General features: G+C 49.2%; 2 protein-coding genes and 1 long non-coding RNA gene across 4 annotated transcripts in view; 2 read left to right on the top strand and 1 right to left on the bottom strand.

The window, feature by feature from the left end:
• Positions 1 to 2,270: 2,270 nt before the first annotated feature.
• Positions 2,271 to 32,999, bottom strand: KREMEN2 (kringle containing transmembrane protein 2). Its single transcript, XM_083473400.1, has 8 exons — positions 31,544 to 32,999; positions 17,030 to 17,296; positions 16,082 to 16,206; positions 13,526 to 13,679; positions 8,408 to 8,740; positions 6,675 to 6,818; positions 3,788 to 3,860; positions 2,271 to 3,438 (listed from the first exon to the last, which is right to left on the bottom strand). The coding sequence occupies exons 1-8, from the start codon at positions 31,608 to 31,610 to the stop codon at positions 3,144 to 3,146; spliced, it is 1,458 nt and encodes a 485-aa protein (XP_083329526.1). The 5' UTR covers positions 31,611 to 32,999; the 3' UTR covers positions 2,271 to 3,143.
• On the top strand, positions 22,305 to 25,950 carry LOC310692455. Its single transcript, XR_014518826.1, has 2 exons — positions 22,305 to 22,372; positions 23,672 to 25,950. It is a non-coding gene; the product is annotated as an uncharacterized lncRNA (long non-coding RNA).
• Positions 33,000 to 57,455: 24,456 nt separating the features above from the next.
• Positions 57,456 to 62,877, top strand: part of LOC310691802 (uncharacterized protein) — a 10,049-nt gene continuing 4,627 nt past the window's right edge. Inside the window, exons 1-2 of one of the 2 annotated variants that reach the window (XM_083471940.1) lie at positions 57,456 to 57,647; positions 61,698 to 62,709. In XM_083471940.1, the coding sequence (XP_083328066.1) occupies positions 61,885 to 62,709 (825 nt within the window). In that variant the 5' untranslated portion in view covers positions 57,456 to 57,647; positions 61,698 to 61,884. Of the gene's footprint in view, positions 57,648 to 61,354; positions 62,710 to 62,877 lie in introns of those variants that run through there. The other variant, XM_083471941.1, reaches the window with a different exon arrangement.

The raw sequence follows: 62,877 nt of genomic DNA, 5'->3' as shown, positions 1-62,877 counted from the left end.
AAGTATGAGGGGAAGGGGGTTACAGCACAACCCTATGCATGATTAATCAAAAGTTCAGTGGGACTTCTTTTATTTTTACATTTGTATCCCACCTTTCCTCCAAACAGGCACTTCTCTCCATTTTATCTTCACAACAACCCTGTGAGATAGGTTAGGCTGAGAGACAGTTCCTTCCAAGGCAGTTTGTATAAGATTGCAGCTGTAATTCCTTTTGTTTTGTTTTGAAATGCAAAACTCAACTTAATATATTTGAATGTGCATTTAATTAAATATGTAAACTCACAACCTTGGCCCACATCTAAATCTGACTTCCCTCAAATTTGCATACAAATTAAACATGAATCTTCCACTCGCTGCATTTCCATTTGTTTCCATTTGGAATTATTATTTAATATGAATGGGAATAATTCATATTAAATGAGTTTGGGTCCTCACTGTGATTGGATGTTCATTACATTTACGGCTGTTTTCCTTTTTTTGGCCAGGTATGGCATGTTGTAAATCCAAAACAACTGTTGGATTGCAGTCAAGATTTTGAACACGTACCTGATTTGGGCCTGTTCATTAAAACTTCAGAACAAACATGAGGGGAAACACGTTTTTTTAATGTAGGTTAGGTTGTGAACATTTCTAAAATAAGGTGCTGTTCTTCTGATGTCTCAATCTAGAAATTACATCTGTGTTCTTGGAAACCCTTACTTGTGAAATCAGGAAGTCTGTGTGGCTGGTGACGGCTAGTCAGGCCCAGCACCAACACCCAGTACCTTTGGGCAGTTGCTTGGGTTACACTCATGCCTCATGTAGGGTGGCTGCGCCTGCAAGCTGTCATTAAAAATTATTGTGGGAAAATTATTACTGTGGGAAATTCACACATGCTCAGAGCACCCTCTTTGCATTGTTTCACATATGGGCCCAAGAGCTAAAAACAAAACATAAAAGCTGTTGCCCCAGAATTTAGTTTATCACTGGCAAAAGAAATATGTGAGGGGATTTGGAGGGGGAGGGTTCACTTCAGGGCGGTGGGAGTGGAAACTTTTGGGCTCCACAGACCTGATTCTTACCAGGATTGGCTTTGCAAATAAAACCACCTAACTAGCAATCGCCTAACATCACAATGAGGCAGCGGTCAGCAAGGCGCTGCTGCTAAAATGGAAAACACAAACATCATTTTATCAGGGGCTTCAGTAAAGGGGTTTGCATTCAATTCTGTCAAGATGAGCAGGATTTAATGCCCCCTCCCATCAACAGCTGGGGAGCTGGAGGGTCAAATCCTGCCACAATGGCTGCACGTACAGCCAAAACAGAATAGAACCCTGCCCATCAGCTGGCATCACCCACCTATTGGAGTGGTGGCAGGTGGTTGATAGGCATGTGTGGTTTTGGGGGGATGGCTTGATGGGCCAAGGTTGACCAATGGGTTGGAGGTGCCCCATCCTTGCTTCAAGGCATGGAAAATTTAAATGGTAGTTCCTCAACTGACCTAAACTTCCCCAGGGCTGATCAAAATTTTGGGAGATAATTAACATTGTGCCCAGGGCAGGTCAGTGGTAAGCTTTGTCAGGGCCCAAGATCGTCAGCAGCTGCTCAAGGATAATAGAATCATATACATATTGGATCCCGAACGCCTTGGTACTCGGACATTTTGGCTCCCAAACGCCGCAAACCTGGAAGTGAGGGTTCCAGTTTGCGAACATTCTTTGGAACCTGAACGTCCGACAGGGCTTCCGCGGCTTCCATGCTTTGGTTTCCAAACATTTTGGAAGTCAAATGGACTTCCGGAACGGATTCCGTTCGACTTCCAAGGTACAACTGTAATTGTAGAGATGGAAGGAACCCTGGGGGTCATCTAATCCAATCCCCTGCAATGTAGGAATCTTTTGCCCACCATGGGGGCTGGAACCCACAAGACTGAGATTAAGAGTCTCGTGTTCTGACTGAGCTATCCCAGTTTTTGACGCCAGGAGGCCTGCAGGCGGAAACACAGCCAGCAGCCTCCTTTGGAGCCTTGAATAAATTATTGCTTTTTCACAAGATAGGGATCATCTCATGTTCTGTGTCTTGTCACAAATTTGGGAATCGCTGCTGTTACTGAAGGAAATCTGATCAAAACCTCTAGGTACGTGTGTTAGAATTATTCCCTGCTCTTGTGCCCTCAACAGCCATCCCTGTATATCCAATCCAGGAACAGTAAGAAACATTCAAACTTTCAGTTCCCTGCTTCCAGCCCCAGCCCAACATTGCTGATCAGCGCAGTGAAGAACAGAGAAGCATTGTTACTGATATGAAAATAATTTAATGAAGGTTTTATGTTCCAAAATCCATCGTGCGGCTCTGGGACACAACAGGCAAGGGGGCTGCTTTTGATCTCCCCTGTTCTTTTTTGGTGTGTCTTTGTACCCCCGTGTAGCCAAGTGAAAAGTCTTTCAAGTGCCCCGTGGCCTCTGTTTGCACCCAAATGTCCCCAAAGTGACACCAGTAATGGGATCTGCACACGAATACCACCATTCCCTGCCCCCCTGCCCCAATTCAGCATCCACAGATGAGCCTGTGGAACTGAAGGCTTTCCCCGCTCCAACCTCTTTGAGGATGCAGCCAGGATCTCACCATTCCCAGGCCTTGGCGTCGCACAAAACGTGAACCTGCGAGATGCCTGAACTTCCATGTGTTACAGAGAACGCATCTCTCCTGTCACACAATCCTAAATTCCATGCAGGTATGAATCCTGCCACGATGGGAGACTTCCACCAAAACTCTTTGTTCCACAGGCAAGGTTTACAAAACCCCAGGGGAAATCCCAGCTTCAAAGAAGGCACAGATGTCTCCCCCAAAGGGATGTGGCAATAGGATTCTCACCACCTCAATACTCTCCTGGCCCAGAGAAGGTTGTTTAGGCAATGTTGCTACACAAGTTCCTGCTGTCAAAACAACTTTCAGTTTCTCCAGAACGTTCTTATCTGTGCCAAACGGTGCATTGGCTTCCATTAAATTCCGGCTCCCCTGCCTCCCACCCGGAGAGCATATGCTTATAAGGTTGGTCTCTTGGTTCCTAGCAAACTGAGGAAGTTCTGCTCCAGGGATCTGGCAGTAGAAAGGGAGCTGGTCATGACAGGGGTGAAGGTGGAAGTTATAAGGTTTGCATGGCCTCAGATGGTGGAGATGAGAGATTTGAGAGAGGATTGGTTGGTGGACGAAAGGTTCTCGTAACTGTGGCACAGGCATGAGCAGTCCGAGGAGGCCTCGTCGTCCCCGGCAACCCCGCCCCCGTTGCGCAAGGGGCGGTGGTGCGGTGCGCCACGCGTGGTGCAGATCACGACCCGGGTGTGGCGGTAGGCCACGGCCCACGCCTCGCCCCCAAGGCACTGGCAGCGGCTTCGAGGGCCTTTGGAGGAGAAAGGGCCCAGCGAGCTGCCAGTCTTCTTCTGCACAAAAAGGCAGGTCCTGGAGATAAGAAAACAAACAAACAGTGCAATCAGGTGAGTCAAAGATTGACGCCACCACTAGCAACGCCCCAGCATCCTGACCACATATCTAATGTCTAACACGTACAAGACTCTCTAGATTAAGGGCAGTCTCTATATGTTTTTGGACTACAGTTCCCAGCATCCTCTGCCAACATGAAAAAAGTGACTCACTTCCTCTAAACTCCTTGTCATTCCACAAAAGGGGGCAGAATCTAGGACTCTTAGCTCCCTACAATACCCCCCCCCTCCACACACACACCAAAAGATGGGAATGAAATGCAAGACCTCTGACTCACTCCCATCATCCAGTTGAAACCCCAGCCTACCTCTTGCGTAGATGGTACGAGATGATGAGGATAGCTAAGATGAAGGTCCCTGTAGCTGTGTACATCACCCAAGCTGTGTTAACAAAAGAACAGAAGACACTATTTATGTACGACCTTCCACCGAGATCTAGAAAGCTACAGGGCAGGGCAGGATTGATTAATCACCATGCTGAGTCCCCTACAGAATTAAGTCTCTTTCTAGCTCTCACAATGAAAAGGAAATTACTTTCAGACATTGCAAATATGATAAGTGGATGCTATACTGGTCAGCTTACATTTCTGTGTAAAAAGCTGACCAATACCTGCTTGGTAGAGACATCCTGTGCATTTCATATAAATTTATAATGCCTGCTGCGTCACGCAGATCCAAAAAGCCAAAAGGTCAGCCATTTCCAATCTGTTTATTGAGCCAAAGTAGGAAGCCGGTTGGGATCTGTGATCAGACCTACCATCTATTTTTTAAAAGCAGTTCTTTTCAAAGACAGCAGCTTTGATCACAGAGCTCCAACGTCTTGTTTATGTTTGTCAAGAGTGGTGATTTAAAACAGGGACAGGGAATCGGCGGCCTTCCAAATGTCATTGGACAACAAGTCCCGTTATCCCTGACCACTGGCCATGCTGGCTGGGGCTGATCCAGCCCCACTTGGGGGGCTTTGGGCTCCCCTTCCCCAATTTAAAGCACCTTCTAGTCCCTCTGACATTGCACAGCCTCCTCACCACCAGGCCTTTGGCTGATTGACATCTGATGCCCTTTTAAAATGTGTTTTTGTAAGTGGGGATTATTACGTTGTATTTGTTTTTATGATGTATTTTGTGTGTTTTTTTATTGTGATTTTATGTTGTGAACCGTCCTGAGATCTGCGGGTATAGGGTGGTATACACATTTAATAAATAAATAAAAATACAAAATTGCCACCAGGTTGTGCAAAATGTTCTATATAACCCTCAGCACAAAATAAAGACTGGAAGGTGGGCGTTATACAGCAAAATACACCTAGACGACGGTCTTGTGAGCCACTTTAGGGCACAAAAGGGGCTCACAGATTAAAATAATGATAGTAACAATAACAATAATAAGTCTACAGTATTTGGAGAAGAGAGAAGACCCACGAGAAAGCAGAAGTTGGCTCCAGATTTAAAGGGCCCATCCACATTTTTGTTTGTCCCATGATTTCAGGTCATGGGTCCAAGAGGAGGTTTTTTTTTGGGGGGGGGCGGGATTGGTCCTGCTGCTTTCCCTGGGAAAACCAGATGTTTACTGCAGAAATGGAACACACTCAAAAAAAATCCTCTTGGACAAGGAGCTGTTTATTTTCGGAGGGAAATTTAAAACATGGTGCAAATCCGTGTAAATGTGTTCTCTGTATACATCTGTGTGTGTGTGTATGTGTGTGCACACACAGCGAGAGCTTTGCATGCATGTTGGCAGACAATAAATGTAGTAGTCATGTTAGCAATGTAAGGCCTCATCCCATGGGCTGAATGCATTCCACAGTTCCTCAAGTGCACCATGCAAGCACTCAGAGAGACTTGGGGGTTTTTTTTGTTTCATGCTCCTAGTCCCTGTAGATATACAGATGTGAAAGCGCATGGGCAATGCTGCAGAAACCAGGTGGGGTGACAGCCAAGCAGGGCTTTTAGCAAAAGCAAAATAGGGATGAGGCTGCCCTGCCCAGCTCTCTTCCCTTCCCCATGGCTAGTAAGGGTTGTGCAAAATCAGCAGATGTGAAATAATTGTGCTTAATAATACATAGGTCACAGAATCCAGTTTTTACTGCATGCTGAGTTCTGATTTTTCTTTCATTCGTTCTATTTAAGTGCAAGGTGTGCAAAGCTTTGCCCAGAATAAGAGAGAGTTCAGGATCTCTAATGTCATTTAACTCACAGCTGACTACAAAGTGCATTATGTTATAAAGGTACAGACTATGACCCCTGGTGGCTGGATTGCACCACAACAAATTTTACACAGCATGGGAACCAAAGGTCAACTAGCTGCACTTTGGAGATGGGCAAATCAGTTTACTTCAGATCTGTTCCCTTTTTGCTTGTGGTCACCCATAAGTTCATTCTGTGCCATTTCCACATTAGTCTACTTTTTTTTTTTAAAAAAAATGAAGATTAATTTATATCAAAACATGCATTTCCAAACCTTTTTTTTTTTATCAAAACATGCATTTCAAAGTATATTGATACGTTTTTTGAGCCAAGAATAGCATTGGAACATTCAGAGAGCTTGGACATTTGTGGGTGACAAAATTCCAATTCACACATTAGTACAGGAAGAGCAAATCAGTTCATATTGGAATTTGCAAAGATCCAATTCTTCAAGCATCCCTATTAAATTATGTGTGAATGTGTATTATTAGAGAATCTTAATGGTTTATGGTTTGGCGTTTGTTTTTTTAGAAGCTGCTTTAAGAGAAGGAAATGTAGACTGTGGAATGGAGACAGTGCTTTACCCTTTTCCTCCCCGTTTTTCAGCTCCAAATGGCACCTGCAGTGAGATTTGCCTGCCCTGCCCCCTGCTCTGATACCCCTTACATGCTTATCCTTGAAAAAGTTCAACTGTAATCCTATGTGTGGAATTGGGGAGCTGTTATGGGAAGGGGTTTAGAATTGTGAAATGGTGGGTAGAGAAAGGACTGAGCACACATAGGTTGCCTTTCTCTATTCTGTACTCCCCTTTGTAAAAGTTAACTTCTTGCTTTCCAAAAAAAAAGGGGGGGGGGGTCATCTGGCAGGCACATGTGTGCAATGAGTTGTTAGCCCTACATTTCCTGCAGGGAATGTCCTCATCAGAGACTGTTTTGACTTGAGCCAGCCAATCGGGTTATAGCACAAGCTGCAGCATCGAGGGCCAAGCCCTGCCGCAAGTCTAGTTCTTTACCTCCTACCCCAATGGCAGAGTCATTGGCGCTGTAGGTCCAGGTGGAGTTCAACCAATCAGAGGAGGTTGGGATGAGACGGGATCCATCACCCGGTAGGGTTCGTAAATCAGACCGGGCTCCGTTGATAGGGGGACCTTTCACTCCTGCAGGGAAATCAAAACAGTTTATTGTCTTCGCAGTGGATTTTTAGCCCACCCTGTTTCCAATGTCTGGAATCCAAGCCTTATGAGGAACGGTTGAGAGAGCTGGGTATGTTTAGCCTGCGAAAGAGGAGACTGAGAAAAGATATGGTAGCCATCTTCAAATATCTTAAGAGTTGTCACATGGAAGATCTCAAATCAATGGCTTCAAATTGCAAGAAAGGAGATTCCAACTAAACCTTTCTGACAGTAAGAGCTGTTCCACAGTGGAGTGGTCTCCCCTTGGGAGGTGATGGACTCTCCTTCGTTGGAGGTTTTTTAGCAGAGGTTGGATGGTCATCTGTCATGGATGCCTTACATGAGTTTCCTGCATTGCAGGAGTTGGACTAGATGACCCCTTTGCTTACTGTGTCACAATTGTGAAGCAAGAGCCCCAGGGCACTTCAAGACTGTCACAAGTGATGCCGATTTGGAGCTCTTGCAAAACAAACCTGCTTCCCAGAAAGATAGGTGAACCAGAAATGAACTGCAAAGTGTGGGGTGGTGATGTAAATTATGAAATTTATAGCTGTGAGGGTGTGCAATTGCTCTTAAATGGTTTTTAAAATTCTAAGTGTTTTAAAGTTCTCAGCTTTTGACGTTCTCGGCTTTTAAAAAGCTTTCTTGGGTGGTTTTTAATTGTGTTTAAATAGGTTTTCGTTTGCATTTTAAATCCTGCTGTTCTAACACGTTGACCTTTTCTGCCCTGAGCAACTCTGGCAGGATCTGGCAGCATCCAAATTTAACAAACAAAGGCCACCAGCAGGTATTTTGCCTGACGACCAATAAGACGGTACCCTTCCTGTTTCCTGGCCAACAGACACAGAGGCCCAGGGACGACCAAGAAAGCCATTGTATTAATAGTTTATACAATTAAGCAGCAATGCACCAGGCCACTTGTATGTAGGCTTTTCCTGTTCTGTATTCATTCTGCCTCCCCCTGCCCCAATCCCCCAACCAGGTGCCCTACCCACCTTCAGTTCACAGTCATTTTTGGCTACAGGCCTGCGGCTGCACAGGAGGTTCAAAGGGACACACCAGGAGAAACTTGCCAGTAGTTAACCCATTGGGTGACTATTTCAAAGGTGCTGTCACCAGCGGGAGGGTGAGCGAGTGCAAGGAACCCACACGCAGGGCTTCCCAAGCGCTGTCAAAAGAAATCCTCCCCATTCCCAGGACCCCAGTTCAAAGGGCCGGTCACCCTCCTCCCTTTCCAGGTGTGGAAGCAAGAGCTTCTAATTAGAGACTCTGACACACTGAGCCCCAGGGAAGAGTTGGCAGGCGCTGGAGTGAGTCCGGGAGTTCAAAGACAGCCTCGCTCCGCCTCAGCCGCACACCACACCACCTCAAAGTCTTCTGGTGTGAGAGCAGGAGTTCTTACTTTTGGTCCTTGCTGTGGCCCTCCAGACCCACTTGGGAAGAGGCTTCTTTCCCCTGATCTACCTCCTCTGCAGGTGATCGCTGCAGCGTTACTTAACCCAGGTGGAACAGGTTTATCCCGCCCATTCTACCCCCGGGGCAGATGCATCGCAGAGTCAGGCCTTGGCGCATACCTCTGTACAAGATGGCAAAGCCCTGGGCTTGCAGGAGCTGATCCGAGTGGAAGGAGAGGAGCAGGTGGTCGGTGGGGAACAGCAGGGGAGCCCCCGGCCTCCGGCGCCCGTCAAACTGAGCCAGCAAGAGGTTGCTGTGTCCATCCCACAGCTCCAGGCGGTCGTTGGGGTCATGCACGTCAAAGATCCGGAAGGTGACCTCCACGGACTCGCAGCCCAGGGGGTGCAGGGACCAGCTGCAGTTGCTGTCGGCTTCATAGTCATCCGGGAACTGCGGAGAGTAAATCACTCCAGAGAGATCACTGAAGTTTCCCTGGCAGGCACCCATGGATACTGTGGGGTGGAGAGACAAGCAGGGTGGGGGGTAGGGAGGGAAGGATCAGAATAAAAATGTAATCAATAGAGGGATGCAACTTTTAGGGTCCCCATTTTTTTGTTTTAATTTTCTTTCCCCCCCTTTTTTATTAAGTACAAATTAGAAAACATACACAGTTACAACAAACGAAAATACATATAACCAAGGGGAAAAAATTAGAGAATATTTTGTATCTTTTCATATTTACAGTTATTTATACCTCTGTAAAATGCAATTCACAATAAAGGAGTGAAATGAAAGATAAGATATCAGAAAAAAGATTTTTGTTTTAATTTTCAATGACAAAAAACCCTGCCCCTTTGCGCAAAACGGCTTTCCACATTGTGAGTGTTTGTGCAAAACAGCTTTCCATGCGGTTACACCAACAGAACCCAGCTTCTTATAATACACTTCCCATCCAGACAAGGAGCCAATCATCTTCTGCATGAGTAAGACTGCTTACAGAATTAGAACGGGGTTTTACAGAGGTGTGTAAGATTATGCATGGGGTGGGGAAAGTGAACAGAGTGAAGCTTCTTGCCGCATCTCGTAATACTAGAGCCTGGGGCCATCCAAGGAAGCTGAATGGCAGAAGATTCAAGACAGACAAAAGGAAGTAGTTCATTTGGTTAAGCTGCGGAACTCGCTACTGCCAAAAGTAGCAATGACCGCCATATTGAACAGCTTAGAATCATAGAATCATAGAGTTGGAAGAGACCACAAGGGCCATCGAGTCCAACCCCCTGCCAAGCAGGAAACACCATCAGAGCACTCCTGACATATGGTTGTCAAGCCTCTGCTTAAAGACCTCCAAAGTAGGAGACTCCACCACACTCCTTGGCAGCAAATTCCACTGTCGAACAGCTCTTACTGTCAGGAAGTTCTTCCTAATGTTTAGGTGGAATCTTCTTTCTTGTAGTTTGGATCCATTGCTCCGTGTCCGCTTCTCTGGAGCAGCAGAAAACAACCTTTCTCCCTCCTCTATGTGACATCCTTTTATATATTTGAACATGGCTATCATATCACCCCTTAACCTCCTCTTCTCCAGGCTAAACATGCCCAGCTCCCTTAGCCGTTCCTCATAAGGCATCGTTTCCAGGCCTTTGACCATTTTGGTTGCCCTCCTCTGGACACGTTCCAGTTTGTCAGTGTCCTTCTTGAACTGTGGTGCCCAGAACTGGACACAGTACTCCAGGAGAGGTCTGACCAGAGCAGAATACAGTGGCACTATTACTTCCCTTGATCTAGATGCTATACTCCTATTGATGCAGCCCAGAATTGCATTGGCTTTTTTAGCTGCCGCATCACACTGTTGGCTCATGTCAAGTTTGTGGTCAACCAAGACTCCTAGATCCTTTTCACATGTAATTAGTAGGGAGATTAGAAAATTGATGGCCGATAAGACTATCAGTGGCTGCTACCTATCATAGCTGTGTATTACATTCAATCTCAGAACAGTATGCCTCTGAATTCCAGTTGTTCATGAGTGGAGAGAGTGCTGTTGTGCTCACTGGCCTCTGGTGCGTCACTCTGGGAAACAGATAGTTGGACTAGGCAGACCTTTGGTCTGATCCAGGCGAGCTCTTCTTACGTTTTTTTAGCAGGATCAAGCTTCAGACATGCTGGACTTTGCCAGGGGGCTGTCTGTCTGCCCACACAGCCCAGAAGCAAGTACACGGTCCCAAGCCAAGTGGACGTCAAGATCCAGAACTAGAATCAGAGAGACTGGAGGAAGGTGCACATGACCACAGACAGGCAGGGGTCAAGACCCGTCAGCCTCAGAGGATGTGATTGAAGGAAGGGCTCAGTCGGAACCAGGCGGGTCAAGATCCAAGGCAGCCATAAGAGACTGGTGGGCAGCGCTTAGGCAACCTCCTCACGCTGGAGACGAGTTGCTCAGACTGAGCAGCAAGCTCTGAAGTAAGGCTTTATAGGGCCTGGTTGGCTGTGATTGGCCCTAGACAGTCATGTGACTAGGGCAAGATTGCATACTGGTACCTCAGCCTGGATGGCGCCCTTGATGCCCAGAATTCACCTGCACTTCATCAGACCAGTGGTCCATCTAACTAAGCATGGTCTTCACTGCCTGGCGAAGCTCTCCAGTGTTTCTGACACAGGACATTCCCAGCACAATGTGGCGTTGCCAAGGATTGAATCAAGAATCGTTTGTGTTCAAAGCAGATGCTCTTCCACTGGTTTCTGCCCCTTCTCTGGCATACCAGGTTCGTAGTAGGAACAGAGGGCTGGTGGTACACGCTCTTTGGATCCTGACCTGTGGAAGCCACAGCAGGAGACACTTGATGCAAAGCTTATAACTGGGGTGATAATACATCGTATAGTAATGAATGAACTGTGTGCCAGAGCACACTGGGTTGTGCAAGGCAGGCCACTGTGAGAAAGCAGTGAGGTTCATTTGTGGGCCCAAAACACCCACTCCACATCCAGGGGATCTTGCCTGCTGCATCTCTGTAATTTACTGATCTGGCCTTGCCTCCTTCCAATCAGCCACCACTAGGAGGCGCTAATGTTGCTGCACATTGATGCTGCGTGAGATTGGATGGTTCAGCCACGCCCGATGCAGCAGACTGACCCACCCGCAGAGGAGGCTGCCTGTTGCTGCTCTGCGTAATTTGCTGCTCTGATCTTACCTCCTTCCAACCAGCTTTGGCTGTGGCCTGGCAATCATTTGCCTCTAATGTAGAGATACTGTGCAATGACCTGCCACTGAAGAAAATGCCCATGCCCAGAACAGTGAATCACTCAGAGACACAGCAGGTACGACTCCTTAATTGTTAAGTTTTAATTGGAGGTACTCTAAAAGTGGGGGAGGACCTTTCCGGGTATAATAATGAAGTATACTTTTAAATTAAAAAAGAAGTGTACCTCCGTTGTTTGCAATCATGGCAAGAGACACAAACTCACCCTTTAAAAAACAACAACAACCAATAAGAGAGATAAACAGTGTAGTGGCAAGACTATAATCCTCACTCATTCACAAAACGTATTGAGTGACCTGGGTCACCTTAGACTATTCCTGATCGCTCAGCTTTGCAAGGTTGTTGTGAAGATAAAGGAAGAGATTTTTAAAACGTAATAAATAAACACAAAAACAAACTATTATCATTTTTTTTAGATGGCAAATGGGATGACCCAAGTGTACCAAACAATTACAGTATACTATAACAGTCTACAATAACAGTACACACTCATACGTGATCAGCACACACGCTCCTGCTAACATGTGTGCTATTTTCGGCACTGAAAAGGGGCAGAATGGGGGTAAGGGCAGAGTGGGGCAGGCTAATCACCACTCACATGCGTCCCAGTGACATGTACAGCAGTCAGGAATGGAACCCCATGCGTAAGTGAGAATCCCCCTGTATTCGATATACCTTAAGGACCGCTTGATCATTTATACCTGTGCCTGATCCCTGAGGTCTACAGGGGAATCACCACGGTTCCCCACAGCTCAGATGCGTGGCTTGTGTCTGCAAGGAGCCATGCATTCAGGGTTGTGGGCATCATTTTGTGGAACTCACTTCCAAGTGAGATCAGACATGCCCCCTCCCTGTTGAACGTCTGGCGCCTACTGAAGGATTTCTATTTCAGCAGTCATTAAAAGTCATTTTTGATCTTAGAGTTAGCTTTTTATCTCTGTTGTATTTGCTCAGCTTGCTGTACACCACTTAGAGATAATTGTAATTAAGTGGTAGATAAAATAATAATAATAATAATAATAATAATAATAATAATAATAATAATAATAAAATGATTCACATGCTGTAATAATATCATTCAGGCATTGTACAGTAGAGGGCTGTTGTAAAAAATACTGGGACAATGTGAGTGGTACCCAAAAAGCATTATATTTGTTGTCAAAAAACATTTAAAAACAAAACAAAAAACAAAACTCAACTGTTAAGCGTATACACTGCACTTTGACATCCCTGAGAGTCAAAACTGGGGAAAGAAAACAACTCAACTGTGTCTGGAAAACAGGAAAATGAAAAATTTCTCAAAAACCAACATTGGTTAGAAATAAATAAATAAATTCAATCCAGATGTCCAGAGAACGTGAGACTGGAAGGATGGGAGCAAAACAAGATCTGCTTTGGAGAAGGCCCGGGAAAGATTCCCTTTTCTAAACTGAAATACTTAAAAAGTCCTTCCATGAAGTGTCCTGTCTATTTCCAATCAGGATGCTCTCTTTCACAGTCATGAAATTTTAGCACCCTCTGTTGGGGCAAGATGCATGGGAAATCCTTGAAAAGCCCTTTAAAAAACCAGTGGCAACTTACCAGATGCCGAACTCCAGCACAATCGCTCCCCTTGTTCAAACTCCACTTCCGCACAGGTCTTAACGGCCGGTGCAAGGGCTCCTGGGATTGAACTTGCAAAGGCTTGTGGGATTGCTAGGCACTGCTTTTCGCCCTTTCTGGGCTCTCTTAGGGCCATTTTAAAAGCCACTTCTGGGTTTGGCACACTGCACGTATGCACGGTCATGCATCAATTGGGCGTGCATCGATTGGTCATTGCCTGTAAGTGTATGGAGGACTGCAGCCTTAATTTTGGGCTGCCCTGCTTCCCATGGATTTCCCTGGGTGTCCTCTAAATTCCCCCTCAATGGGAAACAGAGAAAAACACTTCTCTCTACCTCTGTGCATAAAAACATTTGTCATCAGGCATGCACAGCAGATGCGCGTACATCTTTTGGATTAAAAAACCTTTGATCTGTGATAAGCCTCCTGCGTCCTCACACTTACCATTGTATATGCCAATGCGGCCATCTCCTCCACACAACTCGCTGGACTTGCCAAAGCAGACTTGGTCGCATTCCACGGCACTCACTGGCTGGCTACGTCGGACATCCCCTTCGTGGCCACAGAAACAGGCATAACCAGCCTCTACGCCAGCAAACTGCAGAGGAGAAAGAGAAAGGTGATTAAAAAAGCATGTACATGGGAGGGGAAGCAGGGTGCAGATCACATCCCATAACCTGCCGATGCTGTTTGTTCGTTGCATGGCTAACAGCACAATCCCATACATGTGCACTCAAAAGCAATCCCAACTGGGTTCAGTGGGACGTACACCCAGAAAAATACGATCTGACTTGCAACCTCAATGACACCAATAAACGGCCCCAGTACAGAGAAAGTGAAGCTGAGGTGAACTTTGTTTTTCTTTTTTAGATAATTTTTCTGTTTTACAATTTAGAATACTCATTTAAACATCCTTAAAATATCAATGACTCCCTTTATTCTCTTTCCATGGTTCATTTTGTATATCATAAATGTTGTGTATTGAGTCAAAGGATTTTATATCTGTATTATTATTGTCTGTATTTGCATTAGGGTAAAGTAACTGCCTTTTGGTTTCAGAGGGTACAGCTACTATTGGTTCATTTAAGCTGCTGTATTTGGATCCTCTGTCTTATTGGTTTCCTCCAAAAGGCAGGACTGTGATTGCCTGATATTGTTCCCTCCAAAATGTATCCTTTTTAGCTAGTCCCCTGTCCCTATAAATGTAGCTTCCCCTCCTCAGGTCTCAGTCTTGTTTGCGTTAATAAAGAAGTGTTACTAGAGAACTGTCTCCAGCATATTATGTCAAGAGAGCTGAAATCACAAACCCCACGTTACAACAATAAATCCCTGCATATTTTACATAAACAAAACCATTCAGTATTCCATTATTACATCCAACAAAACGTATTTACACTGTTGAATTTATCTCAATGCTGCCAACGTTTTCAGGTGTACACAATTTCCCCCATATATTCAAAAAACATTTCCCAATCTTCTCTAAACGTACGGTATGTTCTTCTTGTTCTCTTATTCTATATGTTAAGTCCGCAAGGTGCACATATTCCATCAGCTTAAGGTGGCCTTTTTTCCCCTAGCTGAGGTGGCTTTAAGGAAGATAAAAGTGGTTTCAGCGAAGCGTCGTATCTTCTGGCACACGCAGAGATTTATTTTGTCCCAAATAGGTGCTGCAGGTTTGCGGAATAACACAAAGACTACCAAACCTGCTTGCCAGAGGCCAAACCAAGTGTACACACCATGCAATGGCTTTGAAAAAGGATTGGACAAATCCATGGAGAGCAACACTATCAGTGGCTACTTGCCATGATGCTCTGCCTCCACAATCAGAGGCAGTAATGCTTCTGAATACCAGTTGCTAGAAATCACAAGATCCTAGAGGGATCTGGTGGCCACTATGAGAACAGGATGCTGGACTAAATGGCTGATTGGCCTGATCCAGCAGGCTCTTCTTATGTTCTTATAAGTGGCAGGGGTGTCTCTGTAAATCTCCCTTCTAGAAAAACACAGTGTCATCTGATAACCAAAGGGAATGAAGCAACAGATTGGGGCTGATATTTCTTTTAAGCTTTGGGGCGAATTTTAAAGCAGCAACTTCATCAACATTTTGTTAAAAAGACCGGCTAACGCTCTAGGGCTGGAGTTGCAGAGCAGGAAAGCACGTTCAACCTCGTGTAGAGCTTAAAAATGCATCACAGCTGAAATTAAATTTTATAAAGAAAAGTCACACAATGACTTGAACATGTGGCAGCTTCACCACCATCCACATCACAGGCAATGGCCAGTTGATGCTTGCAGGCCTATATCTGAATTTTTGAGACTGGGTAACTAAAATAACAAATGCAATAGCGACAACAACACCTCAAGTGTTGAAGTACTGGCCAGTCATCCCAAGTGCCTTTGCACTCATTTTTTGTTTCTATGGGTCTGTTATGAATAAGACTTAGTTGAACACAACCCTAAGCCTTTTTCTGTAGGGTTGATGCTTATTTGGGGTTGTGCCCAGTATTTGCCCTACTCAGTGCTTTTTCCCCTCAAATATTGTTTAGGGGTACTCTCATTTTGACTCAAGAAAATCACCATTTTATAGTTCAAATCGGGAAAAATAAATACAGTAAATGGACAAAAGTACAAAGATTCACAAAATGTTTAGTGGCGTGCGTACCACTGTGCCCCGCCCCCCAGAAAAAAAGCACTGGTTCTACTCAGGATATACCCACTGAAATGAATAGGCCTGATTAATATAGGTTTGTTAGTTTTAAGGGGGCCAATGTGAATACAACTTACTTCAGTACACCCCATAATTTATATCCCAGGCTTTCTACCATGGAACTCCAAGTTGGTGTACACCGGATTCACTCCTAGTCTCCAAGACACACATTGACTAGGCCGAGATCTGCTTAACTCCAGCAGAGTTGCGACATCAGACCAGGCCATAAGCCTGAAGATGCTATTAGGCAGGCCAGGTGAGGTGAGATGCCCATGGTTGACAAAGAGCTTTACCTTATAGCCCCGCTTGCGGCAGAAGCTGAGGCAGACTTGCACTGTAAGCTTGGTGGAGGTGCCGCTGCTCCCACTCAGGGCCGGTGGGGTCCCAGAATCTAAGAAGCAGCCGACGTAACCTGGCACTGGAGAGGAGGACAAAGTGATTGTGTTTTTGTTGTCTGGAAGGGCAAGAGAGCGAAAACCCCAACACCCCCCCCCCCCTGGAACACTTGTATAAAAAGTTACAGAATTTCACCATGAAGTTACGGGGCATGCACTGATTGGAAACAAAGCTGTCTGTCTGCCTTAAGGCTTTTGCAAGTGTTGCGACAGACCAGTTCCCTTAGGCCTCCTGCCCTTCGGCTGTCACCTGGAGAGTCAACCCAGGCTCGTGCAAGGTGGGGGGCAGGAGGATACACTTGCCCCAAGCCTCAGAGGGCTAAGCTAACTGGGGTTTATAACGTTATTCTAACAAGACAAGCTCTGTACGAGCCTGGGTCAGCCATTCCATTAGACTCCTTCGTCTTGTCTCTCCACTCTCTTCTGTGTGTTTTGGGAGACTGGGGGGTGGGGAGCTGGTTTCAGCAGGAGGGGGAGACCCCCGGCTTCTTCACCAGCCTGACTCATCTCTGCCTCTTGGCCCCTTTCTCTCCAGCCTCTGCTTCTGCCTCTAATTCTGGACTGCCTTCTTCCAGAGTCTCTTCCTGCTCACTAAATCCTGTTGCCTCTTCAGCTTCCGACACCACCACCTCCCAGCCTGCTCCCTCTTCTCCCTCATCGCCATCCCACCACCAATCCCTTGGCTCTGAGCCTTCTTTTCCTAGAGGTTCCTTTGGGGGTTCCCCAACTGGTGCCTCCCACCACTCTTCTGCACTCAGCCAGTCCATCTCTCTCTCTCTCTCTCTCTCTCACACACACACACACACACACACACACACACAGTCTACCCAGGCCTCCTGTACTCACTGTGGCAGGTTGGGATGTCACAATACTTCCAGTAGATGCCTTCCTCGTTCTCCGAGATGTAGCACCAGGGCTGTACGTCCCCGTCCGGGTTGCGACAATAGTTGTGGCTGCCCAGGCCCCATTCGCCATTGGGGTACTTGGCGGTGTTGTAGGCATGCTCTCGCGTCTGGTTCCAGTAGAGGCAGGGCCGCCCCGTGCTCCCGGGAGAGGTCCTGTTCTGTGTCCCCCGGTAATCGGCCCCATTCACCATAAAACATTCAGACAGCTCTGCAGGCAAGGAGAGAAGAAGGGAGGACTGGTCAGCGAGACGAATCTTCTCGTTGCACACTCTTGCTTTCTCTCTGGCATCCCAAAGAGGTGACAATATCAATATATATATCTACATATTGCATTTCTTAAAATCCCACTCTTCTCCCGAGTCGCTCAGTTGCAAATGCATACACTTTATCCTTCCAACAACCCTGTGAAGTAGGGAATGCTGAGAAATGGTGGCTGGATCCAGATCACCTAGTAGGATTTAGGGCTAAGAGGGGATATAAACCTGGGTCTCCATCCACCCTATACCAGCTTAACCACAATAGTTCAGGCCCTGGAATTTTCAGAACTGGATTACTGCAATGCACTCTGTGTGGGGCTTCCCTTGCACTTGGCGCAGAGCAGACACTGAAGTTAGTGCAGAATGCTGCAACACAGTTACTGACGGGGTGAGACCTTCTCAGGAGACAACCCCTCTGTTCAGAGGTGGGCACTGGTGGCTGGTTGGTTACTGTGCCAAATTCAAGGTGTTACTATTAGTACATAAAGACCTCCATGGCTTGGGACTAGTTTACTTGCAGGATCTCCTTGTCCCAGATGGGCCCATTCAATTGCTTCAGTCTGCAGAACTGGCATGGTAACCAGTGCGACATAATTCAGCAGTTGTAAAAACGTACTTGACAGGTTTGAATCATGGCATGCCTTGATGAAAACTCACACTCTCACAATCCATGCATACTGAAGCAGAAGAAAGGCTCGTTGAAATCAGCGGGGATAATTTCCTAAGGATTCTGCTGTTAGCCATTGCCTTGCCCCAGATCCTTTAGACCTCACAGGTCCTGACTTTTAGCGCTTCACTTCTAACAGCAAAAGAGAGAGGGGGAGATTCCTGGATCTCAGAGGATCCAAGCCCATGCTCTAAAGTTGGAAGGCATGACTCGTAATTGGCAAAGGCCGGATTTGACAGATGAATTGTGAGGAAAAGGTGCTCTGTGCCCACTCAGAAATGTTCATTTGTTTGTTTGCTTGTTACCTGCCCTTCACCCTAAGTTCCCAAGGCAGGTTCAATAATAAAAAACACTAACTGCATATTTAAAGCTTCCGGCTGAAATCCTGTAATTCGTTATACCACAAATGTTCCAATTATTTTTGGGGGGAGTCCTTCAAGGCGCTAAATTAAATTTGCTTCTTTAATCACCATTCCTGTGGAGGATTTTTTACTATTTTTTAATGGAAACGAGCTAATGGTTAGCGTAGCAATCACAGCCTGAAGATAAAAACTTTAAAACAAAGTATGGCAGCAAGGAGGGGTCAGAGCCACAGGAGCTTGTACTTCCACGTACGTCCTATTGATGCCACATACAGTGACACTTCTGTGGTTTCCTCCCCCTGCAAACTAACACGGTTTTGCACAGGAATTCACAGCTGAAACATGCAGTCTGTAAAAGCAGATGAAAGGAAGTATGGTGGCACAGCGCAACTTATTTGTGCTGTCCGGGCAGAAGGGGGAGTGGAGATTGGCAATGGGCAAAATGCCAAGCATGCAATGGGTAGAGTTAAAATCTGGAAGCATGAACGCGGGCGCATTGGGGAAGCATCACAGGACAACTGAGAAAGAGGGATGATGTGTGGACGGTCCAGTATAAATCCACTTCCAACACATTACTAATACACTAATGACCCCTGACCATTAGGTCCAGTCGTGACCAATTCTGGGGTTGTGGTGCTCATCTCGCTTTATTGGCCGAGGGAACCGGCGTACAGCTTCCGGGTCATGTGGCCAGCATGACTAAGCCGCTTCTGGAGAACCAGAGCAGCGCACGGAAACGCCGTTTATCTTCCCGCCGGAGCGGTACCTATTTATCTACTTGCACTTTGACGTGCTTTTGAACTGCAGGAGCAGGGACCGAGCAACGGGAGCTCACCCGTCGCGGGGATTCCAACCGCTGACCTTCTGATCGGCAAGTCCTAGGCTCTGTGGTTTAACCCACAGCGCCACCCGCGTCCCATTGCTACATACACCCACAATAAATAGAGCCTTAATATTGCAGCCTTTAAAGCCCTTTTGAGCCTCTTTTGCATACTATTTGTAAGTGAATGTTGAAATTCTATTTTAAATACACCTGTATTGGATTTTGGGATTGCTGGGGTATTTCCACACCCATTTAAACCTCCTTGTTGGTTTCATGACACCTCTCAAAGGATGCAGTTGATCAGAAGTGTATTTCAGTCTCCCGCCCACCACTTCCTCCCTGCCCTCCACACATTGGGGGAATGGCTTTTCTTGTCTTTTAACCTGTCCTCCCTCATTGGGAAGTGTCTCTTGGTTGACTGATATAAAGAATCCGGCTTCTTCAGGCAATCTGTCCTCCCTTTCCGCTGCTCCCATGCCCCTGCAGAACTGATAAGGCTGGGAAGGAAACCTTGCCAGTTTCACCAGCTTTGAAAAAAGTCAAGCATTCTGGTGCTATTCCTGCCCCCTCTGAAGGAAAAGACCTGACCCACATTTAGAACACATTCAGTGCATATTTAAAACATATTACTCCCCCCCCTTCATCCTGAGAATTGTAGTTTCCTTCCTCACAGAGCTACGATTTTCAGCACCCTTAATACGCTACAGTTCCCAGAATTCTTTTGGGGGGGCAGCTGTGTGCCTCAAATGTGCATTAGATGTGCTCTAAATGCACATTGTCAATCTGGTCTGCGGATTCAAGATTAATGGGGAGCAGCAGCTTCCTGAAAAAACCTACTGAGTCACCAGATGATAGTTTTCATACTATCAGAGACCAACAAATCTCAGTTGGTGGAGTGTAAGACTCTTAATCTCAAGATTGTGAGTTTGAGCCCCACGTTGGGCAAAAGATTCCTGCATTGCAGGGGTTGGACTATATGACCCTCATGGTCCCTTCCAACTCTATGATTCTGATATCTGGTGGCTGTGAATTCCACTGGGAAACACGGTTGTTAGCAGGGTGGGAAAACACAGTTTCTTGCGCCTAATGTTTAGAGATGTTCTAATAACCTGAGCAACCCAGTGGTCAAATTACTGGCGGGAGGGAGAGAAGGGCCGGCTTCCAGCCCCCTTACCTTTTATGACACATACCATTTAGGTACTGTTTTTAGAAATGTACAGGGCAACACAATACAAATAAAATTCAGGCAAGTCAGAGACTGAAGCTTGTGGATTTCATACACCCTCACCCGTACCCAGAGTTGCAGTTAGGTAATTTTAGACTCTGGTGGAGGGGGAACTAAGTGAGATGGCAATGAATATTCCGTATTCCTTCGCTTGTTTCAAAATATGGCAGGTGAGCCTTACTGCGTTTGGAGACCCCCCCCCCTTTGTCATTCTCCTGGTGGTGCCCCTGGGCCACCCTACCTCTCCTCCTACAATTCGAGGGCTGCTTGGGCCTAAGAGTGCAGGGCGACCAAGGGCCCAAGACGAGGGGCTCTCGTCTTCCCTGGCAGTTCACCAGAGACCTCCAGTTGCCCCTCCTTTCCACCCCCACCCCACCCCCAAATCTCTGAAATGTGGAGCTGGAGGAACATCAGAGCAAGCGTGACAAGACAAGCTTGAAAGAAGAGGGACATGTCCCAAGGCTGCCTCCCGGGTGGGGGCCAAGAGGAGATTAGAGATGCTAAATGTGTAATCAGTTAAAGCATGCAGAGGCTTTGAAGATTCAAAGGGAATCGGTGTGGAGGGTGTCGTGTGAGCCTTGGCTGCAGGCAAAAGAAACACAGGAGACCCTTTTAGATCTTATATTGGGGGAGGGGAATGGAGGAAGATCAAAGAGTTCAAAGGCGCATTTAATCTGCCATGCCAAGACAGTCAAGTGCAGGCAAAGCACAAGGGGGGGAGTGGACAGGACTCCCCCCTCCAATCCAGCTCTTTGACCTCCAGCAAGGTCAGCAGTGGGTCCCTCTGGACTTTTAGTCTGGGGGGGGGAATGGGTTCCAGCACTGCTCTCAAATCACCAGCAACTGCCTCAGGGAACGTGTTTCCATAGTGAGGTCAGCTCCAGAGCATGCAATGCATAGTAACAATGAGGGCCAGGGTGCTTCTGAGCATGGGCAAAGTTCTTCCCCTGCACTGGCATGACTAACTGCAACCTATCATCTGGGATAAACATCTTGGTCTGTCCTGCGTCAATAAAGGCTCCTGCAAAAAACAAACAGACCATGTAACACCTTGCAAGGAAAATCTAGGACATCAAGGAGAAAAATTCTGGCACAGCCCAATATCTGCTCTGCTGTTGGTTGGTTTTTCGCTGTGTGCAGGAACATCCCAAAGTTTGATTCTTCACCTGCAGCCTGATGGGGTACAGCCCCTTATTTGACCACCTCAGGTTTCTGCCACCTCCTTCCACTGCAGACATAGACCAGTCTGAAGAAGGCACAGATACTGGATCAGGAAGCAGAAAGGTGGGGCCGTGTGAAAATTCAGGAGTGCCTTTCTTGCTGTGGGAATTGGGGTCTGTTGTTTGTGTGTGCTGGGAATGCAGAGAACCCAGAGAAGTTTAATTTGGAGGATAAGAGCATGGCATGTCCAGGAATCAACAGGGGAGACTTGCCTACCTGCTTGCTCCTCCCCATGAAGAGCAGAAGCAAATCTCAGCAAGCAATCCAGGTTGCAGAATGCATATTTTTCTTGACGCAGAATCCTGATTACACTACACACACATGCACCATTTCAAAAAGGACAATAGGCACAGATGCGGCCAGCCTTCTTCCCAACAAAATAACGCCGAGTGCCAGGCTGCGTTCTTCAGGTGCCCCACGCAAGGAAGCCCGTAATCCGAACTGGCGAAGAGAACCGCCCGCTCTGGGCCCTGTCCCTCCCTGGGAACCCAGGAGTCCTGGCTCCTAGCCGGCCTTGTTCTATCCCAGACATATTAATGTCCTTCCACAGCTGGGAATAGGCCCAGGAGCCTCGCTTCGCCTTCCCTGCCACTGCCCCCCCCCCCGCCTCCAAGCCTGAAGCCTCTCGGTGGTGTAACCAGACGCCTTTCCAGTCCAGCAGACAGAAGCCCCGGGGGACAGGCCCCACCTGTTGCCGGGGATGGAAATAGCTGGGAACATAATAAACAGGTGGTTGATATAAAGCAAAAAAGGGTGGGCGGGTAGGGGGTGTAGGGATTGCGGGGTGGGGGGAGATCTCTTGGTGGGGACGGACGGACGTAGAAGCCTACAGAGGCCTGGAGCCTGGATGTCTAACAGGTGGTGAGTGTTGGCAGCTGGGCCCTTCGACGCTACAGGCTGCTTGGGCCTAGCGGCGGGGATGGGGTGGGGGGAGTGTGGAATTGGGGACCGGGGCGGGTTGGGGGGGCATGAATGTGAGGTGGCCTTGGAGATCAGAAGGGGGGGGGACATCAGAGGGACAAATGGCTCAGGGCTCTCTGTTCTCTTGAGCCCTGGGATTGCGGAAGAAACGCAATGGAACGCACACCGGGGGGTGGGGAGAAAAATAGCCCTGTTCCGACAAACGTGGGATTAGCTATTTCGGTACCATTGTGGAGAACTTCCTCCTGTTGGGGAGCTGTTGCAGCTGTCCAAAGGCCAACAGCCTGTCGCGGCGAAGCAATAGGGAAGGGGGCAGAGGAGAATTCCCAGAGTACTTGCAATGCCTTTCTTTCAATAAATATATAAATAAGTAGATGCCGAGGGCGCTTTCACACCTTTAGGAACTGGCGTGTGAGCATGAGCGCATGTGTGCACGCATATGCTCTCTCCTCCCCACTCCAGGGATCCTGGAGCTCCTTGGACATTTGCCCTTGCGTGAGAAAACCAGGGAGGTTTCTTCGGAAGGCAGCTTACCTTTCCCTTACCAATCTTCCTCCATAAGGTGGAGGGGCCTTTGGGATGTTTCAGACTAGGCCGGCTGTGAGGGAGCCATCGTGCACATGTATGTACAGCTCACACATGAAAAGGGAGGCCAGGCTGTGTGCACATCATGTTTATAAAGCGCACTGCTTCTGTCGGAGAACTCTGGGAACTGTAGTTTACCCCTCACGGTGCTACAGTTCCCAGCACTCTCAATGATCTGCAGTTTTCTGGATGCTTTGGGGTAAGTAGTGCGCTTTCTACGTATGGTGTGTACTCTGCCTTACACATGGGAGAGAGACAGAGATGAGCTGCAGTGTGGACCCCTCCCCTCAGCTTACCGCTACCTCAGTCAGTGGCTCCAAATACATTTCTGTCTTCTTAGCTGCAACACTGGAAGCAAGCTGGGAAAGGGGGATAGAATGGCTGCAGCAACCAAGTGCGAGAGGGAAAGCATGATGGGGCCGGTCCAAGACATTTTGCTTCCTGAGGCAAAGAAGGTGCCCCTCTCTCCCCACCCCAGAATCCAAGCAGGCTGACAGTTTTGACAGCAGAATTTCACTTCAGGTCTCGCAACTGGGAAGCTCTCTCCCTCGCACCTGAGGGCAGCAGTTAGCAAGCTTAGGGGAGCTGCCATCGCTGTTTGACACCCCTCCACATCTACCGCCTGAGGCAGCCACCTCCTTCTGCCAGCTGCCCTCCTGCTGTCACATCTAGCTGGGCCCTCAGGAGAAATAAGTCTATCCCTGTCTAGTAACCATGATGGCTACATGGAACTTCCATGGGCAGAAACAGTATACCACTGAATACCACTAGCTGGAAGACGACAACAAGGGAGATGGCTTTTGCGCTCCCGTGCCCTGCTTTTGGGCTTCCCAGAGGCATGACTGACCAGTGAGGGAAGAGGGACCATGGATCTGATCCAGCAGGACTTGTTTAATGCCCTTTTGAGTGCCCTGATGATGAGGAAACTCAGTGACATGGATGTGAGGCAGATCGTTAATAAAAGCCCCAAAGAGAGACAGCTGCCACCTCCCAAATGTCACTCTTTTGCAGGACAGATTCAATCACATACCAGAAACTAAGATTGGCACAACTGAAGAGTTCTGGTGCAACAAATCCACATCATTCCACTTTTTAAAACATACTCTGCAGTAAGGAAAGTGACAAAGAAAAGGGTGGGATAATGATCGATTGATGGGAAGTTATACATGAGCTCTGTGCAAACTAATCCGGAGGGATGTTCTCCGATGTATAACCTCCCCACAGACAAATCTGGAGGAATACTCAGTAAAGAGGTCGTCTGGGGGATCTTGGTGCGGCAGAACGGCCAGAGCACCGGATATGCCCCTGAAATGCGAGTCCCACCTCCGCTTTCGGGATGCACGGAAATGTGGAGGTGTCAGCAGAGGGTGTGTAGGAGGGGAAGGAAACTGGAGACAGGGATGGGGTGCACAGTGGGTCATTTCACACTCCGGACTTAATAGTCTTTAGGGGGTGGGGCAGCTCTCTAGATGGCCATGTGTTTTATTTCGCTTATTTAAAACGGTCTCATCCCCCTCTCCCTTTAGGTGTGTATTACCAGTAGCGGACAAAATTGCAGGGCAGAGACAAAAAGCTGTGCTGTCAACATTGCTGTCCCTACGGCACTGGGCCAGGGCAGGGCGGTCCTCACAGCCCCCACCTTGCCCTGCCCTGCTCCAGTGCCAGCCCGGTACAAGTTGGGATGGCAGTTTTGGGATGGCAGGTCTGCCACATCAGCCACAGCTGTGGAACAAAGGAAGCTGCCTTATACCGAGTCTGACCATTGGCCCATCTAGCTCCATAGTGCCAACACGGACTGGCAGCAGCTCTCCAGGGTTTTCGGGTGTGGGTCTGTGCCAGCCTTCCCTGGAGATGCCGGGATCGAACCTGGGACCTTCCTCATGAAAAGCTGATGCTCTGAGTTACGGCTTTCCCCCTTGTTTCGAAATTCAGCAAGCCCCACCCCTGCTGCACTTGGGGGTGGGGCTGCTCCTTCTACTGTGTGTGGGGTTCTGGACCTCTGCCCCACAGTCCTGCCCTGTTGGCACCACACAGCTGCCACATATTGGGGCAACATTTTCATGGAGCTATCCACTACGATCCCAAGGTCTCGTTCCTGGTCAGTTAATAAATGGATGCAACAGACAGAATACTCTCTAACATTTCACAGAAGAGAACAGGAATATGATCATTTGGTGCAGTGGTTAGACTGGCAACCTAGGACTGGGGAGAGACCAGCTTCAAGTCCCCCCTCAGCTATGAAGTTCTCAGGGCTCATCAATCTCTCTCAGCCAGTAGCCTGCTTCATAAGCCTGCTGTGAAGATAAAACGGGACAAGGGGAGCGTTCCTTGGCGGAATGGCGAGTTATAAATAAAAGCCAATTCTCCAACCAAGGGCTGTTGCCTGAATGCATCTGTTGCATTGCTGAAATTCCTGTTCTGCATGCTACGTTAATTTACTTTTGCAATAGGTTGTCCTCTAGTGATCTAAATGGGAGGTGTTTGCTGTTATGGTTAAAAATAACTCTTAAAAGCATAATGCAAAATCTGCCTTAGTGTAGGATAGGGATGGGTGAAACTGCCCGTTTTGGCTTTTCTCATTTCTCATTTTCCTTAACTTATATTCATTTCTCCATATCTCCACATCAGTTCACAATTACATTTTTTTTAAGTCCTCGTGAACATTCACGAGCATTTTAGTGCAACTTGTTTATATGCCATTTTGCCTAGTATGTACGTACATTGTTGCAAAGCAATTCTCCCTGATAAAATGCATTTTTTGTATGTTCTTTTCCCTAACATGTGCACACTTATGTACCCTTTATGCTAGCATGTGCATTTTTGTACACAGCACTTGCCTGGAAAGCTGCACTGCCAACTTTGGAAAAGCGCAAATTTAGGGAGGGTTGCTTCCTTCAGTTCACACATTGTTTTGAATTGTGCAAATGACTGCCTTGAGATGCAAACTGAATCGACTTTCTCCCTTGTCCCAGCGTAGGAATGGGGAAACTGTGATTCCCCCAGATGTTGCTCCCCTTATCCTTGACCGCTGGTCCTGCAGGCTGGAGCCTTTCTCCCTTGCTGCCCCTCATGCCTGAAACTGCCACCCAATGCATCTTTCGGATGCTACCCCTGTTCCTTCAAATCCTTCTTCAAAACCCACCTTTTCTTTGATGGAAGACCATTAAGCCAACCTCTTTTGATGGTAATGTGCATTGCTTCACTTACTCCAAAATAGGGGCATTCCAGATGGCCAAGGGTGCCCAAGCTATGGGTCTTTAGCACTAGGCCCAAGATCTCCTGCTCCATCCCTGATTTATGCAAACGCATGCCAATGGGCCTGCAGTCCTGGCTCCACCTACTGCCAGTTGCCTTCTGACCCACCAGTTCCAATGGGCACCAGCCACCACTGGCAATGCCCCACTTCAAATGACGGTAAGCCAGCTCTGCTCTGTTTGGGGGCACTCCTGCTTGCCTTGCCCCCAAAGTCCTGTCCTGACAATTCTCACTGCCCCTTAGTTCCTATCCCTTCCTGCAACTAAGCCCAAGTACATGTAACTGTACAGAGCAGATATACTTTCCCTGTTTACTTTTGCCTCCATTTTTCTACCCCTCCTACTGTCGCCTCCTCTATGACAAATTTTGGATTGTATGCTCCTCGGGGCATCTCCTTCGTTTTTCTCTGCTACACATGTTGATGGCACTTTACAAGCAAATAATAATCATAATAGTTATTATCGTGTGCACACAATGGAATGAGCTTTTTTCCTAACCTAGGATACAAAATAAACAGTTTTAGTCGTGTGGTAATTATTCTGCTGCTCCACCCTACTGGAAATTGATCCGCAAGGTATCTCTTCCCCCGTGATGTGGGTCAGCTACCGACAGGACCATGGGATGCAGAGGTCAGAGTAAACAGGGAAGATCTAAGGCACTCTGCAAACTACAAGAGGTGGGGAAGCCCACAAAATGCAGCTCATCTCTGAAGCCATGAGAGACAGAAAAGTAGCAACAGTAGACTCCCTTTATACAGGGTGGGTAAAACTAAAACTGAATTTCAAAGGATTTGAAAGGATTTCAACAAACCTAACCAATGTGGATCTGAGAAGTTGCTTTCCCCCCCTTTTCCTCTCCCCACCTCTTTCCCCCAACTTAATGACAGGCAGTAGATCAGCTTAGTTTGCATACATGGGAATTATCCAGAGGACTGAAGTAGCTGGTTGATAAAAGCTTATGGCAGATGTATGTAATGGAATTAATCCTCCACAACTACCCTTCCTTCACACCTGGGGTTCCCTGTTCAAAACCACACAATAGGGATCAGAAATCCTAGCTCACCCAACGATAAACATGTGAGCATAATTAACTAGTGCAGGATTTGGTGATGGCAATCAGTTTACATGTCTTCTTCTTTTTTAAAAAAGAAGACTATATTTTTAATGATTCTATACTCCTGCATAAATTAACCCTAGTTCTGTATTCACAATTACAAAAGCATCAACATTCCACAAAGGCAGAAAGTAATTTACCTTTCTTATACCACTTTTTATGAATCTCCTCCTTTTGCAACAATATGTTAAGAAAAAACATCAGAGGGGTATTGATTGATTCTGTATGCAATGACTGTGCTCACACACAGAGAGAAACATGCTTGGTTTAAGGAGAGTGGTCAGTGACAGCACCCTCACAAGAAAATGAAAGGTTTAAAACCACTGTTATAAAGGGGGAACGGGGAACAGAACAGAAATGAACAGGCTCAACTGCCTCCTGAGCCAGAGCACCCCCTAATGGCAGTCTGCTGCACTGCAGCTGGCTTTTTCCGTGCTCAGCGTCTCAAACGTGGGAAAACACACAAAAAAGCGAATTTGAAAGGGACTGTCCAGCATTTCCTGTTGAAAAGGAAATGGGAGAGAAACTGTGGTTTTGATCCTAGTAAAAGAACAAAGAGACAACAAGCTGGGCTTTGTGCTCTGTAGCCACAGGGGTTGCCAACATTTTGTCCTGCCTTTTCCAAGTGCACAAAATAAAGGCAGAAGTTCAACCGGCAAAGAATCTACAGCAGCTGCTTGCCATGCAGGCAAGATTCACTTGCTAAATATATTCTTGCCATACAGCAGAGAATGCCTTGCTTTGCAGGGTGGGAGGGGAAGGATAGGACTCTGTGATGGGTAGAGCCCTCCTTCATGTACCATTCAAAGATGCTCTCTGGAACCTCTGTTTTTGTGCTTATTTTATCCTACAACGTCCTCCTTTACCACCACCACCCACCCTTTAATCCTCACAACAACCCTGTGGTGTAGCTTATGCTGAGATAGAGAATGACTTGGCCTCAGGTCACTCATTGATCTTCTTGGCTGAGTGGGGAAATTTGAACCCAGGTCTCTCTGCTCTAAGCCTGACACTCGGGATTGCCAACCTTTGAGGGACCGCGGGAACGTCTGCAAAGTAGAGAAACCACCACAGCAACCAAGCACATGCCACAGCCTAGGGTATTGGCGAGAACAGAGTGCCTTGTCCAATTTCAGCTGGTGTGGAGAGGACCCCATTGGTGATCCTTGCCCTACAGCAGCCTTTGCCAACCTGGCGCCCTCCATGTGGCTTTGGACTGCAGCTCCCACCAAGCCCATCCAGGTAAGGGCATTGCTGCGCTATGCCCTCGGCACCTGGCAAGAGGCACAGCAACTGCAGAGCTGCGCCAGGGAAGAGCCACGGCTTCGTTCTGGTGACGGATGCCTACGTGTGATTGTTGGGGCAGAAGGTGGGGCAGGTTCAGGACGTCCTCTTCCAGCGACAGAGTGTCCCTCCCCACAGATACTTGCATGAGGCTGTACACAACTCTGCTTCTGAGTCCCTGTATAGGTTTATCTTTGAAACTGGTGTCGAGATTGGGGGGGGGGGAGTTTAAAAATTCCTTTGTTAAAGGGTGCCAAAGAGAAAAAGATGCCAGATATGGTCGCCATCTGATCTTTGATTAATGCCCAGATTCAGCATCTAGATCCCTGCTGGGTGGGTAGAAAGTAGCCAGCCCCCCTTTTCCCTGCACCACCGCCCCCCCTATCAGGAGGGGCATCTGCACCCCTGGCGTCAGCTTCATTAACTACAACCCCCGAAGGCCGGGATCCCAAATTTCATGGTTTGTAGTTAGTGAAGTCCCTGGGGTCCTCTACCCAGAACATCCCCATATTAGCTGGGCTTCTCTGATAGACCTTATCCTGTGGAGTTGCCTACCGGTAATTTTACAGACTCAGACACAGGCTGCTTTCACATCACACACTGAAAGCACACGGCTTCCCCCCAAAAACCCAGGGAACTGTAGTTTGTGAAGGGTGCTGGGTCATAGTCCTGCGCAGGGTAAACTACTGTTCTCATGATTCTTTGGGGAAAGCCATGCAATTTAAATGCATGATTGGGGTGCAGACTCAAGCCCAGTATTGTCTACTCAAGCAGGCAGCAGCTCCCCAGGGTCTCAGCCGGGAGCTTTTCCCATCAACCACTGCTCCCTGATTATTATTATTATTATTATTATTATTATTATTATTATTATTATTTTACTGAAGATGCCAAGGCTTGTGCTCTGTCGCTGAGCCACGCTGACCCCTTCTCCAAGATACGGCCTCTCTGGAATGTACCCCCCCATGTGATCTGAAAGAAGAAAAAGAACCTCTAAGCATGCGCTGAGTGTCTTCCCCGGCCTGTGCCACAACAGAATGTGCACACGTTTGGGGTGATTATGATCAGTTTTGGTGTCAAAAGATGAATCTCCAAATCAAAGGGCATGGTTTTATTTTTTGGGGGTGGGGCGATTAAAACATAACCTGTTACCTGCATTACTATCGATAAAATCACTTTGGGGAAACAAACAGAACTTATTGTTCCATCAAGCCTTTGGCATTACCTCTTGGTCCAAGTACTCTGCCTACTGCAGCTAAAGTTAAGTATACGTCACTGCAATAATCACATTTTCTTCCCCATGTGTCCCTTGCATCCAATTACCCCTCTTCCCTTCTGTTGACGCACTTGCATCTGCTCTTTTATACTGTATGATTGTTGGGGCAGAGACCTGGCATCTCATTCTCTGTAAAGTGCCAGGGACATTGAAGGAACAACAATATCCAGCTTACAGCCTCCCCACAAAAGTATTCTATTATGAAGAACAGAGGAGAGAGAGAGCTCAGTCAGTAAAGCATGAGACTCTTAATCTCCACGTTGTGGGTTCGAGATTCACACTGGGCAAAATATTGCTGCATTGCAGGGGGTTGAATTCGATGACCCTCATGGTCCCTTCTACCTCTGAGATTCTATGACCCAGATTCTATGACCCAAATCTTGGAATAGCTTGTCAAGCTGATGAATATCTTTGAAAGTAGTTGGGTTGGGGGAAGGATGAAGAAAGGAAAGCATACCTTGCTCTGGGGGGAGGCGGGGCCCTTCCTACCCCCCCACCCCACCCCAGCAGATCCCTAGCATCAGCAGCATTGCAGACTGCAGCCTACCTCCCCAATTATAACCCAGCCCAACCCTGTTGAGCCAGTTCCTGCCACTTGGGATTCCCATCTGACAGGTATCCTGGACGGCAGCCAAAACGCGTCTGGGGAGACAGATGCCGCCTGGGCCAGAAAGTGTGGGTGAAGAACTGGACCGCAGGGGTGGGGATCTGTCCCAGACACTTTCTCTTTCTCTTCTCTCTCTCTCTCTGCTGCGGCAGGGGTCCAGCAGCTGTCTAGGGGCTGAGTGTGTGAAATCGGCTGGGCTCCGTCTGTCTGCCGTCGGGGCCAGGCGGGACAGGTGGCCGCTGAACTGTGCCTTTGAGGCTGGGGGCTCATCGGGCCAAGCAAGGGAGGCTGGGAGGGGGGAGGGAGAGGGGGGAGGGAGCCAGAAGGGGTCCTACCAGGCCAAGGGAAAGCTTAATGCTGCCAACCACAACGGCAGCTCCAGCCATCCTCCTCTCTCTCTCTGGCCATCAGCCCCCCCCACCAGCCAACCAAAGGACCAGGGCAATGGGACTCTTGCACCGGCAGCCCCCTTCCATGTACCCCCTCCCTGACCACTCCCTGCCCTTCCACATGACCCCCATCCTCAAGGGACAGACAATATAGGAGTCCTGATTCTCAAGTCAGTAGAAACAGTCTTAAAGAGAACCCAGGAGTCCTGGCCGTTTTGCCTCCCCCAACATACATTTCAAGTTTTAACACATTCAACACCTGTCCCAGAGCTGTGAAGGGGGACCCACGAGTCCTGCCCTGCTCCCTCTGGGTTTTCTTCGTGGTTCCCAGCCCTCCTGCCCCACGCTTGGCCACTCCCTGCTCCCCCAGCCCCCAGAAGAGGACCCTGGCTCTAATACCCCCCTCCCTGTCCCTCACTATTACGCACATATAAATACACAGACCCTCCTTCCCTTCCACAGTTCTCACTCACCTGCCCTCTGCAGAGCCCGAGACCCTCGAAGAAGCACCAACAGCAGACCAAAAACCACCCAGGGCATTTCTGGACGGTGTCACCCCTTTGCCCGGTGCACCCAGGCTGCCCCACACCTGGAGGGTGTAGGAACAGCCAGGGTCCCAAGCTAGAGCCCAGCTGGGGGAGGGAAGGGACAAGAGGGGTGTCTCTGAACTGTCACGGCGCCAGCTAATTGAGGATCTAGGCGGGATCTTCCAGGCTCTGCATGGATGGCGGCGAAGGACGCTGGCGATCCAGTCGTTTTCTGGGATCTCGCGGGTGGAGCCTGCTAACTAGCCATTGCATCGGAGGGGCTCGGATACCCCGCGGCTCCTCTTCCTGCTCCGGGGAAGTCGCTGTCAAGCAGTCGGTGGGTCGGAGAGGATCTCGTTGATCTGTCCGCAGGATCTAGGGATCACATGTCGCTGGTCCCCAAGGGGCACCGTGGGGCGGCAACTGTCCTCTCCTGTCCTGAAAGTGCAGCAGTCCGAGGGCGCCTTGGGTCCCAAGCGAAGTTTCTCTCGCAGTTCGACGGGGCGCAAGCTTAGCTGGTATCCTTCCGGATCTGCCACGTTCAGAGCCGGCTGTCTCCAAAGGATCTGGAATCCACTAGAGTCCGAGCACGGTGGCTCATCTCCCCCGGTCTTCCTGGGTGAGGATCCGGCGGTCAGACGGGACGGGGTCCCGCCTCACCCTTCCTAGCTCTCTTCACCGCTTCAGCCGCCGAGTAAGATCTCGGATCTGGTAGATCTCTTGCCAGAAGTGATGCTCGTGGATCTCTCTTTCTCTCCTCCCCTCTCCGCCTCTCTCGGTTTCCGACCAATCCCTTCTCGGCCTCCTTCTCCCTCCTTAGGCAAATCTGGAGTCTCTCCGGAGCCCCGAGGGATGGTGTGTGGATCAATTCTTGTCCACGACGGGTTTGCTCACCAGGTGGGTTCCTTCCATCCCGGAGGGGATCTCGGCGCCTGTCAGGCGGCGGTGTTCAGCGTATCCTTACTCCCCGCCCTCTCCCCGCCACCTCCAGAGCGGATCCGGAGTTCGCAGGCGGACCAAACCCGAGAGGAATAGTCTGTGGCTCTGCTTACGTCCAGGCGGACCTGTGGTAGTCCGGGCTTTCCTGGGGGGCGAGTAGTCGGAACCCGCTCCAGGCAGCCCCCAGAGGAGCCTGGGCAGCCGCCGCCCTCGTGGTGGAACCACCTGCAGCGGCAGCCCCGCAGCTCCCTCGGCTGGGCGCTTGTTCGACGGGGCCGGTTCCTAGCTCGGCGGCTTCTGCTGCTGCTGCTGCCGCCGCCGCCGCCCTCCGCTCTCTGTTCCCCCCAGCTCGCTCCCCTGGCAGCCGGAGGCAGAAGAGAAGGCGGCTCCCCCGCCATCCCCACCCCACTCCCAGCAGATCTCCCCGCCCCGACCGGCGGCCGCCCCTGGGACGTCCCATCCCGAAGGGGAGGGCCGAGAGGAGGAGGAGGAGGCTTCTCTTCTCGGCGCGACTTCTTTGCGGCCGTCTCGCTCTCTTTCTCTCTCATCTCTGCGCGCGGCCTTGAAATCTGAGACGGGGCGGGAAGAGGAGGGGAAGGAGGGGGCCAGAGGATGTGCGGTTTGGGGGCGAGCGGGTGGGAGAGGAGCCTGGGCAGCCCAGGGCTTCACTTGGGACATAGCTCACAGCCCAGAACCAGTTTTTTCCTGCTGGGCCTCAAGCCCCGGAACACGTGAGGAGAGCGTGCCTCTGAGCACGTGCAGAGTTTATCTCTCTCTCTCTTCATGCCATCGTCCACACGCGCCTGGAATCGGGGAAAAGGTGGGTGAGGCAGACTGCCAGAACATTTGAGCCCCCGCACCTCTTCTTTTTAAAATGGAGCGCTGGCCCGGGCTCCGGAGGGCTAATGCCTCCTGGAGCCTGTTTTTTAAATGACTGCGGACACACTGCGCATGCAGAGCACATTCCCCCCACCCCGCAAGAATCCTGGGAACTGGCCTTTGATAAGGGCGCTGGGAATTTTAGCTCAGTGAGGGGTGAACTACAGTTCCCAGCATTCTTTGGCACTCTTTTGATGGGCGGGGTGTGTATGCAGCCAAGACCAGCAGGCCTCAAGGTGTGTATCAAGGTGGAACATCTCTGGGTACCAGCAATGTGCCATCCTCTTCTGCAAAGTCCTGCATTAAAGGTTAAAGAGAGAAGAGGAAGTGGTTTTAAATTAAAACTCAGCACCAGCTACTTACAAAATGAGCATCAAGCAGACCGAATCCTAGGGATCCTGGCTCTCATTACCCCATGTCAACGCCACCCCAGTATTGAAGGGAACGAGGAACCAGAGCACTCTGGTTCAGTGATTCTCACTTCATAATTTTTGTAATAAGGAAGACAGTGAGTTGCGGATCGTACACACAGGATCGTTCCCTGGTGCAGACGTGAGCAGAGAGTTTGGAGGGGGCCTCGTAGGATACGCAGCCTGATCCACTGCTGGATGCAAAATATTCAGAGCTTGGAGCATCCTCGGCAGACACTTGTTCATGCTCTTGCAGACCTCCAGCAAAGGAGAGACACATACACACAACCAGGTAGAAATGGCCAAAGTGCTGTTTCTTCCAATGCCCAACCACAGTCCTGACCTTAAGCTCTATAGATCATCATTTAGCCTGGCTAAAAGTATTCTCTCACATCCAGAAGGGTATTCCCTGTGCACAACCTGTGTACACCAGCAGCTGGTCTGTATGCTTGTAAACCTATGAATATGAAAGGTTCAATGAGATGAGTGCACCATCTGGATACCGGTGAACCCACTATCAAGTGTACACCTATTCACACAAACACTTGTACGTGCGTACAGACAACTTGCTTCTAAGGTGTCAACGAGCCTCCTTCAAATATTTGAATAATGCTAAAGGATTATAGGTGGCTGTGGAAGGGCAGCTCTCATTAGTCACTTAGGAGGAAATGCTTTCTGCACATGTTCAAAGGCAATTTCTTGTGTTAGATTACTGTGAGCCGGTCCTGGCAATGAAAACAGGTACTAGGTCCGAGTGCCTGATGGATTTATGACCTGCCTTGGCTCTGTCCTAATGCAGTCATTAAAATGTAGTTTGCTGGAGGAGACGGAAGTCCACCTTTGTGCAACCGTGTGGTATAATGGTTAGAGTGTTGTGGAAGGATTGGGGAGAGACCTCAGTTCAAAGCCCGACTCAGCCATGATGTTCATCTGGGTGGCCTTGGACCTGTTACCACCTTGTAGGGTTGTGAGGATAAAATGGAAGTGCTGAGGAAGAACCATGAAGAACTCTCAGCTCTGGAGGTGGGTGGGAGAAGGCAGGATAGAAGTGAAATAAATAAGCCTCCCCTAGTTTTATGAAGTGGGTGGAGGTGGGAAGAGAGTGGTTCAAGTGTGTCAAAACCCAGTCAACCCGCGTGGTGGTTCAGGGAATGTTGACACGGCAAAACTTAAAAACTGGTTTGAGAAACCAGTTTAATTATGGAGGCTTTCCTTCAAAGGATCTCGGCGACTGTCATCTTGTGAGGGTTGCTAAAAATGCTGTCTTTCAAGTCCCCTAAAGTAAAATTATTATTATTTTTCTAATTTGCAGTCCTTTTGTTCCCAGGATTCTTTGGTGTAGGGGCAGGGGCGTTGCTCAAGGCTTTCATTTATTTCTAGCATTTATATCCCAGCCTTCTCCACCCCAAAGGTGCACAGGTGTGCTCAGGAGGTCACAGACTCATGGCACCTATTTGCATAACAATTTGCATATGCTAATATGTGTAAAGAGTGCAAGGTTTTCTCAAAAAGATCCCACAAATTAATGGGCCTGCCATTGCCTGAATAGAGCCTCCATGATCAGAGGCACTATACCACCGACTCTGACACTAGGAACAATCGACGGAGGAGAGCTCTCATCTTTCTGCTGTGCTTGTGAGCTTGTGTGGGTGTGAAGTCTAGCTGGCTGCTGTTGGCAACTGATCTGGGTGAATGTTGGTCCCACCCAGCAAGAGGATTGTTAGTAACACCAAGCTGTTGTAATGGGTTGCCTAAGCTGATGAGGTCAGGAATACAGTGGGGGTGGGGAGCCTAAGGCCCTCCTGATGCCAAACTCCAGCTCTCACTGGCCCCCAGCTGGCGTAGACAGCGGACAGGGAGGGCCACAGATTCTTGGAGTGGTGGGACCCACAATATAATACTGAAAGATTTTCTGTTTATGTTGCCAGGGGTGACAGCCTCTTGAACCCGAAGGATGCCCAGCCAAAGTGTGGGTGAGTTTTAGGGTGTTTGAAGATGGCTATCAGGAGAAAACAAGCTTGCTCCATCTTCCATGTGGCAGCCCTTTAGATATTTGAAGATCACTATTGTATCTCCTCTCAGGCCCCTCTTTTCTAGGCTAAACATTCCCAACTCCCTCAACCGTTCCTCAACAGGCTTGGTTTCCAGACCCTTGATCATCTTGGTCACCCTCCTCTGCACACGTTTCAGTTTGTCAACATCCTTAAATTGTGGCACCCAGAACTGGACACAGGACTCCAGGTGTGGTCTGACCAGAAGTGAGCAGTACTCTTCCTTCCCTTGACCTGGACACTAGACTTCTATGGATAGAAATCCATAACTAATAGTGGTCATCACTGTAAATGGAAGTGTCAGGATGAGGTCTGTACTGGCTGGTGGGGTGGGGGGGGTGACACAAGGTGGAACTGAGCTGCCATAGCAGGGCCAGGTATTGGGGTGATCAAGCTGGGAGTGGGTTGAAGCATTCTGGAGCTTGGGGGCAGAGCACCTGCTGGTTCAAACCCCGGCCTCTCCAGGTAGGGCTGGGACAGAAGGTTGTCTGAAATCCTGGAGAGCAGCTGCCGGTCAGTGTAGGCAATGTTAAGCTAGATAGACCAATGGGAGACCCGACTCAGTATAAAGCAATCTTCCTAGGCGGCCGAAGAGCAGGAGAGAAAGAGGTTCTTGTGAGTTGGGATTGCAAGGGTATCATCCTCAAAGAATCACACTTTCTTCTCCTTTCATCTGCTCCTTCCCTTTCAGGTTCAAAGCTGTCAGAGAGGGGGGCCTGTGGGGGAAGCAGTTTCTTGGGGATCAAGGGGGGGATTAGGTGTGATGCGGCTTGTTTTGAGTGTCTCTTGGCAGCGATCGAGGCTGGTGGAGGGGCTTTCCACGCAGGGAGAAGAAAACCCAGCTGGGATTTGGGGCCTGCAGGAACCTGCCCCTTTTGAAGGGGCCTTGGAATCTCCCCCAGGCTTATGGGGGGTGGGAGGTGGAGGGGATAGAGGAGTGGCCCCAGGTGGTAGCTGAAATTGGGGAGAGGGATCAGAGAGAGATCATCTTATGCATCAATCAAGCTGATTACAAAAAAGCTCCTGTGAACACTGAAGCATGGAAGAACCTAGACTTTGACACCCAGCCGCCTCTCGCAACGGCTGAGGCAGGCACCACAAACCTCACCCTCACAACCACACGCTCACATTCCTCTGCAGGCAGCATCGCGCACTGCGGAGCATGCATGTGCATGCACACAGAGACACACTGGCTCGCGCCTCGACTCACCACAATTTGACCTCTCGAGAGTTCACTACTTTGAAGGCCTGACAGGAGTGAAAACAGCATAGCAGAGATGAGGGGGTCCCTGTGCATAAACAGAGTGTGCTTCCTCTGCTGCCCACGTTCCGACTTTGGCCCCCACCCCACAATGGCAGGTGGCCCCTGGAATTCTGACCATGAGGGAATGCGGCCCTGGGCTGAAAAAGGGTCCCCACCCTTGCATTAAAGGGACTGGCAAATTCCACAAGGAGGGGGCCAAGTGCTCAGTGGCTGAATACCGCTGCTTTGCACAAACGCAGAAGATGCCAGGTTCTGTCCCCCTGGAATTGCTGATCTGAAAGGAGCTCAGAAGCCAGGAGAGCAAAACTTCCATGTTCAGGGGCAGTATATCGTTAATTGTCAGGTACCCGAGATAATAAACAGAAAGCAGTGGCTGTGTCTCCATTGGGGCTTTTATTCAGAGCTTCCTAGGGGGCTGGTGGATATTGGAGACAGAGTACTGAGCTAGGTGGGCCTGAGGTCAGATCCAGCAGGAAATGGCGGTGCTTGTACACGAGCAGATGCCCACACAATACCATGGGAGGCATGGGGTTTATCATAGCTACTCAGAGGGCTACTGGCAAGAGCTGCTGTGTTCAGTGAACATGCAAACATAGTAAGTCCTGGTGGACCAGGCCAAGGGTCCAGCATCCTCTTCTGACAGTGACCTATCAGATGACCTCTGGGAAGCCCACAATCTCCCCTTCTATTCAGGGACAGCCTGTCTCCAACAATGGAGCCAGAGCGCAGCCCTCGTGGCTAGTAGCCATTGCTAGCCTCACCCTCCATGCATTGGTCTAATACTCTTTGGAAGCCATGCTGCGAGCTGCCTATCATTACTTCTTGTGGCAGTGAATTTCACAGATAAGCTGTGTGAGGCAGCTGCTTTTACACACGCAGCAAAATCCAGACAGGCCGTGCTCATTCCCCCCCGGGGGGGGGCAGAGAGAGAGGCCCACGAGGCAACGGGAATTTCCCACAGAGCAAACCAGGGCGGGACCGGTCAGGGCCGCTCAGCCAGCTTGGAGGAACCTACACTTTAAGACTTCAACTCTTTTTAGCTGGGGAGAGTGCAGCGGGGTCAAGCAAACCCTCATTGTCGGGATCGACGGTTCCTAGTCCCATTTTCAGAATGAGAATGTGCAATGTGATCATGACGGGGCAAGAGTGCCCAGTGGCGTAGCGTGGGTTGTCAGCACCCGGGGCAAGGCAAGTAATTTGCGCCCCCTAACCTGTGGATTTGTGCCCCCTAACCCTAACCCCCAGATGTTGCGCCCGGTGCGGCCGGCCCCCCCTGCACCCCCCACGCTACGCCACTGAGAGTGCCTCTGCGCACTGTAGTGCATTCCATCTCCTGCACAAAGGAAACAGAGCCAGGCATGGCGCTCTTCTAGGGTACTTTCTATTTTAGGAATTAACTGTGGTTTTCAGGACAGCACCACACCTTTCCCTACCTCCCTTTACTCCATACCTCCAGCACTGCAAACTAGGAAAGGTTAGGCAACAGACCCCTTCCCTGCCATCTGAACCTTGAGAATCTCATAGGAAGTTCTCTTATTGACCAGGCCAGGCCATTGGTCAATCAAGCCTGTTGTTGACTGCAGGTACCATGACTCTCTGTGCCATAAGGCAAGGAGCACAAGAAGAGCCCTGCTGGATCCGGCCAGTGGCCCATCAAGTCCAGCATCCAGATGTCCATGTGAAGCCCACAAGCCGGACCTGTGAACAACGGCCCTCTCCCCACTTCTGATTCCCAGTGACTGGCATTTAGAGGCATCCTGCCTCCAACATCAGCATCTTGGTTCATAGGCGATGATGGCCTTTCTGATCACCTGCTTCCCTGGATCCTTAAACTGAAGATGCCAGAGACTGAATCTCAGACCTTCTGCATGCAAGGCATGCTCTCCCCTTGAGCCACGGCTCTGCCCAACATGCGTGCGTTGCAAGTTTCTAGCTCTTATGGCGCAGGTTGAAAGTGTGTACAATGCATGCAGAAATCTTAGAAGCCCAAGTGCAGCTGGCTAAGCAGGATTTTCAGCTATCGGGACTCTGCTCCCCTTGTCTCTGGCTCCACCCATCATAGGATCTGGCTCCTCCCACCACTAGCACCCAACTTCTGACCTGCATCCTTTTGTGTCCATCACAGCAATCAGGAACATGGGAGTGGGGTGGAAGGGGAGAGGGGATGGCATTAGTGGTGGTGAGAAGGAGCAGGTCATACTATTCTGCACAAGAATCTGAGCAAGGTTTTTTTTCCTCCCCCTTTCCTTGCCAAACCACTGGAGAGTAAGCCCCGGGGTACTTGTGATTGTTTTTCATTTTATGAGCAAGGCACCCTGGAGTAAGACTCGCTGCAGACAAGCCTGGCTTCACATCTTTAATGTACAACTTCTGCAAAACAGCTCACGTTCGCCTCGGGACCCAGCGCTCGGGAAATTTCACATCGCCCCCAAGGCACGTACAGTGGTGGTCGGCAATTTGATTTCCCTGGCAGAACTATTTAGGACAGGGCCGCGGCAGGGAGCCAAACCCCCTTCCTTCCTCCTCCGACTCGCTTGCTGACTCCAGGACAACGTGGAGCTGGCTGAGGTCTCAGATTGGTACTACTGCAAAAAATAAAAGAGCAGGCAGCCTTTCTCCAGATTGAGGAGATCGAAGAAACTCCTTTTAGCCACTAGAATGGCAGAGGCAAGGAGTGTGGGCCAAGTGATGGTCCTCTTGTAGGCCTGTTTTTTACCCACAGGCAGTCAGTTCCCGACCAGAAAAGTCTATCTATGACTACTAGTTGTGGTGCTAAGTGGGGAATCTCCATCTTCAAAAGCAATGCACCTCTGAATACCAATTGGTGGGGAGGTGACAGCAGGGCTATGGCTATTAGGGGGAGGACTGTAACATAATGTCAGAGTGTGTGCTTTGTACACAGAAGGACTCTGGCTCAGTCTCTGGGCCATCTCTATATATGCCAGAAAAAAATCAGGACTGAAACTCTGGGGACCTGCTGCCCATCAGGATAAATCAGGGGTGGGGACCCTGTGACCCTTGAGATGCTGTTGGGCTCCCAACCCCATTCCTGACCATCGAGGCTGATGGCAGTTGAATCCAATACCATCTCAAGTGCCACAAGTTCCCCATCTCTGGCAGACCCTCCCAAGTGTCCCTATCTTCCAGGGACAATCCCAGATTTACAGAAGCTGTCCTGGATCCCAGAATGTCCTGCTTTTCCTTAGGACACCCCTATTTTCATCAGCAAAGTTTGGAGGGTGTGGTAGGACGTCGCTATTTTCATTGGAGAAATCTTGGAGGGTATGGAGTTATGCAGAGCAGAACAATTTCCAGACCAAGTCCCTTTTCCATCCACCTCTCTGTCCTTGTGGGACAATGCCGGACAATGCCCCAAGGGAAGTTTGCAATGCTCCCCATGCATGTTGAAGCAGGTGGTTCGGGGGCGGGGGGCAAATGTGTGGGATGGAAAAAGTGGGAGGGTTGGAGCTGGTGGCAGTTTCTGCCTCTTCCTGTCCATTAATTAAAGATTAAGGAGGATGCAAATCAAAGGGTGACAGTGTGACAGGCCTTGCCTTCATCTGGCTTCCAGCTGGAGGAACTGGCCTCAAAAACCTCCACTCTCCACCCACCCAATGCCACATCCCCTTCATTTTAATTTGGCCCTGATGAATTGCAGAACTGACAGAGCAGCAGAGGGCAATCCCTTCCCCAGAGGCCTCCCTGTCTCCCTGTTGCTCTGCAGTACGGCTAAGGTGTGCCCTGGACACCAACCTCAACTGAGGTATTCAAGTTTAATTACGTACCTACTTGGTTTTTTGTTTTTTTTAACTTTTCAGCATGGAATATTTTAAGGATGCTTTCGAAGTGATGACTGAAAAGCCATATATCGGCCTGCTTGCTCAGAGGCGTAATTGGGGCAGCATGTCCAGCAATGTGGCATCATTGCTGGCTCCTCATAGCCTCTGGGCTGACAGCCTAGCACAGCACAGCATATTAAGCCACTGAATGCCAGAAGTAAAGAGGTTTTCCTTACCCCACATTCTGAGCAGAAGCAGTCTTATCTGAGGGGAGCTTTTCAGCAGCAGGATCCTTGAAGTTGTGTGGGGAAACCCTTAGCTTGTACCTGTTATCGGTAGAGGCAGCAGACTAGCTCAAAAGCCTAGTTTTCGGGGTTATTAAAAAAAAAAAAAAGGCTAGCCAAAGTTCCCAAACATGGTCTGACAGATTCACTTTGGCGATCTCAATAGCAGTGGAGCTCCTTGAACCTGCAACCTGAGGAAGACTTCTGTGCTGCTTGGAAGCTTGCAAAAGTTGGGCTTCATTATACACTTTTAGGCGCCAGGGCAGGCAAAAACCAGGCCTCTGGCTGATTGACATTCAATGCCCTTTTAAATGTGTTGTGTGAGGGAGGATTATTGGTTTGTTGTAGTTCTTATTTTTACTAATTTTATGTTTTGAACTGCCCTGAGATTTGCAGATGAAGGGTGGTATGCAGGTTTAATTAACTACTACTACTACTACTAATAATAATAATAATAATAATTTTTGATGTCATTTGGTCTGAACAAAAGGTCTCATCTCACCAACTGGCAGGTTTCTGCAAGGACCCATACGGTCTACTCAGTGGCGTAGCGTAGGGGGTGCAGGGGGGGCCGGCCGCACCGGGCGCAACATTTGGGGGTTAGGGTTAGGGGGCGCAAATCCACGGGTTAGGGGCGCAAATCCACGGGTTAGGGGGCACAAATTACTTCCCTTGCCCCGGGTGCTGACAACCCACGCTACGCCACTGGGTCTACTAGCCACTATGGCTAAGCTCTGCCTCCACAGTTGAAGGAAGGAATGCTTCTACATCCTGGTTATTGGGAACCACAGGAAAGGGCTCTTGTGCTCTGGTTCTGCTTGAGGGTTTCCCATATAGGCACCTGGTTGGCCACTGTGAGAACAGGATGCTGGACAAGTAGCTCAGTTGGCAAAGCATGAGACTCTTAATCTCTGAGTTGTGGGTTCGAGATTCACATTGGGCAAAATATTCCTGCGTTGCAGGGGGTTGGATTCGATGACCCTCTGGGTCCCTTCCAACTCTACAATTCTATGATTCTACAAAAAATGTTGCATTCTCTGAGTTGCACACAACCATGTGTGTCATTCTCTTCCATAATAATAATAATAATGATTTATTATTTATACCCCACCCATCTGGCTAGGTTTCCCTAGCCACTCTGGGCGGCTCCCAACAGAATATTAAAAACAAGATAAGACATCAAACATTTAAAGCTTCCCTAAACAGGGCTGCCTTCAGATGTCTTATGAAAGTCAGGTAGTTGTTTATTTCCTTGACATCTGATGGGAGGGCGTTCCACAGTATGGGCACCACTACCGAGAAGGCCCTCTGCCTGGTTCCCTCTAACCTCACTTCTTGCAGGGAGGGAACCACCAGAAGGCCCTCGGAGCTGGATCTGTGTCCGGGCTGAACAATGGGGGTGGAGACGCTCCTTCAGGTATACTGGACTGAGGCCGTTTAGGGCTTTAAAAGTCAGCAACACTTTGAATTGTGCTCGGAAACATACTGGGAGCCAATGTAGGTCTTTCAGGACTGGTGTTATATGGTCTTGGCAACCACTACCAGTCACCAGTCTAGCTGCTGCATTCTGAATTAATTGTAGTTTCCGGGTCACCTTCAAAGGTAGCCCCACGTAGAGCGCATTGCAGTAGTCCAAGCGGGAGATGGGCTATTGACCTAATCCAGAAGAGCTCTTTACATGTTCTTAGATTTAGCTTGTTTAAAGGCTGCCAAGGTCTGGAAAGTTTCAAAAGCCAAACTGCTGGTCCCTGGCCTCTATGCCCATGAGAGCCTCTGATTCCCTACACACACACACACACACACACACACACACACACACACACCGCAAATCCCTGGGTAATGCAATCCTCCTCGCAAATCTGGCAGGAATTGCTTTATCTCCTCCGCCCCCCCTCCCTGCTCAGATCTGCCTCCAGCTGCACCTGGCAAAGTTTGAGCCTGCCCTGATCCAGCCCCTGTTTGATGCTGGGTGCCTGGAATTCCAAGCGTGACGCCTTTTGTTCCCGATCATCCTATAGTCTCCCAGGCACAGCTAATTCTGTCCCCTCCTGCTGGCACCCAGGCTAGGAACGGGAATGCCGCCGAGCGCATTCAAAGGGATTGATGGATGCCTTTGGGATGAGGCAGGGCCAGGGTGACCCTACACTGAGGCGGGTGAGGGGACCCAACAGGGGCCCGGCAGGTGCAATGGCCCAACCTTGCCACGGGGGGTGGGGGGAGCCCAACTGCAAAGAGCACCCGCCCGCCCAGCCGCTTTCTCCCTGTGGTAGCGTTCCTATCGGAGGGTGTTGTTTCGATGAGTCTGCACCGGGGCAGAGGCATTGCATCAGCCTCACGCCCGCTTTGCCTTGGTGTTGCGTCCCTACACACGCCTCTCCTTGCCACCCTGTTTCCATGCGCGGACGGGCTGTTGTGGCAACACAATCAGCCTTGCCCTTTGGGGGCATGCGCAGTCGGCGCATGCACACGCACATACGCACACACAAACCCCAGCACATATCCAGGGGTGGTGGGCGTGGGAACAGTCAGTCCATAGTGTCAGGAATGCGTTACACAACCCTCCAGATGGAGCAACAGAGCTCTCCTGCCAGATGTGTGTGTCAGACAATCGCATGTGTCATTCACTGCGGGGAAGGGGGGAGGGTATATGGAGTGTGTGTGCAACAGAGGGAGAGAAGGCACATTCTGTGTCACAACACACGCATCTGCAGCCATTTGGTCCCTTTTCTCAGACGCTTAGGGGGATGTGTGAATGCAAGAGCCAGCAAACGCACATGTGGGCATGGAAGAGAATGACACACATGGTTGTGTGCAACTCAGAGAATGCAACATTTTTGTAGAATCATAGAATTGTAGAGTTGGAAGGGACCCCCGAGGGTCATCTAGTCCAACCCCCTGCAATGCAAGCCTCTTTTTGCCCAATGTGGGGCTCGAACGCATAACCTTGAGTTTAAGAGTCTCATGCTCTACTGAGCTATTTTGACTCTGAAAATGCCTTGCTGAATGAAGCCAAAGGCATCCACAGTGGGCAGCAAGGTGCCTTTGGGAAGCTCATGGGCAGCATAAGAAAGTGACAGCTCCTGCCAGCTGCTTTTCACAGACATACTGCTGCTGAACATGGAGGCTTTGCCTGAAAGCTGTCAAAGCTGACATATTGTGGCAGCAAAAAGAGCCCATACATGAATTATGGCTTCTGGTGTGACTCTGAATGTGTTGATGTCTCCCATCCACCCGAGTGCTATACTGGATGTGTGTGAGAGTCCAGACCTAGGCATGTCAATTCAGATAGAATAATAGAGCTAGAAGGGACCTTTAAGATTCTCTAGTCCCACCCTTCCTCATGCAATAAATTTACTGCTATAGCATCCCTGATAGGTGGCCACCCAGCCTTTGCTTAAAAGCCTCCACTGGGAGAGGGAGACAGAGACAGAGAGAGCCCACCATCTTCCGAGGCCATCTTTTCCACTGTAAAGTGGCTCCTACCACTGTAGACTTTCCACTGTAAAGTTCTTCCTCAAGCTTTGTTGAAATCCTCTTTCCTAACATTTCATCATCTTGATCAACAATGGACTCCATCATCTATGTGACAGCCCTCTCGGTATTTGAAGATGGCTACCCTATTGTCTCTTAATATCTCCAGGCTAAACATGCCTGACTAACATCACCCTTTCCTCACAGGACTTGGACGCAAGGCCTCTGTTGCTCTCTCTCTCTCTCTGCCATCTGGACACTTCAGGTCCCTGGTCTCCTCCTTAAGCTGAGTGCCCAGAATTGCCAGCAGGACTCAAAGTGGTTTGATCAAAGCGGAATTGAGTGGTAGCATGAACGCTTTGCAAACAGCAGCACCGATACTTCTGTCGATGCAGTCTAGAAGCACAGTAGCCTTTTAAACTGCCACGCAACGCCACTGACTCGTTTTTAGCTTATCTTCTTACTGAAACTCATGGGTTATTTTCACACGGACTGCTGTCACCCATCCTGTATTAGTGCATCTAAAAGTTCAGCAGGGTTTACTCATGCATAAGTGCAGACAGAATTGTAGCCTGTGCACAGATAGAGAAATAGATGGCATGCAAAAAGGGTGGATGCTGCTGTGATATTATACATGTGTCCCACTATTAGAGTGTGCATTTGTGTATGACCACAGCAAAATGAATATATGTGTGTTATTATGATATGTATTTATATCTGACCAGCACTTTCCCTTCCTGACTGCTGTGATTATTATGTGTAAGTTAGCATTCATGTGTATACTGGCATGTGTGATCTTGTATTTTCCCATTGCCTTTGATATAATATTGTGTGTGTGTGCCTGTATGTATCGATGAGGCAAGCAATGGTTATTTTTTCCAAATCGAAAGCAACAGGATTCAAGCCTGCCTAGAAAGCCACACCTTCCGATGCCCTGCTTCCTAATCCCATTGTGGGAAGCTTGCCTGTGCTTACTCAATGGCAATCAGAAGGCACTCCGCACACGCTCAGAGGCCCCCATCTTTATCATTACACCTCCACATTCGCAATATGCAAGCACTGACAGTGGGTTCTGGAGCCGAGCCAGACTTAAATTAAACACTGGGGCCAAGTGTGTGTGTGTGTGAATGAAATATAATATCTGCACATGCAACATAATCTGTGTGTATGCGAACGAGCAGAAGCTTTTGTGCTGGAGGCAATTCAGGCAGCTGTTGAATTTTTTGGGCGGTGGGGGAAGAGTCTGGTTTGGGAGAAGCAATTGGTGTGGTGGGGGCGGTTAATGCTTTGGTGTTGTATTAACCTTTGATGCAAGATGTGTCCATAAATCTTTGTATCAATAGGTTCCATCTTGCATGCTGCAGGATACACTTTATTTGCCTCTCTTAAAGAGAGTGCTAAACTGGGATGGCGGGGGTTGAAGATGAAGGGGACGGGGCGTGCAATGCTGACTATTTTGCCTGAAGTGGAAGTTTGTCTGCAGCAGCTGCACGCGTGTGTATTTGATATGTGCCTACCTATCTGTCAGTAGGTGTGCTTGACTCTGTGTGACATGTGGGTGTGCCGATGCCTCTCAAGAGAGCCACAGAGGAGGTCTGTATATGCCTCCTGTCACTGTGGTTTGTGAGTCACCATGTGGCTTAACAGGTAGGTGCAATGTATGGCGTGTGGCATTGGTGTTTGTGGTGCACAAACACACCTTCTGGATTACTTTTTGGCATCAAAACCAGGTCCTGGGCTAAGTGATCCCTGTCTGCACCACTCTTGTCTTTAAAAGGCATCAACCAGGGTGTGTATCCATTTTTAGATGCAAAAGTCATTATGTACGAGGTAGGTTGAATTTGTGCTTGTGTCTCAAGGAGAGCTACCGCCTTTTTTTAAAAAAAGAAAAGCAGTTCTAAGAAAAGGGCCACGAGACATATCTATAAAAAAATGAGGATAAAAAACCCTTGTCTTGTTCTCCTGCCTGATGCAGGGGGGGCGCAGAGGGAAAGGGGAAAATATATGAGCAGTGGGAACAATGCAAAGAAGGACCAGCTCAGGAAGGGAGAAAGCACTAAGGACATTTGGCCCAAGTGCCCCACACCCCAAAATTCTTTGGCTGCATACACACTGTACATTTAAACCACATGACACATACACACAAAGAAAATCAGGAACTGTTGTTTCCCAAGGGTGTTGGGAATTGTAGCTCGGGGAACTACAGTTCCCAGTATTCTTTGGGAGAAGTAATGCACTTTAATGTATACATTCAAATGTGTGGTGTGCACGCAGCCTGAAACTATATTCCACTCCTCAATTTCATTCTCTTGTGCTGCATACGCACTATGCATTTAAAGCATATTTAAAGCGCACTACATCCTCTCCCAAAGAATACTGGAAACTGTAGTTTAAGGATGCTGGGAATAGTAGCTCTGTGAACATGGGCTTCTTGCAGAGTGCATCCATCTGTCCTGCAGAAGGTGACCACTGACAGGGACCCTGTGAAGAGATGAAGGCTGCGAACATACCACAGTATACTTTTAAAGCGCATTCAAAGCACAATTCCTCCCTCAGAGAATTCTGGGTTCTGTTGTTTGTAAAGCGTTGCTGAGAATTGTAACTCTGTGAACTACAGTGCCCAGAATTCTTTGAGGGAAAGAATGTGCCACAGATCTGCTTTAACATATCTCAATGTTCCTCCCAGGAAGGCCAGTGAGAGAGGGGAAAGGCCCTTGGTGCCACAGCAGCTATCTCTGCCCCTGCAGGCCACTCCCTCAGCACAGCCAGCCCTATCATTAGGCAGAGGAAGACGACTGCCTCAGGCACCAGATGTGTGTAGGGTTGCCATATTTCAAAAGATAAAACCAGGACCCCCCAAAAGTTGTTGATATTCTTTAGAAAGCCCCCCAAATTGCTAAGCTGATTTAGACAACCCCTAAAGTGTTTTTGTTTGTTTGTTTGACAAAAACATGATTTATTTATTTATTTATTGACTGGTCTAAGATCCAGGACAACGTGCCACCGCCTTTCAGAAATTCTTCCCCTGTAATGTCTGGGGAAATCCAGATGTATGGCAACCCTATGTGTGAGATACAGGAGCAGCATCTACCGGTATCTGTCTCTCCTGAGCTCCCTGCCTGTGCTCTTGGAGGACAAAGCTGAGTGTATTATGTGGCCCATTCTGCAGCCCCATAACCAGTCTGCTGCCTTGTGGGGCTGCAAAAGACGTTACCCCTCTGACGGTATTGAAATGCCAATCCAGTCAGCTATCGCACAGTGAGCAGTGGGGGCCCCATTCTGTCTTTCACCTCAGGCTGCAAGATATTGTGGGCCCAGCCCTGCCTGCATCAAATGGGGTACTGCACCGCTTTGGACAAAGAAGATGGTGTCAGGTCCTATGGGGAGGCTTGTAAATCTTGCAAGAGACTTGCAGAGGCGGAAAAGCACTCTCAGTAGCCTCCTGATAAACAGAAGCTTGTCGCATCCACAACCTGTTTGCTAGTTAAAAATAGGCACGGCTTGGGCAAGTTATTGTTAACCGTGTGGCGATGTCCAGCAGTGGGTGATATATTTTTGTGCTGGTGTGTGCGCGAGGGGATAATAGTGACAAATGTGTTCTCTGTGTGTGTATGAGAGAGAGCCACTTCCACATCCCATAACCTTCCCAGCTGCTCCCTCCGCTCCATCACACTCCTTGAACACGCTCACGAGTTTTCCAAATTGTTGGTTAAAAACAGCCTTTTCCGACCACAGACAACTGTTTGACATTACTGGGGAGTGAGGGGATGAAATCCAGGGGCTGGGCCGCAGGGGTGGGAACGCAGCCACATGGGCGAGGCAGGAGAAGCAGGCGGCCATGGGCCCTCCGGCTCCACCTCAGCCTGCTCCAGGCAGGCCCAGATGCCCCTGGCTGGCTCTGCTACCACAGCCAGGGAGGGAGGCAAGGAGGAGGCCTTGATGAGGGAGTTCGCTTTGGCACTGGCAGCCGGCTGCGCTGCGGTGTGCTCCTCCCTGCACGCGGCGGATGTCCCTGATTTCCGACAGCATTACTCCCACGCCACATAGACAAGATCGCCCTCCCCTCCTGCTGCTGCTACTCCAGATTGACTGCCGTCGCTCACAGGCCCCTCGACTGCCGGTTAAAGATAACCTAAGCGCAGAAAGCGTTTAGGAACTGTGAATGCAGAAGCAGTCAAGAGGACAAGAAGGAGGGCAATTCGTTGCAAAAAAAAAATGGCTGGAATGAGCGAATGGGAAGAGACACCACTTCTTATATAAAACAACAACAACCCCAAAGAACTTTCCAGGCTTTGAGCATGACAGCGTGCTCAAAAGTGTTATGGTGTTAATCTGCATTAAGTTATTCGGAGTCTCTCTCTGGCACAAACACACACATAAACAAACACAAATCCTGGAGTGCTGTTTAGGTGCTGTTATAGCAACAAGCCTGAGTCACATTCCTCAAATGAATTGTATTTTAATTTAATCATTACCCTTGTTTACCAGTCTGACATTCGCACAAACAAGGCTTGCTAAGGAGTTGTAAAAAGGGTACGGTTACCCCTATCCTTTCTTATGGGTGAAAAAGCAGAGATTCTAATACTTGTTAAGGGGATTCGCACATGTGCATATAGATGTATACTTGTGTGAAGAAAGCAGAAAGAAAGCCAGAAAGATAGATGATAAATGATAAATGATAGCTAGATAGCTAGATAGCTAGATAGCTAGATAGATAGATAGATAGATAGATAGATAGATAGATATTTGTTTCCACATGGTGAGTGGCAGAGGGTGTGAATAGACCTGTTGGAAATCATTGTGGCTGAGGTGATCCAGAAGCATTAAACCCATAGAGGTCCTTTCCACACAAGTGAAGTGCTCTCACCACTGGCTCTCACAGTCATCAAGCAATGAAGATGCTTATTTTAACCAGACCTTAATGTGTGAATGGAATGGTGATCTGGGGAATGTGGATCAATGTCTGAAGGCAGCCCTGTATAAGGAACTTTTTATGTTTGAATGTATCACTGTGTTTTTATAATATTTTAAACGTTTTGTTGGAAGCCACCTAGAGTGGCTAGTGCAGCCCAGTCAGACGGGGGGGGGGGGGGGAGAGAGAGAGAGAGAGAGAAGAAGAAGAAGAAGAAGAAGAAGAAGAAGAAGAAGAAGAAGAAGAAGAAGACAGAAGAGTAGAGATGGGCTGCCACACTTATCTTTCATTATGGCTCTCTTTGCTGCTGTTTTAGGGATCTGCTGTTCGTTTCAGACTTAAATGTTTTAGGGCCCAAGTTATTTCATACACCCTTATGGCCATGCCCAGGCTTTGAGACAGGCCTTACAGGACCACCAGCAAGATTAATTAGGTGGCTGGGCATTAGAGAGAGGACCTTTTTGGTGGTGTCCACATATCCTAAGAACTCCCAAGGAACATATCCTAGGCCTTTCCAGTTCTGGCTTTTTAAACAGGCCATGAAAAACCATTCATTCCAAACTGCTTTTAATTAACTTGCTGAACTTTGCAAATGTGTTATATCGCTGTTGGTTTAAAACTGGTTTTAAATGGCTCTTGCCTGCTGTTTAAATTAATATGAATGGGGTGCTGGCTTTTGAAATGCTGTAACTGCTGCCATTGTTGTTTTCCATAACTCTGATTGTATTTTATTGGAATCATGTTTCAACTCTTTTTATGTAAGCCCTAAAATGGGGTCCAGAAATCTTTGCAATAAAATAAAAATTAGAAGACTACAGGGCCCATTATTTACTTAAAAATTGAGGGGAGGGAGACAGCAGATGGGGCATATGGGGCTACCTTCACTCTATGATCATTTAAGCACGAGTACATAACATTCCAGATTTAATTTAAAAAACAAACAAACTTGTGAATGCTGCGCAAGTGTGTGTTGGAGAGTGGCAAGTAGGTGGGCTATGTAAGGAAGTATGAAAATAATCCTTGGCTATCATTTGTCCTCCCCCAGCTTGCCTGAAGTACTTCCATGTACAACCATCAAGCACCAAACCATTCCGATAGCGTGTGGGTAAAAAAATAATACAGAAAAGTATAGGATTGTAGGCTCAGAAATATATAGCGTCCTTACTGTAATGGGGAGAAGATCTAAATTGGATGCAGAATTAATCCTAATATATCCTAAGGTGATCTCTTCCCAGTTTCCAACCATGTGGGGGCCTGTGGCAGGTGGTTGAGATTTCATACGTGTAAAGGCTTAATCGTGCAGGAATTCTCAAAGAATAGAGATGTCTTTTAAAAATAAGGGGGGTGGCTGCGAATCCGTCTCAATTTCTCCCCCCTCCTTTTTACACAGCTGCTTGGGAGAAGGCAAGCTCCTCTCGTCTCCTTCCTTCCCCCCATAAATCAGTCATCGTTACCTCCCCGCTACCAGATGCAAGCGTGTCTATCTCCCGAGGTCAAGTTGCAAACTTTTCGGGGTGCAAAGCAGGTTTGGATCGCAAGGCGGGGCCCGTAGAGGCCGGTGCAATTTGTCCCGGGGGGCCGCGCGCATCGTGGGTGGGTGAACAATGCCGGGACGAAGCCCCCGCCCCGCTCCCCCCCCGCCGCCGCCGCCCCACACCTTCCCTACTTCTGGCAAGCGAACCGGTCGGTCTGCCCCAACCTGCTGAAATTGGCAACGCGGGAAAGACAGCAGCTTAATGAGAAAGTGTGAAAGACGACGAGGGCCTGGGGGGGAAAGGGAGAGAGGCCCGGGCTCGGTGGGGTGGGAGCGAGGGCAGGGGGGCTACAGCGAGAGAGCTGGGGACCAGGTGCTGGGCCTGGAAGGGGGTTTAATGGGCAGGAAACCCATCATCGTCACAAGGGGTGGGGGGCACCGTTGGGAGCCCCACGTGGTATTTCCTTCTCCATTCCAACTCTGGAAATGTGTAGCAGAATGGATTTTTTCTTTTTAAAATGTTTTTATTAAATATTTTCTCGAGTTACAAAAGTATATACATCGTTTCTAGTTTCAGATCATAAAGTCCTTGCAGAATGGTATAAGGGTACACTGGGGCAGAAATGTGCAAGTTTTTGGGTTTCACAGACACCTTCACCAGGAGAGAAGTAAGTGGAACAAATGTCTAGACAGAGGAGACGGACTATAAAGGCTGCACCCTTCAAGATGTATCAGCTCGTCTTGGGTTGCAATTCTCGACCTGCTTTCCTTGGAGTAAACTCCCTTGACCTTGATGCGATTTAACTTCTGACTTGGTTAAGATTGCACTGTTGGTCGATCAGTTGCATGACTTTTAATCACTCGCTCCACCAACAGTATGATCTCATGAGCACTTTTACTTGGGAGCAAGCCAGAGTGCACTTAGCAGGAGACTCTAAATATGTATAGGACTAGATTCAGGTAGGTAGCCGCGCTGGTCTGGCGCAGGCAAAATAAATAAATTAATTGTCCAGTAGCACCTTAGAGACCAACTAAGTTTCGTTCTGGGTATAAGCATTTGTGAAGCTGAATCTGAAGAAGTGTGCATGCACATGAAAGCTTATACCCAGAGCAAACTTAGTTGGTCTCTAAGGTGCTACTGGACAATATGTATAGGACTGTGATGAAAAACTGGATAACCTTGTGTTGGAATAAAACTGGAAGGTGGAAAAAAAACTTTGTTTTTTGTTAGATGATGCTCCCACAATTCAACAGGCAACAACATCTCAGGAGAGGCGCTCCCTTCCCTGTATAAGCCAGGGATGGAGAAGTTGTGCCCTGGCCATTGGCACTGCTGGCTGTGGCTGATGGGAATTGGAGTCCAACAGCATCTAGAATCACAGGTTCCCCATTCCTGCTGTAAGAGAAGAAGCAGAATGCCTGGGACCCATCACAGACTTTTAAAGAAATTTTAATATAAGAGCATAATAAGAGCCACCTAGTCCAGCGTCCTATTCTTACAGTGGCCAACCAGACGCCTATAGGGAGCCCACAAGCAGGAACAGAAACAACAGCCATTCTCCTCACTTGTGGATGTGGAACACAGCCGTGACTAGTAGCCATTGATAAGCATTACCGTATATTTCGCCCCATAGGGCGCACCAGCCCATAGGGCGCACCTAGTTTTTTTGGGGGGGGAATAAAGGGGGAAAATTATTTTTCCCCCAGGTGCAGGCCTGGGGCGGAGGGTGCCCGAGCTTCCCCAGACCCCAGAACAGGCTGCTATCCACAAGCCTAGGGAGCCCCGCTGGTCTCCCTAGGCTTGCGGATATCTGTCCCCCAAGCTTGTGGGGCTGGCGGTGGGGAGAAGTGCGCTTCTCCCCAGCGCCAGCCTCCAAACCAGGTCGGGGAATAGCGGGATGGTGGCGCTCCGCCTCCTCACTGTCCCCCAAGCCTGTGGTGCTGCCCGATATCTGCACGAAGCCCGGGGTGTGCAGCGCGCCCCAGGCTTCGGGATGCAGGCTGCTATCCGCAAGCCTTGGGAGCCCGACGGGAACTCCCGCGGAGCTCCCAAGGCTTGCGGATAGCTTCCTGAAGCCTGCATTCACCCCATAGGACGCACACACATTTACCCTTCATTTTTGGAGGGGAAAAAGTGCGTCCTGTAGGGCGAAAAATACGGTACTTACCCACTACAAATTCGTCTAAATCAGGGGTCAGCAACCTAAGGCCCATGGGCCGGAAGTGGCCTGCGGAGGTCATTTGACCGGCCCCCGAGCCGCCCCCGAACTGAGCTGCCTGCTCATGCGCTGCGCTAAACTGGTGCAGCGCGGCACGGGGACTCGCTTTCACGGTGCCGAAAATTGCATCTGCACAGACGCAGGTGCCAAAAATCAGGTCTACGCAGACGCCAAAAATTACAGGCAGGTGGGCACGCTCATCCGCACTCCGGCCCATGGAGGGATCTCTGCAGGTCCGATCCAGCCCAGGCAAGATAAACCTTGCTGACCCCAGCTCTAAATCCTCTTTTAAAGCCGCCCAGGTCTCCTGCTCTACCAACTCAGCTCTCTCTCAGGACCTGGATTGGAGGGACTTCCAAATGCACCAGGGCTGTTGTACCACGTTTTGAAGGATGCGAAGTAGCACACCTTGCCATTTAAAAATGGGGTGGGAGAAGAAGTGGAAAGGGAACAGAGTGGCAGGGAGGAGACCACGACTGGCTGAAAGACAGAAAAGGAGGAATCCGTACGGCAACGTTTGGTTTCAGTCAGATCTCACTTCTTCAACCATATTTCTCCATTTAATTTCGATTTATGTAATCCCAGTTTCGGGTCAAAGTTTGAACTAAAGAAAAATTACACATTTCAGAAGGTGAAATGTTGCATTTCAACATTTGGCAGCATTTTATTTCTGTCAGCCTCAAGCTTGCACACATCTTTTCCTCTGGGAGGGACGACTTAAAAGGTTCCTACTATACTTGACTGATGCAGCTGTTCCGTAATATCTGAGGTAAGGCGTTTTGAGCCCAGGGGGCAAATGCAGTCCTTCAGGCTTCTCTGTCTGACCACATGCCTTCCTCAACCATACCCACTCTCCCCAGCCCTACTTCATACCCTATTTGAATACTTTTAACTAGCTGAATGTATCCTTCACCTCCATTAATGCCTTAATTGCTTGGATGGATTGGGTTTGTGAGTGTAGAAACAAGCGTACTGCGCAAAGGTGAAATTTGCATTCATCACTCCATCCATTTTTGCCTCTGGCCCTGCCCACTTCTGGCATGCGGCCCCTGAAAGGTTTCCCATAGCGGAATATGGCCCTCAGTCTGAAAAACGTTCCTCACACTTGCTTAAGAGTTACCCTATGTCTGTTCAACTGCACTTCATTCCGGTTGAATCTGGTGGCATTTGCTCCTCAGACAAGACTTTACCACTTTGGGTTCTGCATTTGAGACCAGCCACCGGCCTGCGGTTAAACAGGGAAAGGACTTTGCCCGCATTTAGGAAGGCTGCAGCCCACTCCCACCCACTCAGCGTCTATTTCTCCAGTTACTTTTACAGACACGCCAGTGGCGCTTTGAGAACGCGCGCAGCAGTATGCCAAAAGCCGCACCGGATTAAATCTTGCATATGCCGTCAGGATGCACACAACTGCTGTGCCATGTGACAACATGGCTGGAAGGCAGCCTAGGCCCTTCACAGGCCCTCATGCCCTTCAAACGAACAATCGGTTTTGAGTTATGCGAAGGTGGGGGGAAATATTTGTTGTATTTGGCGGGGACAGGATGCCCTCTGCTCCCCGGGCTCAGTGTGCCATCTAACGGCAGGTTTATGCAACTGCGCCCACAGTAGATTCCCTTTTATTTTTTTTAAACCCAGCTCAGTATGGCTGCAGAAGTAACACCGCCATGGCTCCCCACACCCCCACACCCTTATGGAATACTGGTAGATTTCTGGAAAAGGCCAGAGATCTCTAATCCAGAAGTCTCTTAACACCCCCACAAATTTGCAGTGATTCTTGGAGGAAGCTCGGAGAGTGAATCCAATTTAAAACTGGATTGCATTTGTAGCATAATTGCTCAGTGACGGCGTAAACAACAACGGATGTTTTGAATCTGAAATGACAGTAAGTGAGAATCAGCATAAGCACTGCAGAGTTCACCAGGTTTGATTGTTTCCCAAGCTCATCTTGCTGGCTTGCGCTGCAAAAAGGTGTGTGAGCAGAAAATGCTGCAGACGTGACCTCATGTCTGTAAAAGATTATGATTTCTGCAGAGCAATAAAAGGGTTGATTTCCCCCTTGCTACTACTTCCATGGCACTCGTCCTAAAATTGTACAAATGTGACGGAGGAAGGAACAGAGAAGAGACCTCCCGCTATTAAGAGATGAAAACGTTGGTTCCCTTTTCTTTGTTTCCAACTCTGACCGCTTCCTTGCTCCCCAAAAATTCAGAGGAGAATTCAAAGGGGAAAGGGGGCTTTCCGCCCCACCCGAGAGCCTGTGGAAAGCTCTCCCTAAGCAGATAAAACTCCCCCAAAATAAAATAATGTTTGTTTTTAATTATTTTATTTATTAAATTTGTATATCACCGTATACCCATAGAACTCAGGGCGGTTCAGAACCTTCAGCTATCTCCTTGTGGCATCAGGGGTAGTATTGAACTATGTTTCACTCACAGCAGCCCCACTGAAATGAATGAGCATGACAAAGTTAGGTCCCTTAATTTCAGCGGGTCTGCTCTACAGATACGAGGAGAAATTCGGTTTAGTTCACGTTTAAAGCTGAGTCTATCAAATCTGTGCTTTCTAACATGAGAACCAAAAACACAGCCATCTTTCCCAATTTCCACTTCGAATTTTGGGATACAGTCCCCCAACCTGCCAATGTTTACAAAAACAGGTGGATAAAAATGCATATATTAGTGAAAGTAACATACAAAAATGCATTGCATTTAGGGGAGATTTCTTGCAAAAATGTGCAATTAGTCAAAACCACATATATGTTACAAGAAATTCACACTATAATCCTAGCACGTTTTAAAGTTATGGCTTTCCCCCAAAGAAACCTGAGAAGTCTACATTGAGTTTTTAGGAGACCCCTTTGCCTTCACAGACCTAGAGCGCCCTGGGAAGGAGGACTGATTTTTAAACCACTTTGGAAATGGGCTTTAAATGTATAGTGCAGATGTAGCCTTGGCTGAATACTGCTCTAGGTTAATAACACAAGTTGATCTACAAAGGCCTTTGGTGAATGATTATTATGGATAGTCTTTTGACTACATTGCCTGCAAAATGTTGCCTTTTCAGTCTGTTGGTTGGGATTGGCATGCAGGTAACTTGCAACTTTCACACATTTAACTTGAGCACAATCTGTTTTATGGGCTGGGCAGTGGAATTAAAAAGGGGGTGCGGGCATCCGGGGTAGGGAAACTTTGGCAATCCCACCCACCATTGCACCCAATGGGTTTTGACTGCAGTATACTGTAGTCCCTACACACAATTTTGGCTTTATGTACCATACCCAGAGCGTAACCTCTGCTTAAATTGAGAGTTGCCTCTACTTGACTTATGCATGGATTTTGGAGTGGGCTGTCTGCTTGTTTCATTTTACATGAGCCACCGTGAACGTTTATGTAAATTGAAAGCCATTCTCGGAATAAATCAAAATGAGGCAGTTTTTGAAGCCATACTCCACCACATAACTTGGTGCATATGTTTGCAAGCCAACTCGTCTCCCCAAGTTGCTCCACACATGCTCAGGGACACTGTGGTTTCTTAAAAACCATATGCTGCCTTCTGAAAGTATGGAGATTAAGCATTGATCCGACTGGCCTAGTTCTGCCTCTCCTGACATCAGACCATCCTCTTAGGCAAAAGGCCTTTGCCTCCTCTTCTCCCTGGCTGAAGCAACACTATTCGCTATAAAACGACCCTACTCTCCAGCTTCGTTTTTGAAACAGTTTCGCAAGAGGCAGGCGCTCGTTCGCTTCCTCAAAGGAAAGGCGCTCTGCACATGCCTAGAAGCAATGCAGCGCAAGATGCAGCAACAGCAGCAAAAAGTCGGCGACTCCTATTTCGGTATGCTTTTTTGTTTTATTTTATTATTATTATTATTATTATTATTATTATTAGTCAAGAAATCGAACTGGAAGAAAGGCGCGTCTGCTGCGCCCTCCTCGACCCCGCTGCGCGCAATCCCGGCCGCGGCGCCTGCAGCGCGGAGCAATCGTGGCAAAGGCGGCCCTGCCCGGCCTGCCTCCCTCCCTCCCTCGCCGGCCCGCCCTCCCTGCCGCTTTGGGCGAGGGGCTGTCCCAAGCCGGCTTCCCCTTCCTTTCGGCGGTGACTGACAGAGATCGCAGCCAGTGCCCGCCCTGCGGAGGGGGGACTAACCCCAGCCTCTCCGGCGCAGCCCGGGAACCAACCTGGCGGCCACCTCCAGGGCAGGGCGAAGCGAGGCGAGCGGGGCTGGCGCGGCGCGCGGGCAGGGCAAGGCAGGGCCGGGCAGCGCGCGATGGGCGCCGCGGGACTCGAGGCGGAGACGCCGCCGCCGCCTCCGGATCCCTGAGAGAGAGCGAGAGCGAGCGCCGCGCGGGAGGCGCCCCGGCCCAGGTAGCGGAGCCGGGCCCGGGGCGCGCCAAGACGCGCGCAGCCGGCGAGCGGAGCGAGGGCGGGGGACGGAACAAAGGGCGGAGCTGGAGCCGGGACTCCTGGGTCCCTTCGGGGAGGAGGGGGTCTTGCAGGAAGCGGGAGCCGGGATTCCCTTTCGCAGGTCCCGGGGCTTTAGCGGCACCAGGACGCCTGGGTCCTCCCGAGGGAAGGAGGAGGAGGCTCCGGTACTCGCCCGGGTCCCGTTAGTTCTCGCATTTGGGGTTGGGCTCCACCAGGCTTCCTAAGATCGGGGTGTTGTGGGGGGGGTGCGGGCGGGAAGGTGGAGGTAGGACTCCTGGGTTCTTTTCAGAGGCCGGAGCCGGGACTTATGGGAGCGGGACCGGTTATAGTTCTCGCAGATTAGGAGCAGGACTGCTGGGTTTCCTTAGGAAGGGAGGTGCGAGGCTGGGCTCCTCGGTGCTCTTAGAGGGCAAGCAAGGGAAAGAACCTGCGCCCTCCGCTCAAGATGTTGTGGGGCTCCAGCTCCCATCAGCCCCAGCCAAAATGGCCTGTGGTCAAGGGGGATGGGCGTCCCGGTCCCAGCAACCTCTGGAGGCCCCGCCGATTCTCCATCCCTGCCTTAGGGAGACAGAGCGTGGAAGAAGAGAAGCAGCACTCTTCTAGAAAGGAAGAGATAAAACTTCTTAGAATTAGGGCTGGGAGCCAGGACTCTTGGATTTATTCGCAGGGAAATGTAAGTGGGAATCTGATGTGCCAGGGCCAGGACTTCTTGGTCCTCAGGAGACTTATTCCTGGAACAGCCACGGGAGAATCCTGAGAGTCAGAATTCCTTGGGATCTCAGGGAGAGTGAGTTTTATAGGCTCAGGCTAGCCTCCCTAAGCGGGTCTCCCACATGCTTGGCGAAATGGGATGGCAACAAAGAAAGGCGAGGGGATGCGAGTCAAGGAGCCCAGCTCCATTGTGACATTTTAGGAGGGGCATTGGGGGCGTGGGGTAGAATTCGCTCCATCATCCCATCCAGTGATAGGATTATGTGTGGGTGGCAGGGAATATTGGAGTGGGTGCTTAGTCCAAAGGACTGCCCTATACGTTAGCAGTGTGCCATATGTTGTGTGTGACATACAGCTATGCATTGGTCCATATGCACTTGTGAACTCTTAGAAGGGACTTTTGTGGTGTGTCCATTGGGGGTGGGGGTGGATCTCCCTGACACACCCTGGCTGTGTGTTTAAGCATGACCAGAATTGCTTCTTGCCTGTGGATTGAATCAGTTCATTCTTGGTGCATGGTGAGAAGTCTGTTCTCCCACATCCCCTCCCATAGCACTATAGCTCAAGGATCATCTAATGAAATAGATTGGCAGGAGATTCCAGACAGATCCGCCACAAAAAAGTACTTCACTTGAGGAAAACACTTAACATATGTCTTTTGCTGCTTCTTGCTTAGATGTCTTTAAAAAGAGATTAGGAAAAGAAAAAAAATGAATGGAGCATAGGCCCAGTTCATTGTAAGCTAAATGAGAGCACTGTGTTCAGATTCTGCTTGCGGGCTTCCCAAAGGCATCGGTTTGGCCAATGTGAAAACAGGAGGCTGGACTAGATAGGACTTCGACCTGATCCTACAGGGCTTTTCTTCCATTCTTACGACGCAATAGGAAGCAAGATTGGCCTTTGGTCTTATGCAGCAGGGCCTTTTCTATGTTCTGCAAACATCCCAAGTGGTTTCTTGGAGCAGCTGGGAAGCAGTGCATTACTTGGGAGGTGTGGCCCAGATGTGTGCATAACCCAAGAGCTTCACACGCACCGCAGCATCCTCTGAAACCTTGCAAGGGATTCTGGTGCATAATTCCCAGACTTCCCATGGTCTTAGTGGACAAACCTTGTCAAAGAATCCCTAAGAATTGGTATCAGGCAGCTCACAGGGGTTTGGTGCTCTGAATGGGCACATTTGAGTCATGCCACATGGAGTTATCCAATGGAAGTGATTGGAATTAGATGCAGGAACCCTAGAATTATGGAGTTAGAGGGTCCCTGAGAGGCCAGCTAGTCCAAACCCCCTGCTTAGTGCAGAATCCGCAGTGAAGGAGAGCTCACTTTCTCCCCAGGGACCTCTTCCCAGAACCAAGCATCTCTCGCTGTTAGGATATGTCTCTCCTCCTGTTTAGCTGCTTCTTTCCACCTATTGGTTCTAGTCCTGCCCCCTGGGGTGACAGGACTGGCAAAAGGATGCCTGATTAACTTCTGTCATTCATCTTCATGGGATGCTGTAACGACTGCTGGCTTTCCATTGGCTTGTGGACCCTTAAAAATCTTAGGAGGCTGCCTTAGACCAGGTTAGACTAGTTGCTAATCTAACGCAGGACTGGCTATGCCAACTGGCAGCAGCTCTCCAGGGCAGAAAGAAGTATTCCCACCCCCCACCAACCAGCTACTCACTGATCATTTTCCTTAAAAAAAAAAGACCCCAAACGCCCACTATGCTAGGAATTGAACTTGAGACCTTTCTACTCTGAGCTACCATGCCGCCCTTAGGTCAGGCAAGGTCTGCCTAGCCCAGTACTCTTACTCCCAAGTAGCAGTGGTCTTGGGCAGAGATCATTAGCATATCCTACTTCACTGGAGATCCTGAGGATTGAACCTGGGACATTCTGCAGACAAAGCACATGAGCTGAGGCTCCTCCCACCTGGCCAGGCACTTTCAGAATGCTGAACTAAAGGGACCTTTGGTCTGGCCCAGGAAGGCAATTCACGTGCTCTTTATCTTTTTAAATAAAGTGTCACTGTATTATTCTCTCTGGCTCAGAGGCTCTGCAGGTGACCTGTCGGCCGCGAGAGAGCAAGTAATTGGGCAGAAATGTGCGTTCCAGGGCACGGTTACGCCTGGAACATTTTAAAACAGTAGTGCTTTGATCCTCAGAGGCAAAGTACTGCATTATCCTGCCCTATCACTAGTTTTTGCTGTGCCCTAGCTTTGAGGAGAGAACTACCACTTGCCCCCTGCTCCTAAGAAGAGTGCTCTCGTTCAGTGCGGAAAAAATGGATAGCAAGAAATTCCTTCCCCTCCCCACATGAAGATAAAACTCAGGTTTTCTCAAAAGAAATTGATTGGCAGCAGACACTGGAAGGATAAAATGAAGCACTTTTCCCATGCAATAGGTGCTTCATCTACAGAAGGGGTTCCCAACCTCTGGTCTGTGGCATGGCTGTGGATTTGTGGCCAGAAATGGGAGGCAGTGCAGTGAGTCATTGCCTTTAATATTTCCAAGCTGTATTTTTATTGCTTCTTGCGTTTCTTACATTGTATTACAAGTTGAGTTCTGTGGAATTTGGGTTGCATTGCAATAAAATAGGTCTGAAATAAAAGAAGCAATAGAAACAGTTTTTAAAAATCGTAGAGCGTCTAGCACAGTGCATTACAATTGCTACAGCCAGCAGAAAAATCATTCAATGATCTGCCGTCCGAGACTTGCAAGTGGTCCAGGGCTGGGGGGTGAGTTTGGGAATTGATGGCGTATGGTCTTCCCTGCCACAAGATGGGAGTGATGGCCACCAACCAGGGTGGCTTTAAAAGAGGATTAGATACATTTCTGGAGGAAGGGAGGGTCTACCAATGCTTACTGTTCTGTCTATATTTTATCTCCAGGCTGTGAATGCTGATGCTTTGGGGGCAGAAAGAATGGCACAGAGTGTCTAGAATCCTGAAAAGCAGCACTCAGCACTGCAGCATTTTGCTGCAGGCCCAATTTTCTTTATTATAATTTATTATTTATTAAATTTATATGCCGCCTTCATCCGAAGATCTCAGGTTGGTTTGCAAGATAAAAATACAGGATAGAAGCACGAAATAAATAGGTAAAACAAAACGAGAACTCCCTCTCCCGCAAACACATGTGAAAGGTCATAGAAACATTTAAAAGGACATAGGCACTAATTGAATTCCAAACTCCTACTGACCCAACACAACGGGCGCAGACAGTTCTCGGCCGCTTTGGGGTTGATCCCGTTCCTTACGAGCCTAATTCTCAGTGGTGTTTTGGCTTTATGTTTCAGGGAGGAGTCCTTTTGCTGCCGCATCATCACTTTGCCGGCGTTAAGGTAACATTTGCTAGCTGTCGGCCCTTATCACCCTTGTCCGGCTCCCGGAGACGTGTGGATTGTCTGAACAGCCTCTTGACTGGCCCAGTCGGCATCGGCCAGGGGATTCCTCCTTTTTGCTGAGGGGAAGGTTGGAGGGAAAATGGCCGCCACACAGGAAGTGCCTCCTCCGGCGCTGGGCCTCCATTTTTTGTACCCATTAGAAGACACGCTGCCGCCGCGGGTGAAGATGGAGGAGCCTGGGCCGCCATGCCCCGAAGCAGGGTGGGAATGGGACGCCGCAGGGAAGGCTCCCCTCGTCGTCCAGGCCGGCACCATTAGCGATTTACTGAGGTGGGCGACCCCTCCTCAGGTGAGAAGCGACCCCATCCCACAACTGTGGGAGGTTCAGTGCCAGGAGATGGTGCAGACCCCCGTGGCAGTGCCACCCCCACCGCCTGCCTGGGGGAACCTCCAACTCCCCGAGCTGGCGCCTGTGGACGACATTGAGGCCTACCTGTCGTCCTTCGAGAGGGCGGCCGAAACCTGCCAGTGGCCGAGGGGAGAGTGGGTGACCCGCCTCATGCCGGCCCTCAGCGGGAAAGGCCAGCCGCCCCACAACGGCCTGGACGCCAGGAGCAGCCGGGGAGACCACAGGAAGTCGAAGTCCTCTGGCCTGCGAGGGGAGGCCGGGCCCAGCGTGGAGATGCAGCGCCAGCGCTTCCGGCAGTTCCGCTACCAGGACTCGGAAGGCCCTCGGGAGGCTTGCCGGAGGCTGAGGGAGCTCTGTCGCCGCTGGCTGAAGCCCGAGAGCCGCACTAAGGAGCAGATCCTGGAGCTGCTGATCCTGGAGCAGTTCCTGACCATCTTGCCCCAGGAGATCCAGAACTGGGTGTGGGAGCGAGGCCCAGAGACCTGTGCCCAGGCGGTGGCACTAGTGGAAGGCTACCAGATGGGACGGCGAGAGGCAGGCATGTGGGAGCAACAGGTGAGGACGCTTTATGTCATGTTGACAGAGAGGTTTTATTTTGTGGACCACCCTGAGATCCTTCAATGAAGGGTGGTATAATAATAATAATAATTAATAATAAGGGAGCCTCCATCCACAGTCCCTATAGCATCCTAGTTCCCCCAACAACACCTCCAGAAGTTTTCT

Source organism: Podarcis liolepis (assembly GCF_965112155.1).
Source record: "Podarcis liolepis genome assembly, chromosome: 13".
In the NCBI taxonomy this organism is placed as follows: domain Eukaryota; kingdom Metazoa; phylum Chordata; class Lepidosauria; order Squamata; family Lacertidae; genus Podarcis; species Podarcis liolepis.
This window is presented reverse-complemented; position numbering and strand designations above follow the sequence as displayed.

Excerpts from the sequence above, each read along its gene's own strand:
- KREMEN2 (XM_083473400.1), bottom strand. The coding sequence starts at position 31,610 with ATGCCCTGGGTGGTTTTTGGTCTGCTGTTGGTGCTTCTTCGAGGGTCT. Across the intron at positions 16,207-17,029 it reads TGACATCCCAACCTGCCACA|TGCCAGGTTACGTCGGCTGC; the intron begins GTGAGTACAGGA and ends CCTCCTCTCCAG. Across the intron at positions 3,861-6,674 it reads CTCTGCCATTGGGGTAGGAG|CTTGGGTGATGTACACAGCT; the intron begins GTAAAGAACTAG and ends TTGTTAACACAG.